The sequence below is a fragment of the Etheostoma cragini genome, chromosome 22 (assembly GCF_013103735.1).
Source record: "Etheostoma cragini isolate CJK2018 chromosome 22, CSU_Ecrag_1.0, whole genome shotgun sequence".
NCBI classification, from domain to species: domain Eukaryota; kingdom Metazoa; phylum Chordata; class Actinopteri; order Perciformes; family Percidae; genus Etheostoma; species Etheostoma cragini.
In genome coordinates, this window is record NC_048428.1 from 8,263,165 (window position 1) to 8,327,744 (window position 64,580).

Consider the following 64,580-nt stretch of genomic DNA (forward strand, 5'->3'; position numbering starts at 1 on the left):
GTGTGTGTGTGTGTGTGTGTGTGTGTGTTTGTGTGTGTGTGTCGATCACACTCAGATTTGTGGGAATGTGTCTGACCAGAACATGGATTGCATTGAGAGCTAGAAATGGGAGTTTCGACCCTCCGGGAATCTCTGGCTGCCTGACTGTCCCCTGATCAGACTTTAAATATTTATAACACATTTTGACACAAAGCCTGTGTAGGGACAGAGAGAGAGAGAGAGAGAGAGAGAGAGAGAGAGAGAGAGAGAGAGAGAGAGAGAGAACCCTCTCTGTCCAAGTCTCTCAGCAAACTGCACAGAGACACACACACAGGCAGTCTTGTGACTTCATACGTAGAATTGTGGTCAATAAGCAACAAACGAGTTAAAATACAAAAGAACTTTCACTGACAAGAGAATGCAGAAATTATGTATATACTGTTTCGGCCCTAGCCCCATTTTGTACTGTATCTTCCATGTATATTTTGTAGCATCACAAGGGGCTGGATGGTAGAGGGACGCTGTGTTCCTCTACAGGAGTGGCCACCCCATAACATGATGGCCGCCACCCGAACTACAGGTCCGCGTGGGGACGTGCAGATGCCTAAGTCCCTTGATTAAAGCAGGTGCTCAAGCACTGAGAGGGAACAAAGAGAGCAGAGGCAAAGGGCAAAAAGAGTGTGTAGTAACCAACATTATAAAAATAACCTAAGTTTCCAAGACTTTGTGATGATACTTGGTTTGCTCCCAGTGAGCTTTTGAGTTGGATTAATACTATGTTTTGCGTTGCACTATTTTACGAAAAAGACTGCTCTAAAATAAAAATCCGTTTGCTTGCAACAGCGTTTGGCTGTTCTCTGCCCTACTCTCCGCCTGCTGCAAAGAAGAGCCTCTCACGACATCACAATTTGTGCGTGCCAAAATAATGTGAGATTGAGAGCTCTCTGGTCCTTGAACATCTTTGCGGTTTGTTTTGTTCAATTTGAAATATAAAGGCCTGTCATCATCTTTTAACTCACAAGTTGGGGATGTCTTGCAAGTGCAGCATGCCTCAGTTATGTGCTTTTTTCAGCAGGAAAAGGAGATTAATATGTTAAACATGAGAAAAGCAGCATGTCACAACACAAACAATTTTGTTTTACTCTCACTCTCAGTATACATATTTTTCACAAAAATGCGCGTGGGTGTCCACCAGCCGATGTTTATCTGACACTGTTTAATGTGCAACAGCAATGACGTAAATAATGACGCTGAGAAAATGACCTGAGTAGTGTTCCGAAGTCTTTCTTCATGTTGCCCATTGACTAAGTTTACATGCACAAAATATTCCGCTGTTTGCCCTTTTCTGACAAAGCTGTTAAATGGCTAATGAAAGTAAACGTTCCACTAATATTGCCGTTTACATGTATCTGTGCAAGATCCAATTTCTTCAAAGTTAACCAGCGGTGGCAGACTTGTTGGACCATGTGAACACAGCGTCTCTCTTTCATTCCTTCATCTAGCGTCTTGAAAAGGTTGCCGTAGTGATGTGTGCGCAGGTCCAAAAACCTGTTGATATCCAATTCTTTGATGAAGTTTAAAAATAGCTGTGTTTCTCCTTCTTATCGGGTCTGTAGCCTTGCAAACTGTTGGCTGGTTGGTTTGTGTACAGAAACCATAGCAACGCACAGAGCTGACCGAAAGGCGTAAACAGGCAAGAGGCCATAAACTGGGCGTGAACTGCAATTAAAAACCCGGATTGATACGCACAGCCTGAATGCGCTGTATACATGTCCAAAGACTGCTTCTAAAACCCAAATAATACCGGAATATCGCACGTCTTAATCGGAGAATTCTATTTTCAGAAAAAGGCTTCATTTGGAATATCCAACGGGAATATGCTGTTTACCTAACCTAAACCTGAATCAAATTTGGAATATTCGGAATAATACTGGAATATTGGTGTGCATGTAAACATACTCAGTGAGCTCACTACATAGCCCTTTACATTTACCTCTGCACACAGTGAGTAGGGAATAGCGAATGAGTGTTGTCTGTAGCCTGTCACGCTAGAGCATCATTTGGGCAGATAATCTGTTCAGACCAGCACCAAATCAGTAACACCCTGCAATTGGCCAATTCTCCTCTAGTGTGGGGCCAGCATTAGTCTTTAGTTCATATGACTGGGCTGTTGGGGAACATCAGACAAAGAAGCTTGGGAAATCACTGGCCTACAGGGTACAGTATGTCTACCTCTCTCTGGCTCCATGTTCTTCTGAATAGAGACTATTGGGACTTTGCTCGTTTTCACTAATTAATTCCTCTGCGTTTTTAGCCAGTCGATTTCCTTAAACACTTCCTTTTCTAATTTTGAGTTTACCTTTAAAGTTTGGCTCTCTGGCATTGGCAAGGATGGTGATCTGTGGTGCATAATGTGCATTATTCTCTGTCAGACGTATTAAGGGCTTATTTCGGTAAGACACTCGAGCTCTTTAAAATCAGAACCTGGCCTGCTTGCAAGCTTTATTCACCATCGTCATTCTATCAACTGTGCACCAAAGCCAAGAAGGGTTTGGCAGTGGCTGCAAGGCTTTTGCTCCATTATTCTAATTGCCTTTAACCTGGAATCAATATTTACGGCACAGACTACCCAAAGGGTTGGAGGACTAAGCATTTCTCCCTCTTTTCTATTGCCTCTGATTTGATTAAGGAAGACTGCAGCCAGACTGAAAGTGCACTTCCTGGTTAGAGTTCAGGATGATGGGTGATGTTCCCCCCCCCCCCCCCCCCATTCAGCATCACTATGTGATAAACTCTTGACCTTCCCCTATACCTTATGTCATCAGAAAAATTCCGCCTCATTGTAAATTGACTTAACACAATCAACCTTTGTCATGTATTGTTTGCAAAATGGAAAGCCAATCGAAGAAGAAAGAAAAGAAGAAAGTGCAATCAAAGCAAGGATGCGTTGACAAAGATATGAGCGTGCAGGGGGCGAGTGGGAAGAGGAAGAAGTGGAAAAGGGCAGGTGAAGGAGAAGAAACAGTGAGAAATCAAGTCTCCAGAGTGTGAAAGGCCAACAGCCCACACTGTGATTCCATCTGGCCACCTCGCTCAGCATGTGTGTGTGTGTGTGTGTGTGTGTATTTCAGCGAATGGAAGCGCGCCAGAGCGAGAAATGACCCCATATATGTGTTTGTGTATGTAAGCGCGAGGCTGCATATGTGTGTTTTTGTGCAAGTACATGCCCGCTTGTTTGTGTTCGCTTGCAAGTTCAATCTGTGTGTGTGTATGTTTGTGTGTGTGTGTATGTGTGTGTTTGTGGTGTGAAGGTGGAAGTGTCTACAGCGCCCTCAGCTCTGCAGTGTGTCATGATCTGACCTGTATACAGGCACTAAAATAAGTCAGAAGGGACACATCTGTGATACTGGCAGTACATGAGGCTGCTAAAGCCACCCCGAGGTCCTTGGTGTAGTAATTAGTGAATGTCAACTTATATACAGTTATAATATCTGAGCTTTGTTGCTTTTAAAGTTATATTTTGCAGCTGATATGTGCTTTTTGAAGACGTATGCCAAAAGCTTTTATTTTAAAATCACAGGCAGTATAGAACTCTTTTCTTAGAGAATCATTGTTGGAAATAATTCATTTTTAGAATGAAAGACAGTTCAACCCTTGAATGGTATTCGGGTAAAATTGACCCTTTTCATTTCACAGTACATTTCTACCGTAAAATCAATGGCCTTACCCTATTTTCTGTGATAAACATGTAATCCTGACTCAATTCAGAATTATTTTTTTTGACGATATGACCACTTCTGTTTTTTTCCATAGTGGATTTTTAACATGAATTATATAACCTTGTGACAAAAAAAACAAATCCCACTTTCATTTTTAATTGTGTGCTAGTAGAGACTGATTGCATTACCTACACATACAGTATATGGTATCTCAATTGTTTGAAATTGAGATAAAGACATTATTTGTTAATAGATTATGAAGTTAAATTTTATTTTAGAATTGTTTTTAAAACCCCCTGTAAGTCACAGGTCAATTTGACCCGATGGATAAGAGAGGGTCCCGAAAGGGAAGACAATACAAGGGTTAAGGTCTTTTTTTAAAGATATTTTTGGGGAATTTTCAGCCTTTATTTTTGAAAGACAGTGTAAGGTCTGCGTGCCTTCCTTCCATTAAACTTTTTATTCTGATAAGACTGTGTTTATTTGAATTCTAAAAATGTAGTTCCATTCCAGACGCTTTGTAGCCTTACCTCCAATATTTAGATATTTAAATTGTTTCTCTATCTTCTTTTTTTCAATTTGTCTGTGTAGTCAAGTGTATTACTGAATATCCTTTTCTAATACCGCAAAAACCTAATTTCCTAACAGTATTATAATACAGTATTATTTGGATCTCATCTTATAATACTGTTCAAATAAGTGCTGAACACATCCTCCCCTAAAAAGCCTGTGATCTGTGTAATTATTTATTTTGGATCACCCCCCTCTGTATGCCTGTATGAGTTCATGTTTGTAGTATTGCTATCTAGTGCCAATAATTCGCACAGACACAGATGAGTCCATATGGTTCAGTTTTTGATCATATACAGTGTCAGATAATAAATAATCCAAAACGTACATGATTGCCCAAGCCTAAGTATTGATCTTGACTGGCATGATGAATGGTGTAGCATTCCAGAAGTATCATGCAATCCAGATCATCAGCGGATTCCCTACAATTTCATTCACAGGACATATTTCACCCCAAACACACCACCGCCACATGAAAATAATTAACAGCCCTTTATGCACTTTCTGATATGCACATATCTTCACATGATCTGGAAGTACTTTCACAGTATTGCATGTGTGCCTGTTAGTGTCCATGTCTTGATTCTGAATGACCTGTCAGCCATCGAGCTCTCTGGAACTCAGAAACGCACTGTATTTGCTGAACTCACAGCTGCAAACCAAAATCATTGCAACCCGTTGGAACCATCTATCTGTACGTGGACCCTTTCCTATTTGGATGTAGTGTATATGCACCTCTCCACGGTGCACATCCATGGAGCGCCTGAAAAGACTCTGGACACTTGGACACTCGGTGAAGTGAAGGCAAGTTAGAGATCCGGGCTGCAGTGCAAGGCTTCATCCCAAACCTCTAACTTGTGCAGGTATTGGGTCTATTGTCTTGCGTTTGTCTGTGTATGTGTCTGTTTCTGCATGTGTTGTTTTATCTCACTCTCTCGTGTTTTCCCTCTCTGTGTTTGGCCCTGGGACGAGTTCCTTTGAATTCAATATTGTTCAACAACAGCACAAGGACAGGTTAAGATTATGGTTGGGTGACACTGGCTGACTTTCTACGTTTTAAGGCACTCCATTGGTTTCCTGCTAAGGACCACCTGCGGATGATGCCATCAGGACCATATCAAATGGAAAAAGCAGCAATGAGATCCCCAGCCCACCGAATTGCAACCCCTCCCCACCCCAACTACGCCTCAACATCCTGTCCATAAATACTACAAACAGGATTGGTGACAAAGTGCAGCCCTGGCAGAGGCCAATGCTCACCTGATACGAGTCTGACCTAATGCCGAGAACCCTGACACAGCTCTCGCTTTGGTCATGCAGAGATTGGATGGCCCTCAGAAGGGACCCCCTCACCCTATACTACCATCGCACCTCCCATAGTATTTCCAAGGGGACCCGGTAATACGCCTTCTCAAGCTCCACAAAACACAAGTCCAGGACCCTTGGGCAAGTTAAGATCTGATCCGTTGTTCCACGACCAGGACGGAATCCAAATTCTTCCCCTTTGACTATTGGGCTGAACTCTCTTTTCCAGCACCTTGGAGTAGACTTTACCAGGGAGGCTAACAATTGTGATACCCCTGTAATTGGCACACACCCTCTGGACCCCCAAGGCACCGTCCTAGACCTCCACGCAATCTTAAAGAGGCGTGTCAACCAGGACATCCCCGCCACACCTAGAGCCGCTGTGGAGTTGCTTAACTACCTCAGCGACTTCCACAAGGGAATTTGAAGACAATCCCCCATCATCCTCCAGCTCTGCCTCTACCATAGAGGGCGTATTAGTTGGATTCAGGAGTTCCACAAAATGCTCCTCCCATCGCTCTATTTCTTCCTCAGTTGAGGTCAACAGCGTCCCATTCTTACTGTAGACAGCTTGGATGGTTCCCCGCTTCCCCCTCCTGAGGTGGAGAACAGTATTCCAGAAGAACTTTGGAGCTGACTGAATGTCCTTTTCCATGTCTTCTCCCAACTTCTCCCACACCTGCTGCTTTGCCTCTTTCACGGGAGAGACCACAACCCGTTGGGCCCTTTGGTAGCTTTCAACTGCCTCTGGATCCTTCTGGGATAGCATATCCCGTAAAGACTCCTTCAGTTGGATGGCTTCCCTAACTGCCGGGGTCCACCAGGGAGTTCGTAGGGTAACGCCCCTTGAGGCACCTCAGACCCTAAGACCACAGCTCTCCACCGCAGCTTGAGCAATGGAAGTTTGAAAATTGTCCACTCGGGTCAAAGGCCCCAAGCCTCCACAAGAATGCACAAAACATTTTAAAACAATTGTAATGCAATCGCAGCAAACCCATTAGAGCATGGGTCTGCAATGTCAATTAGACATGAAGACCGAGTAGGGACCCCTTACCGCTAATATTGTATACAATTACGTTGCATAATTAAACTGGGCAGAATTGATGAAATAAAAATAGATGTTATTTATGCTTCATGTTTTAATGTTGAACATACATGTCATGCCATTAAGTGGCTCATTCCACATCGCATTACATGACACCAATACAACGGTAAATAGTTCAACAGCTTCCGGTCCAAAGTCCACACACAACATTCTCCACTTTGCATAAAACAAATAACAAATAAAATATACCACAGCAGCCAGAACACAACGGTGCAACCCATAAACTGTCCAACTAGAGCCAAAAACTTTATAAACAAAACAAAACCACAGACAAAAAAAACTAATAATAATAATAATAATAATAATAATAATAATAAACAACAGGGAATTTCACTTCCAGACAGAGAATCATGGATACAAAGCAGTCTTCCTTTTAGCCCTTGCTGGCTCTAAAAAGTCAGCAAATAGAAACGTTTTGTGTTTGAACAACCAAACTAACAATCAATATCTTGCCTATCCTCACAATCAATAATCTATATCTCTTTTCCTTGGATTTAACAATAATTGAATTTTAAATCATGATATTTTGGGTAAAAAAAAGTTAAATTGACTTCATTTTCAATTTCTTTGAGATCACATACTTAAGAGTCTTCTTTACTAGTGGCTATCCATCAATAATTTGCTTTTCACAAATAGGCCAATTTTTGCTATTCAAATTTTGCATTCATATTCATCAATATTTCAGACTTCAAACTAATATACAAGACATCCTCTCTTTTCTTTGTTTTTTACATAATTTGGCGGCCCTCCTGTAGGCTACTTATTCTGAGGACCTCCTAGGGGTCCCGGACCCCCTGTTGAAGAGTATGGATTTGTACTGCATACATATTTGTACAGTGAGTTCATACTAGCATAGGACATATTCAGTCATGTGCACAACCCTTACAATGTAGTCCCAGATACCCTGACCAAGTCTGGGAACCCTAACTATCCACAGAGTTTTATATGTAAATAGCTTACAGTTAATTGGCGGCTTTAAAATATCTTTTGCATTTTACAGTGCTTAGCCCTTTTGGCCTGATTCAGCTTGCTAGACATTCACACTCTATAATGCTAAAAACAGAGATGAAAAAAATGCAAGCCCAGCACTATAATCCCCTCTGCTTCAATAACAAATGGTGATGAGACAAACAGCGTTTCAAATCCCTCAGAATCCTCCTCTCTCCACTCCACTCCACGAGCAAGGCCTTGCCCTGCATAAAAAGCAGTCTGGGGTAGTCGCTGTGAACAGTCTGAGGGGCTCATCTACCCCAGATATAGAAATTTGAATAAAACGCTTTATTTACTGAGAGTATGCAGCAGATTCTGTCACTTAAATGAGAAAGATTTAAGCCATTTGTGCAGGTTTATTTATAGCATGATGTAATTGTTATTCGTACATTTTAGTGTCTAGTCACTTAACCTGAAGTCTACAATCTCTGTAAGGTCTACAGTATTGATAAATGTAGTTTGTCATGCATCTCTAATATGATTTATGACTGATTTAAGGCGGTTAGTCAGTCTTGCTTTCCATGAATGATTCACCATCAGTCACCCACAGGAGTCATGCAATATGGAGCCACTGCTGTGCCAGTCTGTTATTTTAGGAAACAACCTTATTTATATAGAACTTTACATAAACAACATGTACTTCAAGTGCTGAAATAAAAATATGCCTGTTCAAATTATATATTTAATAACTTATACTTTCATGTAATTGTATGAAGCTATGAATTAAATTTACGCCTAAATTCTACTTTTCTACGATGTTTATGATTTAATAAATAATTTAATGACAGTCTTGTTTTCATCCATCACTATGTAACATGAGTCTGTAAGAACATACGATCAAACCTGAAATTAATAATGCCAAAAAATAAGTTCCACACATTTTTTACCCAGCAGCATGAAGCAACAATTTGAGATGATGTTAATTCATTTGTGAACGCTGAAATAGTTTTCAAAGATGCTCTTTTTAAAAGTTCTATTACATATAGGCTTTGCCCTCTAAGAGCTGTTTCTTTTGGGTTCATCCCTTGCGCATGCGCAGTCGTGAAGTTTTTGTAGTTTCAAATTCTTGGTTCATTTTATTTGCTTTACAGCCCACTATAAAATACCCCCATTATGCAGCTAATTTGAGTGTACATACGATGTGCCCTACATTTTACCCCCTTAAAACCACAATGCAACACGGGCGCATTTTCCCGGAGAAGAAGAAAAAAGGGAGCAGGCTTTCGTTTTTAGAAGAGTAGAAATGTAACATGCAACGCACAAACAACCTTTTACTCTCCTATAAGTTCAGGGACGTATTTTTGTTTCCGTTTGCTTACATGATGTTGGCTATAACATGCGTGATCTTGCGTTGTGTTAGAGACACAAGAGGACAGTAATCCCAGATAAAGTGTCACTTTATTCTGGAAACAGACAAACAGTGCATTCAGCCCTCTGTTTAAACATACATCAATGGGTTAAAAAGGTGGATTTAACTGAGAAGAACATAACAATATTGATGAAGCATAAATACTGTATGTACCTGTTAACAGTGCGTTTAGCCCTCTGTTAAACATAAAACCACAGCAGGGATGATGCTGGATACATGGAAACACATGTTGCCACACACACATAAAACCTGGCAGACGGCTAATTTAGTTAGCAACATACCTACATGCTGTTGTTCTCAGAGCAGAAACGAGTAAATCAACAATTGCACTTGATCTTCTTCCACAGATAATCTCCTCCGGGCACAGACAATATACTGATATACTGTTCTATGTAATGAACACAAATTAACAATATCTTAAACTAATCGCCGCAGTGTTGTAAACATGGCTTACCGCTTAAAAAGGTAGATTTAACTGGGAAGAACGTAATGTACTGTGCGTTCCATTCCCTTAAAAACAACCGTGCACATAATTTAAAGGGGCCGAACACTAAACCAAATTACACAAATACACTAATGGCAAGTGGGAGTATTAATAATCATGTTACATGGGCACGTCCGCCTCCGTCACACACACACAACTGACACTTCTACTGATGCAACAATATTTTGGGTGGGTGTCCAAAATCTTGTTTGATTGTTCCCTATATAGTTCAATATTTAATAAAAACTATAAAGGGAATAGTGAGTGAGTGAATGAGAGAACACACTAAAATAACTTCTGTGTGGACAAATGGCAGTTGATTTGAAGTGGAAACATATGTGAAATTCAACAAACTTTTTTATTTCCGTTTTTATTATCAACCGTACTGGTAACGTTTAAAACTATGTAACGGTGGTTCGACCGGTCTGGTGTTTCTGATGTGCTTATTTTCTGTACTGTGTTGCTTTGCTAGCGTCTTCGATAAACCTAATGTAGCGTCACGAACAGCAACATCTCACCGTCGGTCGGACTGACTAAAGGTTTTCGCAGTGTTATTTCGTTAACCTGTGGCCCAAAAAGAAAATTAAAGCTTTGGTGAGTATTTCTAGTCGCCCCAAGAGGAAGTCTAAGTCATATTATCTGCTTGCACTCAAAAGTCGTTGTTGGCGCAATCTTCTGAACATAACCATACTGAGAAATACAGCGAGAGTTTTAGGCGTTCACTAATATCAAAATTTTACACACTAAAGCTTTAATCCTCCAACCTAATATAAGTTAAAGTGTTGAAATAGGCATAATATGCGATAAGCATTAAACATGCAGTTTAGAGATGAAAAATGTTCCTTGTCTCCGTTTGCTCAGCACAATTAATTTAAATCGAATGCGAAAGGACACAGGGATTTTCTGCATGGAAGTTATTTAAACAAACAGTGGTTGGGTCTGTAGAAAAGAGGTAAATCGTATTGTGAATGAAGAGATTTTTTAAATCTCCTCTCAGCTGGCCCTTTCAAATCATTAATAGCAACATAAATAATGACTAAGTACATCTTTCAAAACAACTGTCTAAATTTCATTGAAAACCAAAAGAGATTCATCGTGCTGATTTGCACTGGTCAACCAGATGCCGCCGGAAAGATTTGTCTTTGTTTTTGTGCCTGGTGAATCCAGACAGGGTGGCCTTTTACTGGGCTGCAGTAAAGAACGCCAGCCTCCTCCAGCTATTCATTATCTTAAGTGTGTCTGCAGCAGACAGTGAGCGGGGAGCATTCACATGCATGATGGGAAAGAGTGCTGAAACAAGCTTTTGAAAAGGAATGCTCTCGCAAGACACTGTTAATTAACGAGAGGATGTGATGCGGCTGATTAAGAAGGCTCATGTGCCCGTAATATTAGCTTGCTGCTGTAAGAATATTAGGGTAGTTATCCCGGGTCCACGTTTTAAAGTCTGATTATTGCTTTAACAAATGTACCCCCAAAAGCAAAAATTTACATATCTCATATTCACGTTTCTTTTCATTCATAATATTTGGTGGTTGTAGATGCAATTCTAAATAATTCACCGATGGGAATTATTAGGAGACCACACAGAGTTGATGTCTGCCGAGGGTTGTGAGCTTGATTAGCCTCACCTGTTGATGTACACCTTGACTCATTACAGTTAATGAGTCAGGAAGAGGCTCATTACACTTCTTGTAACTGACTTCCTTCATCTTGTACTGATTAAACACCATAAATGTTAAATGGTTGCTGCCACTTAAGTGAGACAGGAAAAAGAACTCTGCTGTCGGTGTGTGTGTGTGTGTGTGTGTGTGTGTGTGTGTTTGTGTGTTTGTGTGTGTCCACTTATCCAGCAAACATCTCAGTGGTGGAAGAAGTATTCAGATATTTTACTTAAAGCTATAGTGCATAGTTTCTGTCGCCCCAATGAGGAATTGTAAGTAATGACAACATAACTGTCGGTACGTCCACATAATACAAGCATTCAGTGATCTCCCACTAGCCCCACGCAATTGCTAGTAGCCAAGGAGGACACGGAGGATTAAAAAAAAAAACACACAATGGACGCTTTAAGAGGTAATTTCTTTCACTCAAGTATCTGCGTGCGACACAATCTTCTGAACATAGCCATGCTGAGAAATACAGAGAGAACGTTGTGTTGTGCTGCTAGTCTTAATCAGCTTTATAGCAACTAATTTGTCAATGAATTGAAGGTAACGGAGGTATATTAATACCAAAACGTTATGCACTAAAGCTTTAAGGAAAGGTGGCAACACCACACTGTAAAATAATACTCCACTACAAGGAAAAGTCCTGCCTTCAAAACTTTAGTTAAGGTATGTAAGTGTTGTCACACACGCACATTGAATTCAAAAGTAAAGGAAAAATACACTGTAGAAATTACTAAATGTTCCAAATCCCTTTATGTTCTGTAAAAAAACTGTTTGATATTTATCAAAACCAACAGATGCAGCTTTAAGATTATATAAACTGTTTAAGATCAATAGTTCTCAGACAAATGCATTTTTCTAGTTTTGGAACAGGAGAATAAGTGAAGAAGCGAGGTGAACATTTAACATTTATTGCTTTAAAAAGGGAGTTTAATAGTGTAACTGTGCCTAGAAGACGAGGTGGTTCTTTTAAAGCCAACATCTTTGCAGCAGCGATTTAGCAAACCAAGCAGACACAGTTTTGAGTCATGGGCATCATTTAAATGAATTCTGTTTCACCAGGAAATACATGTTACTCCAGCCAAGCAAGATAGTCTCTTTTCTTTTGAGACTTGGGCTTAGTCTGTAACACATCTTGGTAAATAAACGGTTTAGACCGCTGGATGACGAGTTCATACTGCTAAAACTCACTTAGTTGCTCATATAAAGACAAATCTTCATTTCTATCTGCAAGCTTTTGGGAAATATTCACAAATCATTTCAGAATCAGAATCAGAATCAGCTTTATTCGCCAGGTATGAGGACATACGAGGAATTTTTCTTTGGAGCATTGTTGCTCACACTGCGCTTACACACAAAACAACCAAAACTAAAAATGTACACACTAATATATACACACAATATATACATACTCTAAACAGAACAATAGAGAGGCATGAGTGCAATGAAGGGATCACTTGACCTTTTAGCTTGACACAGCTTATTGAAATTGGTTTTGTAACTGTTGTATTTGTTGCCAATGGGCAGATGTAGACTCAATTAAGTTTAGTAACTGTTAACTATCATAGTTATTGGTTCTAAAAATGATGTGAACAGACATCTTAGCCTAGAAGTGCAATAAAAAAACGACTATTGTTGAGTTGATGTCAATCAGGGCACAATTACGTTCCAATCAAACCAAACAAAGAGGCCATTTTGGAACACAATAGAAAGACGTAGATAAAAAACGGTTGCTTTTTGGGTTGAAATGAAATTAGTATTTCTCTGCAATGAGGGATTTTCAATTTCCATAATGGTCAAAAAAGGTTAGGGAAATGAAATTACAATCGAAAATTAGAAAAAGCAATGTCTGCTTCATGTAGTATCTCTTTAATTCTCTCCACTTTTAAAGAGTCGCTCACGCTTTGAGCAACGCAAAGCCAAGAAAATCCGCTCAGACAAAAAGTGCTCCTTATCTTTCTCTTTCCATAATAATGGAAATCCAATACATTTTATTGCTCATAGAAATTCTAATTAATGCAGGGTTTATAAAACGAGGTCAATCAGTCAATATCTACAGTTGGAGCTGTGGAGGAAAACAAAGACTGACGTGACAGAATGTAATATCTCGTTTCCGAGTTAGAAAAGCACGCCGACTTCTGTATTGAGAACAGCCTGACGCTGCATCTCAGCCTGTCTCTTTCTGCTTCACTTCACTCACTTTGCAGATGAGGTTGGCAGCGACGGCCAGCTCCGTATTTCAGACTAATTTATGACCTCTGCAGAGGAGGGTGCATTAGGAAGATCAGCCACGTCAACCTCTGCCATGCTGCAACAAACGGCCACTATACTGTGTGCGTGTGTGTGTGTGTCTGAGCACGTGCATTTGATCAAAGCTTAAATATAAAAAATGTGCTCTATGTCTTCCTTTTTACTTGGAAGACTTTTCATGCAGCAGTGCCGGCATTAGGGTCGGAATGGGACTCCTTTTTAACGATGGATTTCAATGCCTTAGACCGGGCCCACGTGCGTCAGGGTTACTGGCGGACGCCACTCCTTGCGACCGTGCATTTGCATGGCACTCAGACACTGCAAATCATTACCAAAGAAAAGGGAACTCCCGGTGGAGTTCAATAACACCTCATACAAGACCTTACATTATACAGTTCATTAGCTGTGAAAGGGGGCTTGGCTAACGCATAGGGGGCGGGCCAAGCCATGACCAATCAAAAAGGAACTCTGCTGAGTTCAATGATACCTCACACAAGACGCTACCGCGAACGGTTCAAAAGCCATTAAAGGGGCTTAGTATGAATACATAGGCGTGGTTAAAGTATAGGGGCCGGCTCAGTATCACAAATAGACCTCACATTCTAAGTTTCATGTAAAACGGATGATGTTTGTCATATAAGGCTGATTTCCTATTGCCGGCAAAGGGGGGGGGGTGTTGGGGGCTCTGACCAAAAGTCAGTATTGGCCTGTAGATGTTCTCTGGCCTGGACTCTTGTTGATTGTGAGAAATTTCAAGCAGATATGACAATGCACACTGTAGTTACAACCACTTTCTCCTTCATCGCTGTCCACTCTAAATGGCTGCTACGCCCACACCGTTTGACGATAAGTTTTTCTTTTAATACGTTTTCATCTTTAATGTGTTGAGATGGTACAGACCAAATTTGAAGCTGATCGGATGAAATCTCTAGAAGGAGTCTGTTAAAGTACGACATGTAAAAATGGCCAAAAATGCACTCATTTGGAACCTTTAATTAAAAACGATGGATTTCCTGTTGGGTTTAGGGTATTGAGCCAATGAGCTTTTATAAATTTTAAAATGTTGTAGGGAGCGCTATTCCCGAAACCTTTAAAATACATAAATGTTCACCAGACTTGATGCGACTGCCAATTTTGGTGAGTTTTTGAGTATGTTAAGCCCCTCAAAAAGGCAATTCAATTGCTGGATGAAAGAAGGAAAGAATACTATAATACCAATATCTTCAGTTTCAATAGGGCCTTCCTCACTGTTGGTGCTCAGGCCTTAAATGTAAAATGAAAAGACAAATGCAGATTCCGATGACACCATCCTTTATTTTTTTCTTTGTATAATATTAAATATAACTTTTAACCTATTACCTTACAACTGTGAGCTTTGTATATTGACTACGGTACTCTCAAGGATAACAGGCATAATAATGGGTCACTAGAGCTATCTCGAGACACTACAGATAGAGTAGGTCTAGACCACACTCCATAGTTTACAAGGACCCAACAGTTCTAGTAGTTTCCTCCAGAGCAAGCAACAGTGTGACAGTGGCGAGGAAAAACTTCCTTTTAGACAGAGACCAGACAGACCCAGGCTCTTGGTAGGCGGTGTCTGACGACCGGTTGGGGTTAAAATAAAGAGTGGCAATAACAGTCACAAAAAATAGTAGTTTGTAGTAGTTAATGGCATAGTAGGGCACTGTGCCGCATTACAAGGCCCAGCAGGACGTAGCAGGGCACCTCACAGCGTGGCATGATGTAACACGGTATTGCAGAATGTGTAGTGGGACCATGTCAACAGCTGCAAACATGATTTTGGAGCCTCCCTGATCAAGTCAGTTTCATTATTGTAGTGCTGAATCGTCTGGCATCATTGATTATTGCAGGACATTTTATTACACAGAGCAGGTCTACACCGGACTCTTCATTAATATTAATTCTTGTAACATTCACTCAATGAGTAATCCTATCTGCAAACTGTGGAGTTATGAGCTTACGGCTGCTGCTTGGCTCTTTTTGTCACTGTGACGATTGGCTGCTGCTGAGGAGCTACAAGAAATGGTTTTATTCATAAACATGACTGCTGGTTTGTTTGCAACATTGTATTATGTTTTTTGCACAACTAGCATCTTGCACTGCTTGTATAGCTTAGCTTACCCGTGTCATATAGCAAGGCGCCGCCCCTGGGAATAGTCCAAACATAATTACGTCATAATAAACAGACTCTGTGAGTGGGCTGCATCAATGTAGAGAACAGTGGGCTGCAAGAAAAAATATACAGCAACCATAATATATTTTGGCAATGATTTCAACCCACTAGGCAACCATGGCTAAACATCGCCAGTCCTCATGAGAAAAAAAAACACACCAGGAATTGTCCCGGTGGTCCAGATTAGCCAATCTGGGCCTGGCTGGCATCCATTCAAATCTCTTTCTGTGTTTATGCTCAAATAATGTCAACAAAAAGGTTTAGAAAGGGTTGAAACCCTCTCTTCTCGCAATGACTACATGGCCTTTGACGTCATGCTGCTGTGATGCACGTTCAAGATCTCAAGTTACAATCATTTTAAGATTGAGTATCAGGTAATTAACTCCAGGGCCAAACAGGCACATCAGAGGTGTAACCATCCAATGGAAAGCCACTGGATGACATCACTCTACCGCCCTGGTGTGTAGCATGAATCCATACAGCTCCTACTCCCAGTAACATAATATTGCAGCCAGGAGAGCAGAGACAGTCAAATACATGTGTTGCACTTGGTGATGAGACGCTTTAAATGTCAAGTGAGTCACACCTTGTTGTTGCCATGTAATTTTGTCTTTCTTGGAGCACATTGTAGCAACAACCAATAACTGGCAAGATATAAATTATGTATTAGATCAGCAGATGTCCTGAATTCTTTAGTGATTTCATCTTTTATTTGAATTCCCAATTCGTTTCGGGTGACTTCTGCTTTATCCTAGCTCTCTGTGTTAATAATAAAGCGGTGAAATCTAATGGTTTTCCAAAGAGAATGGAAATTAGCACGTTACATTTGAGAAAAAAAGAACAAAGAAAAAAAAAAAGAATAAAAAAGAAATCTGGCAGAGAGCGCAAGAAAAAAAGAATGTTGAAAGAACAAAAGAATGGTGGAGGACAACACGCAACAGTGTTGCGTTTCATGTCCCTCAAGGACATGCTGACGTTGTAGGAGCTGCACGTAGACAGGTGTGAAATCAGTGGCAAGTAAAAAATAGCAGTACACATAAAAACAGAAACTGTAGAGGGTAGGCGTCTGTGTTCCAGGAAGAGCTGTGACAAACAATGTTTGAGAAGTGCAAGTAGTCCCCAGAAAAATGACACTAATTTTCTATTGTGTGCAAGCCAATCAAAACTCAACAACCTAACTCTTTACTCTAGAGACGGAGAGTGAAAAACACCTTTGTCTATTTGTCAGTGAGAGAGTGAGTGAGAGATAGGGGAAATTGGCAAGGTGAAGGTGATGGATCTGCCACATATTGAAGCTGCCCTTCAATCAGTTTGACCTTTCAGCACATAAACCTCCAACCAAATACCCAAACAATTATGTTAACCATGGTGACAACAGGACCCACACTGCCTTTCCTTCATAAAATGCATTGAAGCTGTAGCACATGCAATCACACTGACCTCACACATCAGTGCACGCAGTGCACACACTGCCTATTCAAACATATAGGTTGACAGTAAGTGCCAACAAATAAACACTACACTGTATATATGCCCCGATCGGGATCTTTAAAGCTATAGAGCCCTATTTTAACGACCTGAACCTCAAGTATCAAACGCAAGTAGCTTTGTGAGCGGATCTCGGCCGCTGTTGCTATTATACCGGTGGAATAAATGACTTTTGCGCCCGATGCAAATCTAAAATGGGTTGGTCTGAAGTAGCTACATTATGCATAGGTGTGGTTTGGGCGTAACGTGCAATAAAACAAATCAGAGTGTTATTTCCAGCCCAGTTTCATGGCAGTTCGTGAAATGTTCACATTATTTAATCTATGGATTTGTTTACAGGTCATGGTAATGTCGTTATTTTTGTGTTTCGATAATGAATGTTGAATTAGTTTATGTCAATGGGAAGCCTGTTTCATAATCACAGAACGATTACGGTAGCGGGGAGTATTGAAAAGCCAAAAATTGAAGCTGAGTGGTGGATGGGTCAAAAACACAGGCACACACTCTTATTACATCCATAGGCACACTTAAGAAGGAGTTCACAGACAAGGAGACCGACGTTTGTATTGATTTTTTATCTATGTTTTGGGCTCACTGTCACTAAATCTTGAGGTTATGAATGCATGGTGATATTTTTGCAATGTAGTCTAACATTAGCCCGAGATCACCTCACTATAGACGAAGCAGCTCTTCTGTATCTGCTCTCTTATGCCGCTGCTGGGGCATTTGGGTTCAGTTACATCGGCTCATGCAGTTCAACACCACATTGCCTTACGTTCTCTAATAGTTCTTCATTTACGTATGTCATCAACACCTCCACGATTCAGGGAAATGTGTAAAACAAGGTCATATTTTTGTATTTATTTTTGGTTTGCAAAAATGGGAACTGCTGGGTCGGTGAGCTGAGAGAAGCAAAGTGTATGCTCGCTATGCACACTTTACATTACGGCCAAGCATGCGCCCTTAAAAAAGCATCTGAATAACACGCCACTGACTTAAGACTAGGTTTGTCCTGGACTGTGGTGGAATTATTTTCTGAAAATGCAACCAGGGAACGTTTGTGCCTGAACACGCTTCCTCTTGTTGCTGAAGCGCCCCCGGGAGCCCAACTTCATTCCCTCATTTACCGACATGAGTCTGTGGAGGGAAAGGTCTGCTGTGTGTCAGGTGCTAAATAGTGTGTGCGCAATATGTGTTAGTTTACAAAGTCAATTGCGTGGGGTGGAAGGTAGGGTCCATAGTGGAGGTTTGCATATTTTCTTGTTTGTTTTGACACATTCTGGCAAATAACCCCTGGCCAGTGGTTGGCAATCTTTTTAATATGAAGTGCCATTTTAAAATGTCCTTGTTAATACGTTTTCCATATCAGCATTAAGCCTGCCATCATCTTTTTCTTTACGACTGACTGCGAAGAAAGCAACAAGTACTAGCCAATCAGAGACAGAGTCGGTTGGGTCTTCAGAGATTGCAGATGGGGAAAAAGTCCATCAAATTAGCTTATATAACAAGCTGTGCCAATGGCTGTGAAAGAGGTAATTTGGCAGGCAGATTGGAACATTTCCAAAAAGCTCTCTTGAACACTTATTGCTAGTGTTCCTTGGTTGAGCTATGCCTAAGGTTGCTGACCCTCCTATAAATGTAAAGATAACTTTGATGTTAGCACAGCGAAAAATAGAAAAGAAAAAAGAAATCAGCTTTCTGGGAATTGGGAACTTAATCGACATTTTGATCTTCATTATACATATATTTGTTCTCTGTGATTTGTATAACTGTTAACGGTTTCCCCTTAACAAATGATGTCACTCTGTCTCACATCTGAATTTTAACTATTACCTATGCACATTTTACCCGCTAGTTCTTTCTTTGTTTACTCATGTTAGACTGCGGGCCAAATGATGACTCAGCAACCAGGTGTTCACAAAGCTTTCTCAAATTGCCAATATATTGAATGAAGTAGAAAATAGCCAAAAGGACATTTTATTCAGTATAAAACAGTTAATACACACCACAACATGGCATACAGTGTGCAAGCCCACAGCTAGGAAAAACAACCTTCCTCCCCTTATTTAAGCGGAATTTCCCTATCTTCCCCCGAAACCCAAGTGAAGCTTCTGTTGTTATCTCAGTTAACAAGGTGTGATATTAAGAGCAATCAGTGGTGATTTTCTGCTGACTCGCGACAACAGGAGAGAGGCCCACGAGTCATCGGCAGAAAAAGGTCAGCTCAACTGGACATTTAGCCACAAGATGGCATTCAACAGAAGAGAAGTAAATTTTGCACTGCAGGGTTTTGAATTTTAAAATGTGCCTGGCCTACAGCTCCAGCATGATGATTCACTCTGATGATGAAATGACTCTACGGCTTGAAAGGACAGAAAGCCACACACTGGGAATGATAGATGATAAGCAACATTTTGAATAGTCAATTCTGCCGGAATTAACATTGATTAGATTGACTTGCAATAATCTGCGCTTATCTGTGGAGGATAATGTGTGTTGGAGTATACACTAACAACTCTCGGTCCAAATTAAAATAAAGTTTTAATAATAAATAGAGAAGACTAACAGAGTCATTCAACTTCCTTTCGAGCAGAATTGGAACTTCAAAAACAATTGCTTGCTTTAATGATATACCCCCCAGCTATTAGGTTAGTTATCTGCATTGCTTATTTGTTTTATGGTGTTGTTTGGTTTCTGGATATGTTTATGATGCTGTTTGCTTCAGTTTAGTGGTTGTCCAACAGACACAGAACACCACTTCACTCCCTGTGGAAAAACCCTTTTCTTTCTCTCTTTTTGTTTTTTGAAATAAATCCCACAAGGCACTTAAAGCTGATACCCCACGGTCTGCCTGTCATGTTTATCTGCAGCGGCACATCTCTTTGGTTTATATTGTCTTTGTTTCTCCTTAGGATCCGTTTATGTCTGATGGGCCCTGCATTTTTAAAATGATGAAGGGGAGTTGCAAAGTGTTTGCAAAGGAGATCTTTTATTTGTATGATGTGTTTATGGGTATTGTTGCCATTTGTTATCAGCGCACAGCAGCTGGACAGAGAAATGTGAGCCGAGTGACAGGCTACCGTGAGTCCGACTGATTTGTTTTCCCCACGCAGAAACATGCCTTAGTGATTGACAGTGAGCGTCTGTTGTGTGGAGCCTGGATGTTTTCAATATGAAAAATTAATGGAGAGCTTCAGTGATACCAGAAGCAAAAAAATATATATATATTCAAAACCACACTGACATTTGAGCGCAAATAAGTACAAATCAAGTCCTACAACATAGCATTACTCAGCACTATTTCATGTGTCTTACATATTTTGCTTAAACAATCAATTTCTTTCAATATGTCTGTTTTGGTATGTATATTCCTAGGTATATGTCTAATTTTAACATGGGCAAATGAATGGGCCCCAGGTAGCTCAAGCATGCCTGCAATAGGCCTCGGTAACGCCACGACAGAGAGAACTTAACACTTAAAGACAGCAGAGATTACAGCTAACGAGTTGGAAAGATAACACAGGAGTGTTATTTTTTAACCTTTATTTAACCACGTAAGCCAATTGAGAACAAATTGTCATTTGCAACGACTCACACAGAGTTACAGAATCATACCTGGAAGCTGCCCAGTAGTCTGATCTGCTAAACAAATCCACCAGAGCGATTTTGATTTCGGGTTAAGGGCCTTGCTCAAGAGCACCGAAGTGGTTATAATGAGGGAGGGACAAGAACTGCTCTTTCACTTCCCCACCCAGATGTAATCCCCTCGGACTGGGGATTGAACCGACAACCAGTCACAAGATCGCTTCTCTAAACTCAAAGTATAGAGAAGTGAGCTTGTGACCAGTCGCCTGATTTGCAGATAAATGAAACCAGGTAACAAGAACCTGCCCTGCCGCACTGTTGAATTTCATGGGAGCTGTAGTTTTATATGCTCATAAAGTAATTGTTGTTTTGCTTTGTTGGGGATGAGACGGGTGCTTTTAATCTGCATGTTCTGCCAATGTTGCAATGACACAGATGGTTGAATATTGGCAAAGTTTCCCTTTAAATTGGAAAAAATGACAGCCCAGAAGGAATACAAAAAGAAAACAGGTTGCAGACACGCACCACCTGATCAATCAGCCCAAGATGAGAAACTCACCGCAATTATTCTAATATAATATTTTAATTATGACATTAATTGATGAGAAAGAAAGAACATCAATTTCAGTTATTAAATACATTTTGCCAATTCATTTGTAAATTAACAGTTTTAAATATTCTATGCAAGTTTTCCAGATCGGGTTGCACATCTTTAGTTCCAATGAAATAAATGGGACAATTCAGCTTCCAACCTATAGGGGGAACGAAGCGGGAAAAGTTACATACTGTTGCTTTAAGAGAGGCAGGTGGCATGTGATTGGCTAAAAGTTGAGGGGGCGGTGACTGGTGATGACACAGCTGAAATAAAAAGAGGCAATAAATTAAAGTTTCATATAAAAAAAAATAGGAATAAATAAATGACTAAATAAATAATTGAATAAATAAAACTAAAACATAAAAAAGTATTGTAATGTAAAACTAAGAATGAAGAAATAACTGATTTTAAATTAAATAATTTGGCTTTGTCAGATTACAGTAAACAATATAACACTACAACAATCAATAGGTTCAACAGTTTTTCAGCTTGCAGTTGCTGGAGTTGGAATCTCAGAGTCGGAGTGCGGTTCAGTGAGGTGCAGCTCAAGAGGCAGATAGCACATACTTTAAAGTAAGTTATCCAATTAAATTATGAATTCTGAAAATTCTCTACACATTCAAGGAAAAGATTGGCTCATTGAATTTGTTTTTGGCCGGTCATATCTTAACAAAATAAAGCTTCTCCTGTCCTTTCTCCACCAACATGAGCTCTGCCGGAGTGAGGTGAATTTTTTCAAATGATTCTCTCTATATGTATGTATATAAAACCTCTCATTAAAATCAGAGAAATGTGGAGGTTTGATATAGGCAGCAGTCAGCCGCACCCTGAAGTGCTGTAGTAATCAAATTCATATTTATTCCGTTCACCATCAGTTGTTGACATGGTGCCCACACTCTTCACGGTCTTCCTTTCTAGACACATCCCCTAATAGTCAGATCATAGGAACTGTTTTTAGTATTACAGGAAATGGATAACCAATTGGACTTGCCTATTGAATAATGTAATGGGCAAAGAGATCCACTGGGGACTCTACTTCAATCACAGAAGCATGTTTTACCTATGTTGCTGCTTTCCATTGACAGAAAGTTAAAAACGCTATTCCTTCTGTATAAAAAGCCCTGGTAGTGCTCAGTCATGGTACTGGGTTAAAAACATGGTTGAAATACATCATGGATGCTGTCTCTAGGCTGCCTGCACTCGCAGCCCACTCTATTTAATTCATTTGTTTTTTCTACATCTCACCATTCTCTACATTCATGAAGCCCACTCCCAGGGTCCAGCCTGGGTGTTATGTTCTGACTCAGGTGACGGCACCTTGCTGAAAAAAGTCCAACGGTAACGCTCTGTGTCAACGTAATAATTAGCACGTCTTGTCCGATTGGGCAAGTAAAAAAGTCAATTTTAACTGGACCTTATACAAATGTTTTAACCCGTAACAAAAATACGTCAAGAAATATAGTTGTTTTTTTAAATGTTAAAAAACAGAAAAAATGTAAACAAAAACGTCTAAAAATCTAATGATTTTGATACTATGTTGCCCGAATGGGCAGGCGGGTTGTTCTGTTTTTTGGCTGTTGCCTGACGTGGTGTTTTACTTGCCTGTTGGCATTTCTTTAAAGGGACAGTTTGGATTTTTTGTGTGGGGTTGTGTGAGGTACTTGGGAGCTGCTGTTCTACCCCTGCCTTGATGGGTAGGTTAGTTTGTTTGTTATTGGATTTAGTTCCTCACCTTTTTAAAACACCAAAGTCACACAATAACACAAACAAACCTAACTAACTAACCGATCAAGGCAGCAGTAGGCCAGCAACCACCACTCGTTTTTCTCCATGGAATCTGGTAGCTTTGACGGGAGCATCCATGATGACTTCAGTTCCCCTCAAGTAAACTTAAGCTGGGCTGTGTGACAGCAAAGTAAAGCTGTCAAAAGATTCTAAATATAGAGTACACTTGAAGTTAAAGGTGGGCCTTCTGTTTAAATGGCTAAAATACATTTAGCTCCTGCCCCCATCCACAGCAGAACATTGTTTACATGGATCCTAGCCTGCTTCTACAAACTACAACCCCAAATCACACAATCCAAACTATCCTTTTAATAAAAGGAAGAAACAGAATATGTATACACTTCCCCATGATTTTTTTAACTCTTAAAGTGCCATAAACTCTAAAAATTCTTGTGGACATTTAACAATCAGAAGGCATTTCTGTAGTGTGATAAAAATCAGCTCACTCTCCATCAAAGAATTGTAAACCAACAGATGACTCCAAAACACAGGGAGGGGTAAAAGGGGTTTTGTTTCACTTTTGCCCTCTCGGCCCTTCTCAACATACAGCAGTCGCACACGTCTGGTCCGCGTAGGGAAGCATAAATCAAACCAGGAGTCTAAATGAGTCATGATAAGTGTAGTCTCGCATTACCAGACCTTCCTTCACAGCGCTGTGGTCTGGCTAGACCACACAGCATTCCGGGATAGAAGAAAAAGGCTCTCTGTTTTATTGGCATTTCTTTAAACCAATCAGAATCGTCTTATGCGGCGCTAAGCCCATCTGCAAAATGGCCTCGGGAAGGAAGTTCTTTTGTTGGAACGCCCATGTGTACGTTCAAAGGTTGTGGTGCAACAGAAAACTCAGATTGGACAGATAGTCTAGTTATCTGACTGGATTTACCCTGCAGAGATCTGAGGAGTAGTTCACCATAGTCCTCATAACTCCACCGGAGTCTAGAATGCCGACACACATAAGAAAGCAAAAGGTGTGGGACATCCGGCCGAAATGAGGGACATCCGGCAGAATTTCCGGTAGCACATAATCAACCCTGGTAGTGGAAAATTGTCTGTATAAACTATGCTAAGTGAGAAAAAGACTCATTGCGTTCTTCTCAAAGAGGCTAACTTGCAGCTTTCCCCCCTCATACGTCTTACCATTTAAAAAACTTCAACAACAAAATAAAAACAAGAATTGTAGAAAGGGAAACTAACAGCCCAAAATAGGGCTTTGCTTCTGCTGCTTAGAAGACAGGCTGACATCTGTTTGCAACATGGACACAAGTGATGTGTCTTGTAATTGAATTCCTGTCAGATTTGCTGACTGTCAGCTTGTCATCCAAATCACATCTTCCAAAATGTCATTATGCCTGTTGGTGTGCCCACACAATTGTGCCCACATGGTGAAAAACACAGTATGCAGACACAGACACACACAGACACACACAGACACACAGACAAAAAACTGACTTTTTCTTTCAGCTACAGTCTCAGCCCTAACCATCCATCTTCTGGTATGGTGGTCTTTAATCAAAGCCGTGTTTGACGCAGGCGCTGGCAGTGGTGGATCAAGCGGAAGCTTAAACAAGATTAAAGTGGAGATCCTGAAACAATAACATTAAAACAAAAATATGGAACTTTATGAGAGCTCTTTTGTCCAGTCAAACAATGGCTCCAAATGGGATCACACACTCAAGCTAGCCAAGCATGAAGAGCAAGCAAAAAGAATAATACGAGGCCTGAAGCAGCTTTGCAGTCTTCTCTGGCCCAAGGTTATAATCGTTAATGAAAACGTACCAAATGACAAAAACTAGGTGGGGAAAAACATTGTTGTAAACTGAAATAAAAATAAAAACGAGGCATTACAAAAACCTAACAACTAACTAAAACTGTAATGTTTGTTAGCCGAACTAACTAAAATAAAATAATCCAGCAAATGTCCTTAGTTTTCATCTTTGTCAATGACTTTCATAGAGCAAATAACGTTATATCCTTCAGAGTTGACATTTCCAGACATTGACCTGTTTTACACAGTCTATGCCGTAGACATATCTAGTTTCCGACTGGGAACCCAGAAATCCCCTCGCCTGGCAACATGGCGGCACAGAAAGTCGGAAGAAAGCAGCAGAGACCCATTTGATTATGAATGGGTCAGATACATGCAAGTGCCTTGCAGTGTAAAGTGGTAAAATATGTGGACAATGTGGGTGTGTGTCAGATGTGTATATTTGAGAAAATGCACACAAGGGGGTTAACCTAGCTTACCTTAACAAGGTAAAGGAGAAAGCAAAGCCCCCGAAACAGTAGCCAACCCTGGTACAGGGCGAGGGTGTATGGGTACAGGGCCGGGCAGCAGGACAGAGACAACAGCAGGACAGAGAACTCTACAGGAGGGCTTTCAACGGCGACCCGGTAGCTGCTGGATAGTAAATACGCAGGAACGCCATCAGCTGAAGGAAGCGTGGGTTAATATGTGTATTGATACTGGGATGTCTACACAACTGTGTGAGTCGATTGACTTCAAAAATGTTGCCACTTTACTCGAACCAAAATTAAAATACGTGTTCATGTACAGTATTTCTTCGTTAGTCTGTTGGCTATTTTGGTTTTTTCCTGGAACACGTCCAACCCATTTTGCACTTACTGCGCGTCTTGTGTAGACTGTTTACATATTTATGCTCATCATATGTACATTGTACGTACTGGTGTTACTGTTGAATACATTGTGAATACATATTTCTAAAATTGTATGATGTTGTTGAGGAGTTTATAAAGAGATATAAGTTAATTAGTGAACTTTAGAGGTGTTGTTAGGTAGATTTAGTTACTTTCAGACTGAGCCGGGCTGTTTCAAAGCATCCTGTTCTTTTGCCAAGTTAAACTAGCCATTTCCAAACTTCGCTTCATGTTTACCATACGACTGTGGTATCAATCTCTTCTTCTAAGGTTAGGCAAGAAAGCAAGTAAAGACACATTCTTTTACATAAACATAAGGAGAAAAAAAACGACAATTATTACCAACATTTGGAAACTTGTAATAATAAATGTTTGACATTTTTGTCCAGCAATCCTGTTTTGTCAACTTTACCAACTTTCTTCAACAATTGCAACATTAGATCATTTCCCCTTTCAAAATAAATGCCATGCGACCCATGCAGGAGCTTGCAAAAGCCCTCTAAGATGTGTGTGTGATCATTATTGTTAAAAGTGACACCATTACTGTAAAAGTGGTGTTCGCAGACTTGTGTGAAATGGGGCCCAGGCTACAAGGGTTAAATAATTACTAAAAGAGTATTTCTTTCAGACGGGGATACTGTGAAACAGTCCTCAATCATGAGAATGGCTGAGCCTATGAACAGGTGCCATGTGTGACAGGCTGAGATTTACAGCCAATGCACACAGTCCTTTTGTAAAAGTTTTAATTGCAGGTTACCAAATGTGTAATAACAGCAAATGACAGTGACATGGGCTTCTCATGCCTGCCCATTGTAAGGTGACCTGTGTGGCTTCATACCACTGAACCTTGAGACCTTTCACTGCAGTCAGAAAACCATCTCTCTCATATTCCTTCTTTCTGGCACCTTAATAACAAATGAATTGCTTGGCAGAGTTTTATTCTACGAGACTCTTTGAGGTCTTAGCCAAGAATGTGGGAGGCAACATGTTTTCAGCATTTACTTTCACAAGTAAGTAGAATTGACAGCATTTTTTGCAAGTTAAATATACAACTGCTGGCAGCAACTTCCTAAGGTGTAATTGATATTGAGGACACAATATGGATGAATGCAGCATAGAAATTAAAATGAATCATCCATCTGGATCTGTTGCACTTTCCAGAAGAAAAAACATGCAAATAGACAAAAAAACAATCAAATCAAGAAACTAACGTCTCTGACTTTGCACTGACTCCAATCGGCCAAATATGGTCTCCCGTTGAATTTTAAACTTGATTTGCATACTACAGCTCCTTGCTCTTCTATGGATGCCCAACATGTCCACATCCACTGTGGAATTATGGAGCAAAGCCAGCTCAAACAAATCAAGATATTGCTAAACTTCCTTGACTTTGCACTGCCATCAAATGGCCAAATTTGGTTTATTTTGAATTAAAAACCTGATTAGCATTCCACAGCTCCTCGCTGTTCTAGGGATGCCCACATGTCCATATCTACTGTGGAATTATGGAGAAAAGCCAGCTCAAACAAATAAAGATTTTTGACAATTCTATTGCTAAAGTCTCTGACTTGGCACTGCCCCATCAGAGCCAAATTTGGTTTCGGAAAACAGCCAGCTAGTGACATCCAAAATGTCCATATCTACTGGGGAATTATGGAGAAAAGCCAGCTCAAACAAATCAAGAGTTTGACAAACCTATTGCTAAACTACCTTGACTTTGCACTGCCCCCAACAAGCCAAATATGGTTTCCCATTGAATTTGAACGCTGATTCGCATACTACAGCTCCTCACCTTTCAAGCCTTTGATTGGACATTTGTCAAGGCTTTTATTTTAAAATCTTACACCAGAATGCTCTGGTATTACCCAAGTGACAGTCTGGGTAATGTACTTTCACCATGAAGTGAAATGAGTATGGCTAATCAGAAGTCTTTGTCTTAAATGCAGCCGGAAAGATTTAAAATATAGCCATTATTCCTTTATTCTCCAAAAGTAGCTAAGTCAATATACAAAGCTCACGAAAGGGAATAGGATGAAAGTAATGTGAAATAATGTAAAAATTTGTATTTATTCTTCTGTTTCATTTCAAGGTTTAGATATCAGTGGAAAAAAATATTAGAACGGTTCTATTATAATCTATATCTATCTTCACTGATATTTTACCAAAATAGACAGAATTACAAGGCTGTAGAGAACACTGCGCTATTGCAGACATATATACACTAAGGGTTTAATTACATCGGTTTAATATGGTCAGTCATGGAAAAGGGATCCCACTCTGGCTGGTATCATAAAAACACCTGACTTTGCTTGTTGTTTTTGCTGCTTTCCTGTTCATTCTTCCCTTTGAGGACATTGCGTCAGTGAGTTCTTGTGGTTGTGTTGTGTGTGGGCTTAACAAATCTATTTATTCTATCAACACTGAAGCACGGTGACGGCTTTGTAGAAGTACATGTCAACATGGGAGGCTAGGACTTGTTCATCAGTCTCTCCAGGAATTAAATCTATTTTGAAATTAGAAGTGCACATATTTTAGTACATACAGTACAGTGGTAACACTTTACAAAAGGGTAGTTACTGTTTTGAAAGAGTTACAAATGATTAGTTACCCTTTTTTCAAATGGTAGTTACCCTTTTTTCAGAAGGGTAAAGAAGGATTAGTTACCCTTTTTCAATTAGTTACCCTTTTTCAAAAGGTTAGTTACCAAGGTAACTACCCTTTTGAAAATGGGTAACTAGTCATTTGTTACCCTTCTGAAAAAGGGTAACAACCCTTCTGAAGGTCTATCAAGTAACTACCGTACTGAAAAGGGTAACAACCCTTCTGAAAAAGCCAAACTGCAAACATCTGTTAATTGATGCTGACCAGCCAGTTTCCCTCATAAAAGGTTTCCTTAATAAGGAGCAACAGCACCACAGCTCATTTTATCTGATCCTACACAGGAAAATACATTCAGAAAGGTTTGTGAATATTCTGATAAAAAACTTTTAAAAATGAATAGTCAGTCTGTTGTATCTAAGCTTTCAAAATCCATCTACTGCAAGTATCCTGAAAAAAACCCTCCCTCAGTTACAAACAGCAAGGCAAAGCTTCAGCAGGTGGCTGCCACCACAAATGAGCTCTGCATACAAGAGAAATGAAGAATACAACCATTCTGAAGACGATAGATTATGCCCTAATGTCCAAAATCAGTCCAAAGATTTCCGTGGACTATAATCCCAGTCTGATTTAAAATCATTTTTATAGTTTGTTGTTTTTTAAACCCCCAATTCAGTGCTGCTGTTGATTGTATTTTAAAGAGTGGAGGGATTAAACCTCATCAGGACTTGAGGGGAGATTAAGAGAGCAACACTGACAGTGACAGTGACACTTTCACAATGCTTGAGTTACAGCTCTCATGCCTGCCCATGGTAACAGTTGATAGACCTAAGAGTTAGGCCTTTAACTGCAATCAGAAAACCAGTGCTGTCATATTCCTTCTTACTGGCACCTTAATAACAAATAAATAGCTTGAGAGAGTTTTTATTCTTTTCAGACTCTGAGAACTAAGCCAAGAACGTGGGAGGCAACATGTTTTCAGCACGTACTTTCACAAGTGAGGAGAATTGAGTTAAATACGCAGCTGCCGGAAGCAACTTCGTAAAGGTTTAATTGATATTGAGGACACAATAGGGATGAATGCAGCATAGAAATTACAATGAATTCCCCAGCTGGATGTGTTGAACTTTTCCCCCTCTTTTAGGGTACAGTCCTTTTTAAATGAACCAAAACAGTCATCTTAAGGTAGACCAAAAAGGGAACCAACATAAAAGGGACTCCGTTCTTTTTGTGTTCACGTAGTCAGTTTACTTAAAAGAGGACGTCCGAGTATGGTTCGTTCCGCAGGGGTCTGAATCCACTTAGTGTGTTAGTGTTCACATCTGCTCAAAAACTGATAGGTCTGAGTTTTTTTGGAGGGCTGAGCAGACCAAGTGTGAAAAATCCCTAACATACAATGCCTAACTTTTCCGCCTCTACTAAAACTACTAAAAAAGAAATTAAAAAAACTCAGTGGCAAGGTTACTATGCAAATTTATCCAAGCACTGTCCTAGATTAATTGTAAAAAATTCCAAATTAAAGTGCTCATATTTTAAATAACTGTATTTGACAACTAGAGCTATTTTACAAATTAAGATTTTTCATTAACAGTCAATTAAATATGATGCTTTAAAATAGATTTAGTCTATATCCTTTGCGTTCCACTTCCGGGATTGCTCCTGTGTTGCTGGAAATTCCGTCGGACGCATGTATTTTCCAAAGGAATTTTAAATTTGGTGGTTTGATGGGGACTATTGTTGACTGCTCCTCAGATCTCTGCAGGGTCATTTGAGACAGCTAGCTAGACTATCTGTCCAATCGGAGTTCTCTCTAGTTTGCAGCGGCTCTGTGCAGATTTTAGCACCGCCATGACGATTCAATTGGTTTAAAGAAATGCCATTAAACTACAGCACGTTTTCCTCCTATCCCAGATTGCTGTGTGGAGTAGCTAGACCCTTCTTCAGAGCCCTTTGGAGGACGGTCTGGCAAAGCAAGACCATTATAGATTAAACTAAGCAACATTAGACTAAATAAGTTATAAAATAAGTTAAAAGATATAAAAGCAAAACAGTAAAATTATAGCTAACATGTATGTATTAGTAATACATTTCTAATAAGAAAATTACTATAATTAATACCATATCTAACAGTTATTATTATTACTACATCAATACTGCAGAAGTCTATATACACAACGTTCCACTTCCGGGATTGCTCTGGTGCCGCCGGATCTTCTTTTGGATGTTCCTCCGTTATATTCGGCATTCTTTTTGTTGGCATTTTAAAGTCAGGTGGATTTCTGAGGACTATGGTTAACTGCTCGTCAGATCTCTTCAGGGTAAATCCAGACAGCTAGCTAGACCACCTTTCCAATCTGAGTTTTCTGTTGCACAACTAAAACAACCTTTGAATTTCCACGTTCTACTGAAACGTTCCTTCCCGAGGTTATTTTGCAGAGGCACCATTGGTCTGTACGCCGCACAGCCGTGGGTTTAAAGCAATGCCAATAAACCAGAGCACGTTTTTAACCCTCCTGGAATGCTGTGTGGACACCCCAGACCCTCAACCGCAGCGCCGTGGAGGAAGGTCCGGCAAAGCGAGACCAATACTTTAGACAAATGCTTTGTAACAACCACAGATGTCATTTGAAGTGTAAAGGATATTAACCCTCGTGCTGTCTTCCAACTAACCTGGAATTCTTTCTTTTTTTTAAATCAAGGTTTTGAACATCTTTTTCTACCCTTTTGTGGCTTTCCCCCCAAGTTTTTGTCACTTTTTCAACATTTATTGACTTTTTCTGAGCCTTTTAACATTCTTGTGGGTTTTTCTCCAAACTTTTCTTTTTGTCCCTTTGACATCTTTCTCTCTTCTTTTTTTTACACATTTTTTAAAAGTTCTCTTCTTTTTTCTCCAAGTGCTTTAAAATAGGCAAAAAAACACAAATTCAATGGAAGTAGTGAACTGATTATTATTATTAACCCAAATTTCTGATATAGAAACGTTTTGGAAAGGGGTCAAATCTGAGCCGAAGACAACAAGAGGCTTAAAGCAGGACTGTCAGCTACAGCTGCAACCATGGGTTTAAATCTACTAATAGAATACCCCACCGGTGTAAGGCAGCCTGACTGGGCTAAAGGTGATTGATTTCTGACTAAGACTTGTTCTCAAGGAATGGCAATAATCAAATCAGCTCTGTAGTTAAACCTTTCGCCTCAGCAGATACGGGAAACATGCTGGCATTTCCAGCGTGCTGCCTCATTCCCTTTCCTTTCTCCAGCTCAGCCAGTTAAGGTGTACTGACACAATGACGCACAATTGTGTTATTGACGTCTTTGACGAGTTAATCACACATTTGCATAAAGGTCAGGGTAACAGCAGACGTGAGTCAGTAAAGTGTACAGTAGGGGGTCCATTTCCCCTCTCTTCCCCCACGCGTACAGCACCTTTTTAGTCTGCATACTAGAATTAATTTTCACACGTCATGATGTCATCAGAAATGGTACATTGTTCCCTTAATAGATGTTGACAGAGTCCAATGTGACAGGTTGATAAAAGGTGTTGCACACAAGGATGAGTGACGCTGATGCAATAATGAGTGCCTTGTTGTACAGATATTGATATATATTCTGTAAAAAAATAAAATACATTAGTAAGAGCGCTTGACTGTTAAAAACTAAAAATAACTGACTACCTGGCTGCTCACAATGTGGGCCGCTGTAAAATTGGGTTAGTACGGCATGGAGAGATGGGGAGTTTTAGGGGGACTTAGGGGGAGCACCACTGTGAACAGCATTCCAGCTCACCACCCACAGCTCCCCAAAGGGGGACACACACAGAAACCATACCTGAGAGGAGGAAAGAGAAAAAAAAGAACAGAGAAAGAGGAAAGCAAGATCGCTGCATGCAGGAGACAACACAACAACAAAACAGATCCAAAGTATGGGGCACGGAAGCACAATTAATTAATTGATATAGATATAGATTTAGATATATCTATATATATATATATATAGATATATATATATAGAGATAGATAGATACATACATACATACACACACTACATTTACACGTATACAGTACACACACATATTTATATATATATATATATATATATATATATATATATATATATATATATATATATATATATATATATATATATATATATATATATATATATATCTATCTCGGAGGAGATTGGAGCCGTTGACGGACCTAATTCCGTGATGTTGGTACGTCTGTGACGTTCTTTCCCATTTCAGTAATTTATGTCACTGTTTTTAAGCCAATACCTGAAGATTTCCTATCCCTAACTGACGTATTTGTGTTGCCTATAACCTTGACCAGTTAGTTTCACAACGTTAACTTAGTGTTCAATGCTGCGACCTTAAACAGAACTGTCACATGATTAAGACTGCCACATCAGTCACGTGTTACCGTAACGTGTTTGAAATCACAGGGTTAAAGTGAATGTGTTTTGGGAGTCATTAGCAATGGAAATCGCACTCCTTGGAGTCATAACTCAATCTAATCCACACACAGATTATTATAGTGAACACATATTGTTGGATTCCGTGTGACTCCATATAATCATCCATAAATTACTTAAAAATCACAGAAGAATAAGATGCTCCTTGAGAGTTATCTTTTTTTTTATAATTTCCTTTATTGACAACATAATGATGTGATCGTTGGCTGTACATCCATTGGAATCGTTGCAAATGGGATCTACTAATAGCCAATTCTGCATATTTCTCATGGGATCAAATTTGCCAAAATGAGGGGTGCGTTGTCACAGTCATGACTGGGGCCACAGTGTCATACCATATACTTTGTAGATCAGAGATTTTCAAAGTCTCATGGATAAGATGCAGTTTGTGTATTGTAGAATGCGCTGTTTGTTTGTTTTAATCACATACATTTTCCAAAGCGAACAAGGCTTTGGTAGTATAGGTTCAAAGACTTTATCTGCCTTTGAAAATCCACACAGATCAGAATAAAGTTGAAACCCTTGAATTTTAAAATGTAAAGACATCAGAATATACAAAGGCTCCCAAGTGCACCCTTAAACTTCCTTAGAATTGAACACAAGCCCAACAAAACTCAATATATCAAAGACTGGGCTTTTTCCAACATACACAACAGCCCTTTTTTTAACCTCTCTCTATCATGGCTCAATGTGATTTGCTGAGCTGCATTTATGTGAGGTGCGTAGTAAAGAGAAAAATGTCAAAGTAAGACTTCTCTCCAAACAAGTGATGTGCCTCGGAGGAATTCTCCCTGTGTCCTTGAGAGGCATCATGGAGTGTGACTTAAAGACTTTTTATTCCTCCTCCGCTCCCTTATTTCACCCCTCCTCCTCCCATCCATGCAATCTTACTCTATCTCTCTCTCTTGCCGGAGGTGGGTCTCTCCACGCTCTGATTGGTTTTATTGGCAGTGGTTCAGTCGCGGAGGATGCCAGCTTGGCTCTCGATGTCGTGCTTGATAAAGATGGATCAGCACATAACATTAGGCAAAGCAGTTCTCTTTTCCATCTCATTATAAAGACAAAATTTGATGAGAATAGGAACATCCTCTGGTGTCAGAGAGATTCATGTTGGGTTATTCATCTCCTAACTGTGTTTTATAAGAAGGCTTGTAGTCAGATGACGCAGTCACGGACCTACTGCTGCCCCAAATGAATTTCTCTGTTTATATTTTATTAAAGTGACACTTTTGCATGTGGCACACATTCACGTGTCTCCTTTTCTAGGGTCAGCAGGAGAAGCAGAGCAATATCCGACAGGATGAAACAAGCCTTTTCAGCGTTCTCTAAAATGCTTTAATAATAATAATAATAATAATAATAATAATAATAAATTGAATTTGTATAGCGCTTTTCCCGAGCTCAAAGTTGCTTAACAGAGTAGAGACAGTTTTAAAAAACAAACAAAAAAAAAAAGAAACTAAGGATAGGCAGAACAGAAAAGATGGGTCTTCAGACGGGACTGAAAAATGGTGAGGGACTCAGAGATGCGGATCTCATGGGGGAGGGAGTTCCACAGCCTTGGAGCTGCCCTGGAAAAGGCTTGGTCCCCAAAACTGCGGAGCTTTGACTTGGGGACAAAGAGGAGACCGGCTGTGGTGGATCTGAGGGCCCGTGAAAAATGCTTAAAATGCTTTGGATGCCACATAATGTCCCAGAGAAACTGTCATGCTTAAGAAACAGTCAAACGTTACATGAAAAGTTGTAAGATGTAGGGCTGCTGGGTTTGAGTCTGGTTATGTTGCAAAACCTGGGCTATATTTTACATTTTGTCCGTAGGTCACAGAAATTAGGGCTGTCAAGATTAAGGCCATTATAACGAGTTAACACTTTCTTTTTTTTAACAGCAAAAATTCTAATTATGCATGGTTAATGCACACGTGTTGTGGGATTTGGTCCTTGGGCCCCTCTAGGTTTTGAAATCAGGAAGTGATACAGCAGTGACCAGGGGTTAACCGCAACGCTCCAATAATAAGTCATTTAATCTGAAAGGCAGTTTCCTACATCACTGTTTCCTGTTTGTTTAAAATAACGCAAAATATCCTTTCCGGTGTTTCCCCTGTTCTCCTTTAGCAGCGCAGCGCCGCGAGTCCATGAACAAGACATAAGTCTGTGGTTTTGCGAGCTACCTATGGACAATCATGCGATTAATCCCAATTAAATATTGTAATCGATTGACAGCCCTAATAGAAATGAAATGAAATCTGAATTGCTCTGTCTACTTCTACAATTCATGTTGAAATCAATTCATTTACAATTCAAGTCCTTTAATTATGTCACTACTTTTTTCTGTTTAGTTTTTAACCACGGGCCAGCCCCTGGCGGCCAGCAAGCGCTCCCAGTGGGGATGGTCTGTGGGCTTAGTCATGTCTCCGCGCAGCCATTGTAGAACAAGCTGCCATGTGCTATTACCACGTTAATCATGGCGCTTGTAGACAATCAAATTATCTTTCCAACAGTGAATAGCATGGATAGCATAGATAGGTGCCTTTCATGGGAGTCAGTCTAAACAAAAGCCTAACAGAACGGAGTCCCTCCTCTCAGAGCCAGGATTCACATGCTTAACCCTTGTGTTGTCCTCCCATCAACCATGAAATCTCAATGTTTTAGCTAAGTTTTTGTGAAATAATCGGAAAAAAAAATAAAATAAGGCATACATTGGTACCACTGGTACCACTCTTAACGTGCTAACAGACCGGGAAGTTATTAATACTAATTATATCAACAACTATAACCAAAAGTTCAACCAAAAAAATCCTAGCCTGTCAGTCTGTCTGTCTTCCATCAGAGTGCAGTTATTGTTTAGTTCAGGTACAGCAAGTAGCCTGCTGAAAGCGTTGTCAGTACCACTCTGTACTGTTGTATAATTATAGGTTTCGGTAGCCAGTGACATTTTATTATTTTTATTTTCAATGCAAAAATAATGGGATTGTACATTTTTAGTTTTTCTTCCAAGGCTGAGGCTTTATTAATAAACACAACCCCAATTATCATTATTAGATTTGAGTCGTTACTTGCTGTGAATACCTTGTCTGATACCCATATACAGTACATGAATACCCGGAATACCCAGCCTGTCCGTGAAGAATTGTACGGATAGGTTTAGGAAAAGAAGAAAGCAACTTTAGGAAACACACCAGGACGCGATCCCCGGTCTACCAGGTGAAAATCCCGCGTTTGATCCATACACCACCCCAACCAACCTCCTTATGTGGATGTTCGGGCTTTCATACTACTCGCCACCATAGTTGCTCCCAATGCTCGTCATCTTCTCATTGCCTTGACTTTGGCATTGGTTTCCGTGGTGGCCGACATTCCGTGCCACCACCAACGTAATTCGATGTTAACAGTTTGTGATTATTTCACAGATTTCTGTGAGACCAGGATGCCTGAGATAAAGATGAAAGAGATTAAGAGAGATGAAAGAGACAACAAGTGACAGGAAGACAGGAAATTGTCTATACTGATGGCACACATCCTATATGCCTTGAAACAAATTCTCATTACCAAGCATTTGCACTGTGACCTATGTGTTTCTGCCTATTAACACCTTAATTTAGGAGTTACAAAATAGTCAACTCAAGCAGCTTTTATATCATCCTTATTCCTGTTAGTGGGTGCTTCTGAGGCGCAGGCCGTCAATTAAGAGGCTGAGAGAGGCAGTATAGAGAATGGCATTTACCACCCACCAAGGCTCCGCAGGCTATTCTAGTGCAACAGCTCCAATCAACAGCCATTTAAAAACGTTATCGTAAAAGGTGGGGTCAGATCCTCGTGAAAGTAGACAGTTGAAAAAAACATTTGATTGTTGTTTGCTACAGAGGACTTAATGGGCATGTCTTGGTAAATAAAAAGGAGTGTAACATTTGATTATTAGCCAGAGATATAAATGAAAATCCTTGTTTTTCTGCCTTAAAACTGGATTTAAAAATTCTGAGGGAAGGTATTGATATACTGTACGAGAAGAAAAAGAGTGTGTTTGCATTCGCGCTGTTGTATCTAACAAAATGCATGTGTGCTAGCTGATCATTAGCATTAATTACAGTAGTCTTATTCCCAGCAAGTTGAAGTGCATCTGTGGCCATGGCAACCCACTCCTAAATGGTGAATGGCGTCGAGGCCTGCAGTCTCTCCGCTTCCTCCGGCAGTCATTGTGATTTGTGGAGCAATTACCACACAGCTAGAAGAGAAGGAGCACATCAGCGGGACAAGTCGGTGTCCCGCCTAATGCGTGACATCCTCCTGGTGTCTGCTCGCATGCACACACACTCACTACTAATGGCAAGGAACTGAGCATGGAGTGCAAGTTAAGCTGCATGTGTTAAGATTTAAGGAAAAGAAGTAGATAGATGGAAAAAATGTGCATATGTACCAATGTGTGTATACATGTGCGTGTAGGTAGCTAGGTAGCTATACTGTACAAATAAGGGAAGCATCAACGGAAAAAGGGGGTAGGACGAGAAACATGTTCCAACTCCTGAACATGGGAATCCTTATTTGAATCATTTACAATCATTTTGGAAGATTTTGCTGAAATGTACATCTTTTTTATCTTCAAATTTTTTGATTTTTGAACATGTTCAAAATAAACTAAACTGAAAATCTAAAGTCTTGTCAGTGTGTCAGTTGAAGCTAGCATGAGGCGGAAGAGTTTGCTTTGGGTTAGAAGGTATTGTTTCACTAGTTTCGTATAAAGACAAGAAAAAGAACAGCACCAAACCTGAGATTTAAAATTGAAGTCAAGCTGAGAGTTGGATTTTAAAATAGCAGCGCGGCTCATTGAATGGAGCCTTGGAAGAATAGCTAAATCAGAGCAACAGTGTGTGGGAAATTTATCTCAACAAAAACACATCCTCCCCCTGACACCAAAGCAATTTCTTTTCATTTTGCTTTCTGAACAAACTGTTCCAATCAAAATCTCTTCTTGTAAATGCATCCCTCTAACATCACCACAACTATGTTTTAACTGGAGTTCTTTATTTTCATGGCCCATCACAGCAGCGGGGAGATGTTGTGTGATGGGAGACAGATTAGTGCTGCTCATAAAAATATGCTCACACTGATCATTGTGCACGGGGAGACTGACAAGTTAGTGGATGCCATGTCTTGAGGTCATGCTATACTCATAGTCAGTTATTATTTAGACCAATGATGTAATGGTTTCAATCTCATTTTTCCTTCTACCTCACTTTCCATTTCAAATTCATTTCTCATGGACATTTTGTATCTCAAGGGTTGCATTGTACCCAAACAAGAGTCTCATTGAGCCTGTACTTGGGCTATCGTCAGCATGCCATGCTTTCATGCTCTCAACGATAACGCTAACATGCTGTTAAAGCAGGTATAGCAGATATCGGTACAGTTTAGGGGTATTGTTTTAGTTTCAGCTGTTGATGCATAACAGTGTTAACTTCGTCAGACGAGACTAAATATGTTTGTCAACGCGCTTTTTTTCCATGATGAAGACGAGGACGAGGACGAGACTGCACCAATGTCCAAAAACGCTGACTAAATCAACATGCATACTTGTTGATGAAAAAAAAGACAAGACTAAAATGTTTTGCATAAAATAAACACTAAGATAAAATCTCTCTTCATTTTCGTCTACAATCATCTCTAGTTTTTCGTCATAAGATAGAACTGTCCGTTTTGGAGCGTCGCGGTTCAATCAGGTGTGCCTTGGCTGCGGTTCAACTAGAGATTCGGCGTGTCCCCTTTTTTCACCTAGCTGTCACACATCCAGGTAGCGATGTGGCCCAGGTGAGGGAGGTTATTTAACATTTGTCTGTGAAACAAGGTGCTGTAGAGCCCGGGACCCCTGGTCCTTATCTAACATGTGTCTGTGAAACAAGGTGCTGTAGAGCCCAGGAGCCCTGGTCCTTATCTAACATGTGTCTGTGTAACAAGGTGCTGTAGAGCCCAGGAGCCCTGGTCCTTATCTAACATGTGTCTGTGAAACAAGGTGCTGTAGAGCCCGGGAGCCCTGGCGCTTATCTAACATGTGTCTGTGAAACAAGGTGCTGTAGAGCCCGGGACCCCTGGCGCTTATCTAACATGTGTCTGTGAAACAAGGTGCTGTAGAGCCCAGGAGCCCTGGTCCTTATCTAACATGTGTCTGTGAACAAATGTATTTTCATGAAGGATGAGGCTCGATATAAAGCCAGATGCGTTTAACAAAGTTGCAATCAACCAAAAACAAATATCATTCAACAAGTTTATTTTGTCAGGGAATTGTGACATTTAACCAATATTTGAGATGTGTGAAACACTATTTGACTGAAATGGTTATCAGAAATAAATTTTAAAAGAGACTAAAGTGTTTTGACTAAACCTTCACTAAGATACCAGAGTTCTCCTTTCACTAAAATGACGAGACTTTTGGTTGACTAAAACTCGACTAACAGAAAAACATATGTAAACGACTAAATATGACTAAAACTAAAAAGGACATTTTGCGCAAGACAAAGACTACATTAACAATAGGTGACAATATTAAAACTAATCCATAGACTGAATCTCATTTCTGTATCTTACCCCTACCCCTTGCCCCTTCCCCTCGTTTTTGCGCGTTCACGCGGGACCTAGTGATGTCCCAATACTTTTTGTGATCGAGGGGTAAGGGGTGTATGGCCCTAGGAACCATAGACAGTGAATGAAAAAATCTAGAGAGAACGCCAGCATACTTGAAACTGAGGGGTAGCGATAAACATTGTGCAACAGGCAACAATGGCTGCCCATCGACCAGAGAGACGCATAAATGTAAGTATTTTCGGCTTAAATAATTGATTTAAAAATTACGACAGTCTTGTTCTGTTGTCTATGCAGTCCTGTGCATATATACTTGCAACCATGTTCCTAACTGAAACTTTTTATAAATTGCTAGCTTTCTATGCTTACGCTAATTGCTAACGTTGATTAGCACAACAGTCCCGCATGTCCCACAGCAGCTGATCCTCTTTGGGGCTGAAAACGAGCAGAAGTTTCTTAAATCATGTGTTTGTGTTGTACCCATTCATTATTGCATTGGTACTGTATGATTGTAACCATTTGTGATTAATTCCTGTTCATTGTTCATGCATTTGTGTATTGTTGTTGGTTTTGATATGGGACACTGATGAAATGTGAGGGCGGGGGGGTTACTGGCCAACAGGCTTCCGACTGGTCTGGAATATCAGCTATATAACAGCTGTAGTTAATTTGTTTGTGGTCTTGTGTGTATTTCTTTAGTTTAACACATACGAGTGACTTTTTATGTGTGTGACATATTAGTTATGGTTCTAATAGTTGATAATGGTTCTGTAACATCATTTTATGTAATGTTTTTTGCCTGTTATGTTTAATTTATTGGCACTAAAGACTGATTTTTGTTAACAAAATATTTTTCTGAACATCAATGACATTCAAACGGTGATACCTGAAACAGATATACAACACACCATGTATACATGATCTATATGTATGTATACATGATACATGTGTATACACATATGTATTGCAAACAGACCTAAGTACTACAAAGATAACAACGTCTGCCTCTGCACCACCAAAGTGAATATAAATAACTATAAAATATATAAATAGATAAATGCATTTGACAATGTTGTCAAAACCCACACAATTGACACACAGAGACGGCATCTTGGAAGTTTGTGATCAATTCTGTACGGTGATAGAACCAAGTGGTGTCCTATTTCATAGGGGGATGTTTTTACCCCTACCCCTTACCCCTTACCCCTTACCCCTAGGTTTCAAGGGCCAAGGGGTAGGTGTAAGGGGTAAGGGGTAGGGGTAAGATGGAGAAATGGGCTTCAGCCTAAATAAGTGAAGTCACAACATCTCAGTCGCCCCCTGGGGGCTGACTGCAGTATCAGTCATAAATCCCACCTCATCGATGTTAGCGGATGGGACAAGGTGCCAAACTTAAAAGTCAAAATACACGCCAAATACATTTTACCCAAAGAATCATAATCATGTTTGACCACAGTCCCAGTGCTCCATCCCTACAGTAAATAAGTACAGGGTCTCTTGGGCATACGTCAATGAGGTACGCTTGTACTCTGCTGACTACACTAGTCAATAGATTACACCGCAGAGGTACTTTCAACTCCATGGGAATTTTAAAAGGAGCCCGCTGCAGGACTTTTGTTTATGACATGATGAATGTATTCTTTGCCTAGCAGTCAAGAACAGATGTGCTGTACATCACCGTATAAGCAAATACAGAGTGTGATTGAAAGGTTTTCTGTTTCATAAATACAGGTAATGTTCTGGTTTTACTTAATAATGAAGGTAAAAAGACTACTATATGGCCCCTGTGAGAATAATTATTGTTTATTTGTTCTATATAAATATGTTGTAGGTGTAGAGAAAATAATAGGTGTTGAAGCTCTGTGCATAAACAAATGTCTCTTGATCACAATCAAATATTTATCCTTAACTCTAATGTCTTCATACGTTTTATAAGAACCAACAACATAATCATTGAGTGGAATCACCTCAGTTGACTTGTCTTTTTTTCCCAAACCTTGCCCACAAGCACAAAACTATTTCTAATTACTGCGATAAAGTCTGTAAACTGTATTCATTAACATACTGCACTGGCAGTTTGTACATCATCCCGGTGTCAAAGGCTTCTCAGCTTAAGGGCTTCTTCATTTTAATGTTATGTTCTACATATATTTGTACCCCTCAGTATTGACAAATGCACTATTTAAGCACATTGTGTACTTTCAGGCATTATATTCACATGCCGTATACATCTGAATTGGCACCATGACATTATACATGCAATGCACAATGTTAGTGCACAAGTCACTGGGGATTGAACATGCATTGAAAACAGATCTAGTGTATTAAAAGTATATATCATAGCTACCAGCTGCCCTGAGCTGACCCAGTGTTATTTGTTGTCAAAGGCATCATCACGAGCCTTTAAGAGCCGCGGGCTAAGATGCTTTTCAGCTATGTATGAAAAGTGACATCAGGCTGTCAGCTGAGTCCCCTCAGGCATAAAGACAAATGTCCATAGCTGAGCCTTTACCAACACTTGGTGTGTTCAACAAGTGTGCTGGATCACAAAGTGGGTTGACAATGAACTGCAGGCCAATGTGAGCAGCTCATTCTGGATCAATACTGCCATCTAGTGCTTAGGAAAACACTTTATTTTCTCTTGTTAATAAACCCCTCATCAATTTTTCTGAATGTATTAAAAGTGTGCATGTGGATTGTAACAAGTTACTAATTTGGCATATATTGTTTAATAATAACCTGCTTTGAACAAAGCTAAAATGTATCTGAATGTAGAGTCTATGCTATCAAAGGTAATAACATTTGACCACAGTAGGTCATTATCACACAACAAATATGAAGCCTATCAAGAAATACTATCTCAGGAAGCCCTTACAAGACACATAATAATCTGTGTTTATTATGGTTGTCTACTGACATGATCAAAAGGTTAAAATGAGAGTTGTTTATGTTGGCATACACTGATTCAGTGTTTCCCAAGGGAGTGTATTACATGAATTGTAATCAATGGGGAAGTTTCACATATTCCCCAAACAGATCATCACATGGGTTGAAAAGATGTGGCAGAGTTGGATCAGAATCAATTCGGGCTGAAACTGGATCGGTTAGGCTACTGGTTCAGAATTTAAACCATTAAAGCAATGCATTAAGTTATGGAAGATGCAGTTGTTGGGTTTGAGAAATTTGATGGATAGGTAGCAGATAGGGAGGGTCAACACAGACTAAGTGTGTGTTCAGTGTGTATCATTTAGGTTTAGTCACCTCAATGTGAAAAAGTGCAGGACCACCAAGGCATAATCATTTATGTATGAAAGTGAGTGCAAGCTTTTTGTAATATGTATTGTCTTTATTTACTGTATAAACTCAGATAATGTGACCAATCTGTTTGTTTTGGCATTAATTTTTTAAGGCTATTTATATAGCCTATTTAAGGATTTTTTTTTTTAAAATGTACTGTACTGTTTTAATGCTTTTCTTTACCAAATATTATATAATACTTTGAGTTGACTCCATGTTTGAAAGGTGATAGGTGGTGCAAGAAGGATCTTTGAATCAGGCAAAACCTTTGGGCCAACCCAGAGCAAAACAAGTCCAGGTTTAAAGTTGTTCCATTGCGCATGCGTCTTGTCGCTTCATGACCGTTCCGCTTTATGGGTTATTAAATAAAACAGACGCCAAAAGGCACCATCAACTTACTGATTAGCTGTTGTAACGTAGCGACTACTGCTTGGTCTTTGTGACCTGCATGCATTTCTTGCTTGTATAGATGGTGACTGTGAAGACGGATTTCTCTCTCGACTCTTAAATCCTCTTCGATCCCCAGCCAGGCGTGCTAGCGTCATAAAGAATTAGATTTTCATTATCAAATACTTTACACTACAATGTCTTTGTTTAAAGTTCATACAAATACCAGTGCTTGTTGCTCATACGTTAATATGCTTCGTTTAAACGTTAACTTCTCCCGCGACATAATTTCCCAGCATGCTCTGCAGCCCAGGATGTGTCTTCAATATTGACGATTTAATGCTTTAAAACAGCAATAGATACATATTTTCACCACGAATATTGTTTATGGTTGTCGACATAATCCAAATCCGTTGGTAGACGGTCATGTTAATAAACGTCCCACCGTGTGTGGGACACAGACACTAGCTCCGTACTATAAATGCACGGAGGAATCCCGTTCTCCATCGGTTGGTCCGATGGCGGTGAGATTTCAATTGATTGCTACAGTGAGTTACAGAACCTCTACGTTTCTTCTCTCCCCTCCCCCACCGCCGGCTTTGACCAGCCTTTTGACCCTTTAAAGTCATTGTATCTTTTAAATATCATAATTAAAGCGAAATTTGACATATTGAAATAACTTTCCGACATGAAAGAATTGCTCTTACGAGAAAACACCATTCAAGCAGCACATGGTGGTTATCTACAGATCAGTATTTTGCTCAAGCATGTTGCAATTACTAGTGTGTACATATTAGATTAGATAGAAACAACAAAAGCAGGTAACCTCATGTGCAATTAAATGAAAGCCACTTTAAGTTTCAAATTAATGTGCATTGACATGCTAATATTATGCACTAATGGAACAACATCCCAGTAAAGTTCTCCTAACCAACAACGAATTCATTTAATATAACGTTAGAAATGTGAAACCTGCGCATTTAACGGATTATCAATTATAAACATAGCCTACAATATCTTCCTCACGATAAACTCGCGAGAATTAACCAGAAAAGAGACCGAGACAACACTTAGATAATTGAAGATAAACGACCAACAACAATTAAAAGGTACAAAACACAGCGGCTGGTGCAACGACAATTATTAAGCAACATAAATACAAGTAGCTTACCTGTCACTTTCAACAGCAACAGCAGCTACGGGCCACAAAACACACACTTTAATGCACAGTGAGTCTCGTGCACCGCGAAGCACGTGCGGTGCAGTGAATCGGTGATTGATCCTTGTGTTGTCCTCCCGGGTCAAAAACTTCCTTTTTAGTGGACTTTTTTTAGTTTTTCAAAACACCACCTTACTACCACGAGTTTTACAGTACTTTTTGAATTTATGGTCAATAACTCTAATTTATATAGAATAATACCTAAGATTTGAGTTAAAAAAGCAGAAATTATGAATTATTTTGACTGATAGTAAAGATCAGAGGAAGTTACTGATGAGTTTATTCAGGAATGAAAGTGAAAGACTGTTTGGAAAAAGCGTTTTATGGAATCCAATCAATTTTTTGTGGTAATTTGGTGAAAAAGAAACCCATATTTCAGAAATAGACCTTTTCTTTAAAGGGGTTGTATTTGACCCGAGTACAGGAGGAGGGAAAACGCCAGAGTTGGCCAAAAGGCTATTTATCATCTGCAGTCCCTAGACAGATCGTAACAAGTCACCCCAAAAAGTAAAATTACATATTTACATAACATCACAATTAAAAAATATATATTAAACATTGGGTAAAAGTACTACTAGTACTACTGATTGCCTGGAGGAGATAAGGGCATGGATGTCTGACAACTTCCTTCAATTAAATAGCAGCAAAACCGAAGCCATCCTGATCGGTACCCCACACCAAACCCAGTCCTCCTCCCTCAGCAGTATATCCATTTTGTGTTGTGATGTGTGAATGTCATGTGATGACATTTTTGGTCATCACATCGCCCTGTCTACCTCTGTTACAAACCTTGGAGTCAGACTAGACTCAAATCTTACATTTGACACCCACATCCGCCACCTTTGTAAGGTCTCCTTCCTTCACCTCAAAAACATTGCCAAACTCCGCCCCTCCCTCTCCCAACCAGATGCTGAGAAGTGTGTCCATGCCTTTGTCTCCTCCAGGTTGGACTACTGTAATGCCCTCCTCGTCGGGATCCCTCGCAGGAGCCTGCAAAAGCTCCAGCACATTCAAAATTGCGCTGCCCGGGTCCTGACGAGGAGGCGCAAATATGATCACATCACCCCGGTCCTGAAATCCCTCCACTGGCTGCCCATTAAACAAAGAATTCAATACAAAATCTGTCTACTTACCCACCAGTGCATTCATGGAACTGCCCCTACCTACCTCAGTGAACTCCTCTCCCCACACACCACCTCACGAAACCTCCGCTCCTCCATCTCCACCTATCGCCTGCTCCAACCAAGGACCAAACTGTCTAGGATGGGAGACAGGGCTTTCCAGGCAGTCGCCCCACGGCTCTGGAACGCCCTACCAGAGTCCCTAAGGGGCCCACAAACTGTGGAGACTTTTAAGAAGGGCCTAAAGACACTACTATTTCAAAAGGCCTTTTAAACAGTCATTGCTTTAATTTTAGTTTTATGATGTTTTATTATTGCTTGTCACTTGTATTGTATTCTGGAATATGTTTTTAACTCCCTAGTAATTGTAGCACTTTGAGATTTCTTTTTGAAATGTAAAGGGCATTATAAATAAAATGTATTATTATTATTTATTATTACTAGGAAAGTTAAATATAAGAAAAGTTAAGTTAAATATACACTAGAAACATAGCTGACCAACAATTCAAGCATCAGACAAAGACACAAACACACACACGGCAAGAAGCCCACAGAGCAATGGAAATTAATGGAAATGTTGACCCCCATGACTGTCAATCAGCCTTTATTTAAATGCTAATCTTAATCACAACTACTATTTACTATTTACTTCAGATTAAATATACTCAATAATGACTTTTTGCTCCATGCTTAGCCTGGCCGAGTTAAATATTTTCAGTTTTAAGAAACAACTGAAAGAAAGCAACTAATCCATTTTTTGTAAAATATTTAACAAGTTGAACATGAAGTGTTGAATAAAGAGGAACATGTTAAATGTAGAGACCACTTCCCAGTTGTAAAAATAATCATTCCAGATGACGCCAAGTTGATTTCCTGTTGCAGTGTAAGTGAATGACATCACAGGATATTTATACCTATGACCGGAAGTTAACAAGAGACCAGGCTGTTGCCTAGCAATGGAATTCCATTCAAAATCCTCTCTCTAAATATGTCTCGGGAGATAAAAAGTGTAAATTGGAAAATAAAGGAAATATTAAAAAAAAAAAAAAAAAAAAAATCATGAAATTCTAATTTTTACGTAGCAATTCATTAACGTACATAAATATTGACATGTGCTTACCCATTTAAGGATTAAATGAACATATTTTCTTAAAGATTTCCATGGACACCAAACATGGCTACCATGGAATGCTGTCTGGCCAAGTTCACTTGGTTATTGGTATATGTCCTGTCTAATATAGCCAAATGTGGAAGAAAAACCTCTGTAATGGTGAATGGGCAGGAAACATAAGCAATTCAATGACTTGCTTAACATAATAACCAGTAGCCTGTTTGCCATACATACCTAAATTTTGACCTTTTGGGCTCCCTTCATCAATGACATAACACTCTTTACATTCTAAGCTGAATCTCCTACATATGTGCTATTATAATTTCAGCACCTGATCATTTAAAAATGAACAATCAGCAGATATTTTGTTATTTAACAATCCCATAGGTCAAAGGTCTTCAACTTTTTTTAAGCCAAGGACCCCCTGCTACAAATAAAATCAGGTTGCATATTAAACTGGGTATGCAGTAATGTGTAGAAAGGCCTAAAGCCTTTATAGATACCATTTTTTGCATATAACGCTAAGCTTTTGACATAGCCTAATAATAGTTTGCATGATTTTAATGTTAAAACATACCACATGTATGTTTTCAGTCACTGTGCATGTGGCACAGTGAGTCCTTAGGATGAACTGGATCCGGGGATGGCTACTTTAGCGATTACCTGATCTATAGGTCAGCCTATCATCACTAGGGATTTACATTAGCTAATAATATGTGGGATTCATGTTTACTAATGTTCATTTTTTTTTTTTATTAACTATAATTTTGGAAAACACTTTCAAAACCTGTAATTTTGAGGCGCCCCTGCACCGACTGACTGTTATAGGTGGTTTGTCACAGACCCAGCACAGTAACAGACTGATAAAGATGTTGATCATGAGCAGTAGTTGATTGCAGACTAAAATATAATGGACTGAAAACCCTAGTGTCATACCTCAGCTTTAAAGCAGCTCCTCTTCCAGTGGAGCACCTTCACTCACGGCTTTCATGGCTGGAACTCGTCAAGGCATGACGGCCCATCACTAACGCTGGCAGGACAGTGTCACAACTAGTAGAATGGCTGGAGGTGCCATGTTGCATTAGTGGCATCAAACAGATATTCAATAGTCTCAGATTCAAGATTAGCAGTTCTATAAATATGTAACAACATTCCGTGGCCTCGTCAAGTTTGTCTGCTAGGTCACACAATTCTAGATTATGTGATATACTGCACATTCTTGATGACATGAACCATTATGATTGCAAGTTAAATAATTTGTAAAATGAACCCACATCAGGAGGAAGGTTATGAAGTTTATTAGAAATATCAACCGGATTGGAATCATACAAAAGCAGCACTGAATGCATGTCTGAATGATGTTCAACACTACAGTTTTAAGTCATTTATAGGATTTAAACCCCCCCCCCACACACACACACATTGAGCCACCCTTTTTCCCAAAAAATGTCAGACTCAATTCTCCAGAACTGCTGATTTTTGATCCAATAAACAAAAGTATGCAGACAAATACTAAACCTAGATCTGTGTGTAACTATGTATTGTGTGTGCCAATCTCCGTTCACAACAGTCCCAGTTTGTATTCCACCATCATGTGTGGCTCGCCCATCATTTCACTCTGGGTTGGATCTGCAGGTTCACAGGACACAGAGACAGAGTGGTGGGGGTTAGAGATCATCTTTAAACAGCTGTGTGATTGGTTTTGTAAAAGGTGAAGGGATGAGGCTCTCACCGTTGAGGATGTCCTCAAAGCCGATGGACTCGTCGTTGCCTCGCAGCGTATCGAGAGCCAGGTTTGAACTCTGTAAGAACGGCAGACGCTGGATCTGGGAGGAGGAGGGACAGACATCAAGATTTATGGAGGGAGGAGGAGGACTTAAAACAGGAGCCAAAGGAAGTTGGCTATCAGAACTGGGAAGGTGGATTATCAGGACGTGAAGCTTTTGTTTGTGTGTGTGTGTGTGTGTGTGTGTGTGTGTGTTACCTGTCTTGCTGCCCTGTATTCCATCTGCAGCTTGAGTGGAGCATGAAGACCCTGGATGTTTCTGAGGGTGGAGAAATTCATCCTGTCCTGGTTTGGCTGGAACTGCACACCACACCAACACAGACAAATGTTTAGAGTCCCGTAGCATTTCCCCCGTTAAACTGTCTCTTGTTCCTACTGCTCTGCGTGTAACAAATGACTCGGTCGTGTTGTTAAGAATAAAGACATTTTAACCCAACATGACAGGTACAGGTTTTATTGTTAAAACACTAACAATGGGATTTTTTTCTATTTTTATTTCCCCTATTAAAATTTTTGTTAAAATGAATGGAAATATTAAACCCTAAAGATAACAATAACACTTTACATCCATATATTAATGGTGCAAAGATGTGTTTGAGAGACACTGTCAGAGTACAGGTGTGAGTAACATGAACTACGACTACATGGTGGGGCACACTGCGGCGCCTGGATCTCGGGGGGGGGGGGGGGGGGGGGGGGGGGGGGGGGGGGGGGGGGGGGGGGGGGGGGGGTGTATCGTTGCCCACGGGTGCATTGCGTCAGGTCGGACACAAATCTAACCAGCATGCATTGGGCACCAATCGCCGGTGATTGACTCTGAGCAGGCCCGGCTCAACTGTGATTAGACCTACTACAAATCAAAAAGTCTGCTGTTAAAAAGTCCACAGTGTGTAGTTGGCAAATTGCCTTCTTAGTATCGAAAAATGCTACGGAGGAAATCTCATCAGCGTCAGTGAGCCAATGAGCATGCATCTACCAAGGTCTAATGATGCTCGTGATTGGCTGTCACACGTCGTAGAGGCAGGGAGAAAAACAACTCTACTCTAAGCACGGAGACTCATGTTGTAGGAGCTAAAATATAAATAAAATGATTTTTGTCGTAATGTGTGCTGTTGTAATTTAGTTTGTGTTAAAAATTGATTTTTATAAAATTGGTATCAAAATAAACTATCGTTCAAGAACCGGCATCAAAGTCAAACTATTGGTATCGAAACTGACATTTTGAACAATACCTAGCCCTACCCTATACACATCTACATAGTCTTATAAATAAGAGGTCTAATTACATTATTATTCTCTTACAATTTAGATTACTCACATTTTTCTCTGAGAGCTCCAGTGGGTGGCTTGGGAGGAGCTCATTCTTCACGCTGGTAAAGCTGTGTAGCAAAAGAAAAACTACTATAAGCAGGTGAAAATCTGTATTATGTAACTTGATTCATTTGGTTTCAAGGCTGAGACTATTAAAAGTTAACACACAGCAGTCCCTATTGAAAGAGAAAGCTGTCACACAAACTACATTGTTGACATCGTACCCATGAACATTTAATCGATGTTCAACACATGTACACATGTATTTATTTCATGCAGAGATCACTCTCTAGTCATACATACATAAATATTATATATACAGTACATATTGGGAACTTGTAAAGTAATACAACTATGTCACAGCCTGACCAACAATACATGTTTGAAGCTGATAACATTGACAGAGATATTATTATAAAGTAATGCTGTTTTTTTAATTATCCTAATCAGACCAGCTCTAATGTAACAACAGACTGGAAACCTAATGTTGTGGATAACCAGGTGCACCCCAACATCACTGAGGCTACGTGTAATTGTATGTTGATTTAAAGCATGGGGATAAACACTGAAGCATAAAGAGAATGACGTGAGTGAATAACTCACATTACAAATGGTGTTATATCAAGTTGTATCCAGTATAACTAAGACAGGTATTTTAAACAGAGACATAGCTGTATGTCCGTCTGTACCAGCATGGTAGGGAATGTAATAGCTATTATACATATAACGTTAGCTAGGTGACACCAGTTGTCTCACCCGCTACGCAGAGAGTCCTGCACTCCGTAAGCTCCCTGTGGACATAAGCCTGCCACAGGTACACTGTCTTTCAGTTGAGAGCGGAGTCCTCGAGTATTCTGAAACAAACAAACGATACACATTCCACCATTTCCATTTGATAATATTTAGTTTAGCATACCTCAGTTAAAAACACCGAAAGCTAAAAGCATCCTGAGCCAGATTCAGGAGCCTTACAGCTAAGCGCTAGCTAACTAGCATTAGCTCGAGTGACTAATCAAATTCACAACTCTTGGATTTCAGAGGACAAAGACAGAACACAAAGGTGTGAGGAGGTGAAATAAACATGCATACAACTATAGAAAATAATATCATTGTAATTAATAATGTTACGATAGCATGAATCATATTACAAAAGATAAGACAGCAGCCATACCATTGTGATTCCGTTTCTTCCACTTTCTGTTCGATACACTGTATTGAATATCCGGTTGGGTCGCGTTTTCATTACGACACATCCGGTGCAAACTGGCGTTAATTTCCTTTTACAAAAAAAGACCCCGTTATATTATGCATCCTTGCACTTTATGCTGTAACTGGTTTGTTTTTAATCCCCGTGTGACAGTACCTAATTTTAACATAGTAGGGGGAAAAAACAAAAATCTGGTTATGAAAATAAAAACAATACACAGGAGCGACTATGAACAAGGGGGTATAGCTCAGTGGTAGAGCATTTGACTGCAGATCAAGAGGTCCCCGGTTCAAATCCGGGTGCCCCCTCTTTTCAAGAAACTAATTTACACTGTTTTGTGTACACAAAATCACACGTTGTACTTATGTAATCGCATTTCAAAGCTGTACACATATATAGATCCACTGTGTATCTTTGGTACTTCCATTGTTTTAATAGTTTTTTGCCAGAATTATGAGGAGTCTACCCCAGTTCATGCAAGCGCAAATGTAAAATTTTAAGCAAATAGGACTACTCGGTGGTGGTGGTCACTATTCATAAAAAAGGAAAAGTTTGTAAACGGGCATCATCGATTATGATAATTAACAACTAAAACATTACCCAATGTAGCTTTAGGGGCAATTGATGATAACCCATTTTCTGACCATTTTATGTTTTGTTCCATCTTTCATGTTGTTATGTTGTTTTATCACGGAGACAGTGATCACCGTCCTCTACCCAGGCCCTGGGGAGGAGCCTAGCTAGTTAGTGTCCCATCTTCCAGATATAGTAGTGTTGGAGTGATTGAGATGACTTTTCATGCTTGAATGATAAAATGTATAAAGCTGCACAAACATCACATTAGCACTGGGATGGTTTTTAACTCGGATTATTTTATTCTTTTTGACCTAACTGTCTTCATCAGCCTCAGCAGCCAGCCCATGGAGATCTAACCAGGGTGGATATGAATGAACATCTGTAAAGGAGGAGGCCAAAAGAAAAGAGGACAAAGGACAAAGGGAGAGAAAGAAACAAAATGGAATAAAATGAGAGCAGATCAGTGGCAAACAAAACAATGGTCATCAGTAAGCTCCGCAGTAGGTGAGATATTCTGTATGTACAGTGGTAGAAATACAGCCTGGGTAGTCCTAAACTTAAACAGCAGATGGCATCACAGCATATACAATAAAGTAGGGGTCGTCAATGTTTTTTAAGCCAAGGACCTTAACTGAAAGAAAGATAGAGCAGGGACCCCTGACTACATATAATTTATAAAATAAAGTTTATATTAAGCCACTCAGATTAATAATTGTTGGCATGATTTTATAAATCATGTTTTAATGTTAAACATACATCTACGGATGGCCTTAGTGGTATAGGTCAGTGGGGATTTGTTGGATTCATGTTAATCAAACAAATGAATTAACAAGGTCCCCCTACATTGGCTCCCCATACGGGTCCTGGACCCCCTGTTGAAGATCCCTGCTCTAAAGCGTTAAATAAGCAGCAGCCATCACTACACATGTTCACCTCTGCTTGGCTCAGAGAAGTAACTGCAGGCCAACGTGGTCCAATCCTGCATATAGCTGCACAGGCAGAAGAGACCATTATCTTACACAATGATGATGATTAAATCATTTATGTATTCAGCAGAAAGCATGACAATGTCACAACGTTGCTCCAAGTAGACGGTACGCTTACTCGTCAAAGTTGAGAGCTTTGGCCCAGGCCAGCAGCCCTTCATCTTCCTTCTCTTCAATGGAGTCCATCACTTCCTGGTAGGACTTCTCCATCAGCGTCTCCATGTCTCCTTGCACCGTTTCGGTCTGCAGACGGCCGTGGTCATACCTGTACGTAATGGAGAGAACACACAAACGCCTGTACACAGCACTGCACACAACTCTGCCTTAGATGTGTATTTGATTTGTTTTCTAATAGAACAATGGGCAGTGAAAGAAAATTAAAATATGTGGGAATAAAGTAAAGATAAACAGAAATGTAATCAGTTTCCGCAGGTCCACCAAGTCAAATTTAGGACATTTGAAGACCTTTTTAAGACCATTATGAATTAAATTTAAGACCTTTACTACAACATCAACCAAGCCCTAAATACAGTTTTTAAGCCAAGTATTTCTAAACTTGCACTTGCCCAAGAATAAAATCCGTTTTATGTCTGTGGTACAATCCGAAAGAGCACACAAATCACACAAAAGCTGAATGGCTGCAATATAAGTTGCATGTTGGTCTCCTTTGTAGTTGTATTGCAGCAAAATTGTACTTGGACTAGCGAAAGAAAGAACTCCAAAACCACAGAGTAAAAAATTTAAAGTAGCGTTGCATGGGCGTAGGAAAATTAAGATCTGTTCAAAATGATTTAAGACCTCAATTCTTTTTGAAATTGGTCAAATTATGCTTTTTGGCTTTTTCCCCTTTCCTTTATAGTGCTATGTATCTTATTTAGGAGCTGTAGCAATGTGCAGTACGACAAAAAAAAAAGTAAACCTATTGTGATACTACCTCTAAATACAATTATGAACCTGAAAATTAGAATAATAAGGAGGACTTTAAAGACTAAAGTTTTGATTTTAAAATTTTAGACCTTTTAAGACCCCGCATAAACTCTGGTCGTAGTGGTGGACCGCCAACATCGCCATCCCTACAGCCACTGCCACAGTCTTGCTCTCTTTTTTCCACATCTCTATCCACATCCCTCCATCCACCAGTTCCCTGCTTCTTTGGTGGTGTTTTACGGCAGCTGGCATCTGCAACTTTGCATTGCTGCCTCCTTCTGGAGCTTAACCTTTACTGTGTCATCTTCCTATCATGTCCTTTTTGTTAGTCAAAGGTCTCTCAAGAAGAAGAAAGTCTCTTTTTCCTCCACATTTAGATCAGTTAATCTCACCTGACTGTTTCCACTTTACTAATCAGGAATGTATCTTTTAGGAGGCTTAGCTCTGTGACTGGAATGTAGTAATGATGCACAATAGACCCAAACTGAGGCTAGCATGTACCGTTATCCCGTAATCACAGCTTGAGGCCAGTGTTGCACAGCAAAAAACAAATGAATAAAACTCACATCTGTTTCATCCATTCAATTTTCTTCTTCTTCCGGAACTTGTCTATATCCTGTTGCCGCTTCAATTTGGAATAGTGAAAGTCAATTTTCTTCTTGGCACTGAGCTGCACAGGCTCACTAAGGGGAACCACCTATCAACGAGTAGAAGAACATAAACACATGCTTAACAACATCTGCGTTTAGTGGCCAACATTTAAACTTATATCTCACTTTGTTTTACATTGATTAAACAGTAAGGGTGGCCAGGTTGGTTCAGTGGTGCAGCAGGCGCACATGTCCTGAGAGGTTTAGGCCTCAACGCTGAAGTCCAGGGTTTGAATCTGACCTGTGACAATTTCCTGCATGTCTTCTCACCTAGCTGTCTTGTCTTCACTAAGTGCGGGACCTGTGTACTTCTAAATAGCCTCGGGAAGGAACGTGTTACGGTGGAACATGTGCACGTAGTGAGGCGAGCTCCGGAATTAAAATGGCTGTCAAAAGTGAAAAGATAAGATAAATATAATTTGATTGGCGGTTCTAGCTCGGAGGATGTTTCCCGAATCGACCAGAGTTTAAAATGCCAACACAAAGAAAGCAGAACATGAGGGACATCTGGTGGAACCTACGGCGGCACCAGAACAATCCCGTCAATGAAACATCGTTGATATAGATTATGTTTTAGCGGACGACTTCTTCTGAATTGTTCTTCACCTTGCTGCAGTAGAGCCTCCAGTTGTTGTTCTCCTTGCGCTGGTACCATCCTGATCTGTCCTCCTCCGTGGTCTCAGTCTGTCCATCCACAGTCTTCTTAAGGTCCGGCTTGGTGTAGTCCTTTGGGCTGTAGGCACACACGTCCGTGATAGGTCGATAGGTGAAGATTTTGTAATAGATGTTGGGAGGAAAGGTAATCTGAAGGCAAAGGTATAAGCAAGATGTTAGCAGGTACGTCTGCATTATCATTCACATGTCTGATGAGACATTTCCCACTATTTCCCTCTTTAGCTCTTACCCCTCCGAGTCGAAATCTGACAAACACTCCAGCAGCAGTATCCAGCAACTCTGTCTGTCACAGGGAAACTCAAATCTTAACAAGAATTCCATTTGTTTTTTTTCATATTATAGAGAGCATCGTTGCTGTTACCTCCCGAGGATTGACCGTTTTGAGGATCGTTCGTGGATCCTGCCTGTTGCAACTGTTGATTTGGTCTTTGAAATACTTGAAGACCTCTCTGTACTACAGTTTGGGTAGGAAAGAGAGTATTTGGTTTATGCCTGTTGACTTCAAATTGCGCATGAACAAAAGTTTGTGTGTGTGTGTGTGTGTGTGAGCCCGCAGCAGCAGCACCCACCACATATCCTCTCCAGGTCTTCTGAATGATTGTGGCAGCTATCTGCTGCAGTGTCTCCTGTTGGGGCTCCTGGGGACCGTCTTCCTGTGAACTAGAGTCGGATTGAGAAATGAGAATAGAAAAAAGGACAAGAAAATGAGAAGGCAGACAGTTGGGTGCAGATAAAGATTTTTTGATTGTGTTACTAAATCTTTAAATATTTCTATTAAGGAGACCTCTTTTAAAAATTACATTACACTTACTCAAGTACTGTATTCAAGTCAAGTCTGATGGTATGAACTTGGATATTCACTTTCTGCTTCTGCACTACATTTTTAGTCCACTACATGTAAACCCTTAACAATAATAGCTTGTTTTATTTTTAACAGACTAAGATTTTAAAATACCATCAATGTTAGAAATGAATCTAGGCCTATTCAAAAGTCTATTAAGTAGCCTAGTTCAAATTAGCTCCACCTGAACCCCTGAAAGTTCAAAATGCTGCTTACAGCAAAAACTTAACTGAGTTAACCTAGCTAGCTAGCTAGCTAGCTAACGCTAACACGTCCTACAACAGTTGAAAAGCAAATAAACACACAGGCTAACTTACACTGTATTTACCTAGCTGCATGATTTGATATAGCAAACGTCAGATTTAACTGTTTACCCTGACTTTAAATAATTTTTATGTTGCACACACACCGAAATAGTCATAAAACAAGAAAATATTAATATTACCCCATGACATCCTGTGTAAAAAAGTGCGCCGCCTTTAACGCAGTTTGACACGTAATTTCATTGGGTTACCTAGCAACAATAAAGAATGCGTTTTCCGGAATGTACTTTCAAAACAAAGTTATTGTCAATGGAGGTACAGGTACTCAAATCCCTGTAAATTCCTGAGTACAACAAAACAAAAGAACACAGGTGACTCGCTTTTTGAGATTTATTAGTGCTATTGTTTTGTCAAGACAATCTCACTGTCTGAAATGTCCAAACAAGGCATACTTTTATTTTGAAGCAGGGGTCATCTGCCATTAGGGAGTTGAGTTAAACGTTACACACTAAATTCACAAACCAGTGCCAAACAACGACATTAATTGTGATTATTTGATCAAAAAACAATTGATTTGTCAGTGTCTAAGAGGAAAATAAACAGACCTGATTGATATTCAGTGCAGGTCAAGGTGAACAAAAATACATTTTAACCCGTTGGCAGTTCTTTAAATTGTAGCTTTTCTATGGCTTTCCATGACTCACACATTACACATTACTGCGACTTAATGTGTGCACCACACAAACCAAATCAGTAAGGCTCTTAAAATCTGTAATGAGTATCTAGGCCCTCTGCCCCCAGCCCACTCTCTTAGTGTGTCTGTAGACAGTGTCATGCTCTGTCATCCCCAGGCTGTGTGTGATGTCACTCTCTGGTTATTTAAGCATATGCCGCGAATCATCTGGGGATGATGTGGTTTAAGTGGCTTTACATGTCTGTGATATAAAAATAGTCTGACAGTGTGCATGCACACACATACCTAAAGCCTAAACACACACATGCACTCTTTTACGGCAGTAAAATTGATATTTACAATCATTTAAGAGGACTGGTTGCAACAAAATGTCCGTGAAGGAAATAAAAAAAAATTATATAAAGTCTGGTTCTTTATGTGTCTAGTGGATTTAATAATCAGTAATCTGTCACAAATCCAAGTGAATAAACCCAATCTTAATCCAGTGGCATACAAAGTTAAAGATGCATTTCAATTTCCGCTTCCTCAGCTGTGACAGTTTCAGACAAAACATTTAAATTAAATGGAAAGTGAATCCACTCCCTCTGTATTTATGAGCTGCTGGATATTCAAATGGACATGTTTGTGGTTCACAGATAACACAGGCGTTTGCCCTATTTGCTCTTCAAACGTGTGCTCGTAATTCAGAACCAAAACGGTTGCTGATATGAATTGTTAACTAGACAGATGTCCATTATGCAAATGTACACCGAATGCATTTCCCCACCAAAGCCTCAAAACAGAAGTATTCTTCTTTTTTCAGTCTGTTTATTTTCTCCATGGGGAGTGATCTGTCATCTTGACTCCCACAAGGACAGACGTTTGCCTGCATTGCTCACAGACTTCCAGCTCATAGATAAATGTTATGCATTCGCAATTCTCAAAATATAACTTTTGGACATAAGTTTAACTAAATTTAGATTTCTGAATCATGCTTTTCTTGAGTACCTGGGTTTGACTGACAATTTCAGTACAAAACAGCTCTACTAATTCGTTGTAAGTTTAGTTATTGAAACCTGGTTGCCAAGTTTGTTACCAAGAACAACAGCAAGCCACATTACAGGCATACTGAAAGAGGTGCAAGTCACAGGGAACTGATGAAAACATTTTTTTTTAACTTCACGAAGCATAAAGAGGGAGAGTTAATGATAACTGTGTGATCTAAACAAACAGAATCCAATTTGGTATTCAATTCAGCGTCTCACTGGTCTCTGTGGACTGGAATTAAAAGAGTGTATTCTGATTGATTTGCAGATGTCACTGTCTTAGGTATCATTATGCTGCCTTTTCCCTGTCACTGCTACTGAGGAGAAGACAGGAAGACGTACTGAATGTGCTGGGTCCTTGAATATGAGATACAAGGACAACATTTATATTCATAGCTGAAAACACCATTATCATGAATGTTCCCTTTTTCGTATCAACTCTGCACATTATCTAGGTGTGCTATAAACTGAATGATTTCTCTTCTACTCACACCTCAACAGCCCCACACAGTAGCTGGGTTATTTCCTCCGTTGACTTCTGACTGTTGGGATTCTATTTCTGTAATAATGTGAATGGCTTTTACCTCAGGGCCCATTAGAAACGACAGTCATGTTGATGGTATGTCACCAAATGGAGACACTTTGTGTTTCCAGACTCTCATTAAACACACCAGCAATCACTTCATGGAGTTCACACGGTCAAGGGAGAGCTGCATTCTTTCACAGATATCCCAACATTTACGTCACAACCTTAGCTTCAACAGTCCAACGCCAGAGCATTCCTCAGGGCAGTTTGTTCCTACTGCAGGGCAACTTGTTCCTTTCTCTAAAAATGGCCGAGAGTGTTTGGCTGCAGCCTGGAGACCTCCTCCCTCATGCCTTCTGTCTCTTAAACAGAAGGGGGCAGTATAAGACTAATGCACAAGTTTTAAAGGTGTAAAGACAGCTTACAATGAGCTTTAAATTATATAGATTGCAAAATAATGGTTCTTACTCATACAGTGTGTTTGGATGATAAAACCCATGATGCACACGTTCATTCTGGGAGTATGCATGCATCCAACTATTTTCTATCCAGGTTTGGGTTGTGGCACAGACATGTGCTATAGCCAAAACAAGATTGTTTCGGGGTATGATCATGCATTCTTAGCTCACCATAACATGACAGGCGTATCTATCTTAAAATACAAAAACAGACTTTTGCAAAGGCATGAATGCTTTTAAGGTCATCTTTCACATGTGGTGAATACAACAGCATTTATTTAGCTGGAGTGAACAAAGGGGTGTTAATGAATAAGGGACGTCGGTGAAAACAGAGCTTATTAAAAATACAACAATTATTATTACACTGACCCGTGATTCCCAACCAGGCCCCAGGGAAGCACGTGAAAAGATTGTGCAGTAGCACTGCTTATTTAGAACCATGTAATATGATTTGGTATTCATATTAAGTTCAATGTGGAGAAAATCAAACATCACAATGTTTTTGACCAAATACCTAAATATCAATACCACCACGATATTGTAGTGTTGACCATTAGTGCTTTCACAAAATATTTACACCATGAGATTTTCGATAAATAATCATCACTAATGTGGATATAATGACTGAGTGGGTAAAGGCAAATAATATCAAAGTTACACACACACACACACACACACACAGACACACACACACACACACACACACACAGGAAAATAGGAGCAAAATAACCACACAAAATGGGATAACAAATGTTTGCAGATCTTAAGCATATTTAACATCAGAAAACCAAAATTGAGGGTTTAAGGATAGAAGATGTGTGCTGTGCTGTACAGACTGTGTGTAGATTGTTTAGGCTGACTGCACAAACCTCCCACCAACCCCTAAGTCAGCTGTAACACCAAATCAAATTTACTCAGCAAGTGAGTAGAGGGGTCAAAACTCTCTCAAAGTAATGGATAAATCCTGCAAACATCCCACTTCTGAAAAAGCTAACAGCATGAATTCACGCTTTAGCAAACCTTGAGCAAAAAAAAAAAAAAGTGCACATAACAGCTTAAAAACCCATTCAAGTAAACCCATCTGGACCATGGTGGATGGTGCAGAGTGCTCATCTCATGGAACTGTGGTCTATGTTAGACATATGAGGTTGGGAACTACTGGAACAGACTATCGAAGCAAATCAATGTATAGAATAAAGAAATAGCATTTTTAATTGTCTAAGTAAATAAAAGACTTATCTTGAGTGGCTGCAGGATTGATGACCCTTACCCCTAATGCATGTATGCAGACAATAAATGAACAGAACATATGCGAGTACAAAGAGCAGCCAGGTGGGTTTGTTAAACTGGCCATCTTAAGATTGACTAGTGCCCTCCACAATCACCGATTGAAACTCCTTGCTGATACTAGCACTGTGTAGACACAGTGGAGGACCATGCATGCTCCATGCAGCGTGGTGATGTAGCCTAGCCTTGACAGTGTGAGTAGTTCTTGTGCTGTTTCAACAGCCCCAAGTGTGAAAAAAATCCATCAGCTACACTTGTATGGAATCCTGACCCTTTATAGGGCACACATATGAAATATAGCTGTAGGCACACACAGGCAAATACACTGATCACACAGACACGAGAAAACCTTCAGCACATTGCCTCCATTAACAACTAAAAGTCCAATCAAGATCATGGAGGCTGGCAGGTATATTTATTATCAAAGTGTCCCTGAGCAAAACCTGGATAACCTCAAAACTCTAAAGTTCGTACCAGTAGGAGCAGTTACACTCCTGCTCAATTCTACAGATGAATGTTGATTCAATTCTTTTTTCAGTTCTAGCTTGTTAAAATATAATGCTTAATTACTAATAATAATTGGTCCCGAAGCAAGACCCCCATACATGATGAAGACCATCAAATCTGCCAGGAACTGTTTCTAAAAGGCTTTTGAGGGAAGAACACAGCTAGTGTTTTTTTATGCATCAGACATTGTCAAGAGTGAAATATCAGCAAAACAGAAGGTCAGGTAAAAGTATTTTCTTTAAGAAGCATGGTTTGTGATGTGACACATTTTTCCAAGATCAAATATTGTTAGTCTTCTCTTTTTGATCTTGAGTTCTACCACATTCTTTAAAGAAAAGAAAATCACAGTTTCAGAACATATAGCAGTGTGTAGTGTATGCTGCGGTGTAATATTGCTCTTTTACAGCCCAAGGCTGTTATGGAACAATTTCTAATCATCTCTCTATTTTATTTGAGCTCATTTAGTGTACACCAATATTTTATGTGCTCACAAAGGCAAGAAGGAAGAGATGGATCTGGAGTTGATAGATTTTTATTGATTAAGTGACCAATCAAGACTTCTGTGACAAATGTTATGAGTGGTAGAAAAACTGTGTTGTGTTGAACACACTCAGTAATTATCAACTAGCGGTAAATCAGCTTGGCTCATTTCAGACTTGGATAAGATTTGTCTTGATCTTGTACTTTGTGCCATTTTATTTTGTTTAAAAAAATAAAACACAACGTTTCTATTTGATGCCATTATGAAATGAACCAACAAGGCAAATGCTGTGGGTTTGCTTGGAAGTCTTTTAGTGGCAGACTGTATATCAAAATGACAAGAAATAGATGAGATGCTACTACACTGACCTTCAAGAAGTAGCAGAGATACAGAGAACAATGCACTTCATCAGAGCATTTCAGCGCTTACACACTTAAATCAATGTGTGGGACAAAAGACCAAGCTTCCTCCAATAATACTTATAATAAACTCAGAAGGGCAGAGGCAGAGGACGTACAGATAGATCAGTGTGCTCATAGTTTTTCCTTTCATCCTCCTTCTTCCTCACCGGCTTTATTGTTTGCTTTTTTATCTTGTGTTTCCTTTTAGTCTTTATCATTTCTGCAGCCTCTCCAATATCTCTGACTCTCCAGCACTGTCTGCTCATTTTCTCCTTTTCCTTGCAAACTCTTTCCTTTTGTCTTAATTTTCCTAACTTCTTCATCATCTGAGAGGGACAGCACCATGTTCTGTCTATGGTTTGAGGCTGCAAGCAGCTTCCATGAATGACACTGTTCTGATCTCTCTTCCCCCTGCTCATTTTATTTTTTACGTCTCACTTCATCTCAGATTAAATGGACCGACTGATTGAACACTAATTTGCCGTTATGTCATTATTTACTTTCTGCTTGCCCTTCTTATTTTTCAAACAATCCAAATGCAACTGCCCAGCTACAAGCCTGTCAATCTTTACCTACTGTATCTGCACTTCCTCTATATGTCTGTTTGCCCTCTGTCTCACTGTTATTTGTCTTCTTTGTGCGTTATCCAGCTCGCTCTCTGTGTGCCTATTTCCCCTCTCTCTGTCTCTCTCTGAACCATCTGGTGGACCTTTCATATCACCTGTCCCTTTGCTCTTCAACAAGATACATTCCTTAAGGATTTTGTGAAAGTGCTGAAAGCTAGCAGCAAGTTGGTTTCAGCCAACTAAAAATTCTCCTTAAAAGATCAAATGTTTCTGACAACATGAATTCAGTAGTTACATCAGTTTGGATCTTTTCAACAAGGCAGGCCAGCTTGGTTCTTTCAGTAAAGGATTAAGGATTAAGATTTACAAATAGTAAAGAAGGTTGCAATCATGCTGGAAGGTGCTTGTGTAGGGTGTGTGTGTGTGTGTGTGTGTGTGTGTGTGTATGTGTGTGTGTGTGTGTGTGGATGTGTGTGTTAAACATCCGTAACGCATATGCTGGAATGCCATCAGTGAAGATTTATTTATTGTAATAAAAATAAAAGTACAAGGAAAAAGGGCTAAAACAATGTGGTTGCCACGGGGACAACCAGGACTGATGATTAGGTTGCCACTTGTCACAATTTGATTGCCAAGGGCAACCGGGCAACTGGGCAACCATCAATGTTGAGCCCTGAGATGTGTGTGTGTGTATATATATATATATATATATATATATATATATATATATATATATATATATATATATATATACTGTATATATATATATAGAGAGAGAGCGAGAGAGAGAGATGATACACTCACAATTAACATATTTCTCCCATAAAAGTGAAAGCCTCCTAAACAGAACCGTGCTTGTGGAGACAAATGGACCTTAAACGCTTTTCTAAAAAAGTATGACATGTTTTCAAATTAATCTTAAGCCACTTGTTGCCTATAAATACAATTTTTTTTGATTAAATTTGCAGTAGGTGGTGAATGCTTGTAAAAAAGTGTGTCTGAATGTTTGCTTTTCCTCCCATTCTTTGTTCACAATTAAGAAGACACTGAAAACATGGGCTTTACATGAAAAAAAAGATGTTCTGTGACACGTTGGGGTTAACAAAGTCAGGATGCAACTGTAACAAAAAGTAACAAACGCTGAAGTTCACATTTAAAGGTCCCATATTGTAAAAAGGGAAAATTCCATATATTTGTTGATTAAAGAGCAAATCTAAGTGCTATATAATGCTGTAAGAAACTGCCTTTATATGAGCCGTCAGTACTGATGTAAAGTTGAGGAGTATTTCAGACACAGGGTGAACAGGTATATTCAGACAGACAGTATGAGTATGAGAAAAATTATGTCTTTTTTTGAACATCAAAGAATGTTAACATGTTTTAGTAGAAACTCTCCCCCCCAAAAAAAGTATGAACCCTGAAAATGAGCATAAACTTGCAGCTCTGCCAATGTAAAGCCTCACAGATCTATTAGCATGGCTGTAGACCTAATCTTATTTTAAACTTTAGAATATAGTGCACATTGTGTGTCTGTTTGTTTATATGTGTGTGTGTTGTGTGTGTGTATGTGTGTGTCCGTGTGTGTGTGTACGTGTGTATGTGTGTGTGTCGAGAGAGAGAACAGGTGCTTCCTCCTTTTGCAGCTATACTCGACGGACCTTTCCCCTTAAGAAAATGACTTTACATGTACCAATATCAATAGCACACCCACACACGCACACACGCACACACGCACACACACACACACACACACACACACACACACACACACAAAGATATTCTTTTTCTTATTATTTTTAGCTGCTTGAGTTGTGGCTTCCCCCATTGTTCAAGATTAACACACTTGTTCACAGCTGTTTAAGAGAGGTTTAATAAAGCCTGTAAAAGCAAAAATAGCCTTGGTCGGTGTTGTTATTTCTACACAATTTGTGATATTTTAACATGGCCTTAACTGGGACTGAAAACAATGTTTTCTTCCCCTCTGTGGCCATTGTGAAGATTTAAATAGAGCTCTGATTGTATTATATTTTCCCACTGCTGATTGCAGAATCAGTACAAAAGGCACAATAAGCAAGCGTCTCAGGGTGGTCAGGACAAAGAGAAATGACCTTTTTATCAAATGCAATCAGTAAAACAAAAAAACAATTGGGAACAGTCGAATTCCAGTCGAATCACATGAGTGGAGAGAAAAGGGGATTTTGTGTAAGACCTTGCGAACATTGTCTGTTTTAGTTTTGGACTAATCAAGGAATTCCATTAGAATATCTATACTGAATAGAATTGAGAACAGAAAAATACACAAATGGTGCTTTACTCTATGAAGTGAAGAATTTGAAGCTGGATTGGAGGGACATCAACATTCAGCTCTTCTCTCAGCAAACACTCTTGACACAGATACAGTAATTTCCACAGGATAGGTGACTTGGTGCAGGCACGTGCAAGACAACCCCGTTAGAGTAATGGCTTTCCAGTCTGTCCAGGACTTCCCAATGAGCTCCTCCAGCCAGCACAGAGAGGTTTGCTCTACTCCAGACGAAGGCAGGAAAACAGGTTGAGCTGCACAAGGCTTATATTAAAAGGAAACAGGAACACATCTGAGTGCAGCTCCAGGTGCTGCCGGCATATAAATGGTTATACAGTCTAACTTACTAGTTACAAAGTTCACAGACTGAGTCATGTCCTGCATATGAAGGAATAGGAAACATTTAAATTGGTTGCCGGTTATTTATCACATCTACAGCACCAGTAGGACTTGTAAACATCTTCAATGCCTCATCATACATCCAGCAGCTGCTACGTGGTTGCTATTCAACCCACTCCTAATCAGAGATGGCAAAAGTACTCACTTTCCGTACTTAAGTAGAAGTACAGATACTTGTGTTAAAAGATACTCTGGTAAA

The 64,580-nt window shown here is 39.7% G+C and overlaps 2 protein-coding genes and 1 non-coding gene across 5 annotated transcripts; 1 reads left to right on the forward strand and 2 right to left on the reverse strand.

The window, feature by feature from the left end:
• Nucleotides 1-47,788: 47,788 nt before the first annotated feature.
• On the reverse strand, nt 47,789-50,972 carry pomp (proteasome maturation protein). Its single transcript, XM_034862601.1, has 6 exons — nt 50,782-50,972; nt 50,367-50,464; nt 49,618-49,678; nt 48,498-48,599; nt 48,246-48,339; nt 47,789-48,142 (listed from the first exon to the last, which is right to left on the reverse strand). The coding sequence occupies exons 1-6, from the start codon at nt 50,851-50,853 to the stop codon at nt 48,075-48,077; spliced, it is 495 nt and encodes a 164-aa protein (XP_034718492.1). The 5' UTR covers nt 50,854-50,972; the 3' UTR covers nt 47,789-48,074.
• An 81-nt stretch (nt 50,973-51,053) lies between these two features.
• Nucleotides 51,054-51,125, forward strand: trnac-gca. Its single transcript has one exon. It is a non-coding gene; the product is annotated as a tRNA-Cys (tRNA).
• Nucleotides 51,126-51,669: 544 nt separating this feature from the next.
• Nucleotides 51,670-55,981, reverse strand: c22h11orf65 (chromosome 22 C11orf65 homolog). 3 transcript variants are annotated; one of them, XM_034862704.1, is made up of 9 exons: nt 55,918-55,981; nt 55,201-55,291; nt 54,993-55,085; nt 54,861-54,914; nt 54,563-54,760; nt 53,873-54,003; nt 52,498-52,644; nt 52,327-52,382; nt 51,670-51,772 (listed from the first exon to the last, which is right to left on the reverse strand). In XM_034862704.1, the coding sequence occupies exons 1-9, from the start codon at nt 55,920-55,922 to the stop codon at nt 51,705-51,707; spliced, it is 843 nt and encodes a 280-aa protein (XP_034718595.1). In that variant the 5' UTR covers nt 55,923-55,981; the 3' UTR covers nt 51,670-51,704. The 3 variants fall into 3 exon arrangements, with proteins under 3 accessions (XP_034718595.1, XP_034718593.1, XP_034718596.1); XM_034862702.1 differs by having other exon boundaries at nt 55,847-55,961; XM_034862705.1 differs by lacking the exons at nt 54,861-54,914; nt 54,993-55,085.
• Nucleotides 55,982-64,580: the final 8,599 nt, after the last annotated feature.

Bases quoted from the DNA above. Each gene is read 5' to 3' on its own strand.
- pomp (XM_034862601.1), bottom strand. From the start codon at position 50,853: ATGAAAACGCGACCCAACCGGATATTCAATACAGTGTATCGAACAGAA. The intron at 49,679-50,366 runs GTGAGACAACTG...TTTGCTACACAG, and splicing joins CAGGACTCTCTGCGTAGCGG to CTTTACCAGCGTGAAGAATG. The intron at 48,143-48,245 runs GTGAGAGCCTCA...GTGAACCTGCAG, and splicing joins CTTTGAGGACATCCTCAACG to ATCCAACCCAGAGTGAAATG.
- c22h11orf65 (XM_034862702.1), bottom strand. From the start codon at position 55,893: ATGACTATTTCGGTGTGTGTGCAACATAAAAATTATTTAAAGTCAGG. The intron at 55,292-55,846 runs GTAAACAGTTAA...ATCCGACTCTAG, and splicing joins AAAAATTATTTAAAGTCAGG to TTCACAGGAAGACGGTCCCC. The intron at 52,645-53,872 runs GTGAGTTTTATT...CATTACGTACAG, and splicing joins ATTGAATGGATGAAACAGAT to GTATGACCACGGCCGTCTGC.